Source organism: Adiantum capillus-veneris, chromosome 14 (genome assembly GCF_014529385.1).
Source record: "Adiantum capillus-veneris isolate H3 chromosome 14, ASM1452938v2, whole genome shotgun sequence".
Classification (NCBI taxonomy): domain Eukaryota; kingdom Viridiplantae; phylum Streptophyta; class Polypodiopsida; order Polypodiales; family Pteridaceae; genus Adiantum; species Adiantum capillus-veneris.
The window spans coordinates 133942190-134014278 of record NC_140944.1 but is presented as its reverse complement, the minus strand read 5'-3'; the positions used below and the strand labels follow the sequence as shown (position 1 = coordinate 134014278).

General features: G+C 41.8%; 1 protein-coding gene across 5 annotated transcripts; it reads left to right on the top strand.

The window, feature by feature from the left end:
* The first annotated feature begins 25274 nt into the window (after nucleotides 1-25274).
* On the top strand, nucleotides 25275-61994 carry LOC147443175 (serine/threonine protein phosphatase 2A 55 kDa regulatory subunit B beta isoform-like). Of its 5 annotated transcripts, none has more exons than XM_086529084.1 (16): nucleotides 25275-25739; nucleotides 25910-25977; nucleotides 26126-26331; nucleotides 28564-28667; nucleotides 28756-28851; nucleotides 28949-29068; nucleotides 29151-29369; nucleotides 29463-29554; nucleotides 30022-30140; nucleotides 59952-60075; nucleotides 60156-60279; nucleotides 60384-60452; nucleotides 60579-60670; nucleotides 60773-60850; nucleotides 60941-61014; nucleotides 61228-61994. In XM_086529084.1, exons 3-16 carry the CDS (start codon nucleotides 26214-26216, stop codon nucleotides 61350-61352), a joined length of 1554 nt encoding a protein of 517 aa, XP_086385210.1. In that variant the 5' UTR covers nucleotides 25275-25739; nucleotides 25910-25977; nucleotides 26126-26213; the 3' UTR covers nucleotides 61353-61994. The 5 variants fall into 5 exon arrangements, with proteins under 5 accessions (XP_086385210.1, XP_086385209.1, XP_086385208.1 ...); XM_086529083.1 differs by having other exon boundaries at nucleotides 26123-26331; XM_086529082.1 differs by having other exon boundaries at nucleotides 25910-26331.
* The last annotated feature ends 10095 nt before the right edge of the window (nucleotides 61995-72089 follow it).

The following is a 72089-nucleotide window of genomic DNA, read 5'->3' as shown; positions in this document are numbered from 1 at the left end:
CATTTATTTGGATCCTACTTCACTTCAGACCTCTCAACTTGTTGAGCTAGTGGTTGCACAATTCTGGCCACAAGTTGCTATTGAGGAGTGTTGGAGGTCACGTTTTCCTTCTCAATAATTTGATAAATTGCTTCTTGCTCCGGTTGCTCCCTCCTTTCTGTCAACATTTCCACTTCATAAGGTGTCAAGGCAAGCCATGTCTTTTTTTTGGATCATATAATGTCTTCTTCCCCTTTGTCAGTCTTGCTCTTGCCAGCTTTTGGGAAAAATGGATGCAATTTGGATCCGCCTAGCTCGGTCTTACTAATTAGATTTGATCCAAACTTCAACTAGGACATTAGACATCTCTCTAAATTTTGGCTCCGAATTGAGTTTGTTGACCGTTTCCTTTTTGAAGCCGCAACTAAAAGTCGAAGTAATTCATTGTGTACCTTATCAACTAGCTGATCTAAGATTTCCATTGGGTCATCATGCCTCTAAAGTTGATAAGGTCATCTTTGAGTTCCAGGACTATTTCTTTCTTTTTAGTGTCACTTAGTTTTGACTTCCATGCCATTCTCTTACTTGATCTACTATATGAATATATCTCATTTATCTCTTGGTTCATTGTAAATTCATTATAGAGTTGTATATAACCTTGCCAGTGCTCTATTCATACCCTTCTCTTACTTGATCTACTATCTGAATATATCTCATTTATCTCCTCGTTCATTGTAAATTCATCATAGAGTTGTATATAACCTTGGTAGCTCATCCTCGTTCATGGGTAGGGTATACATCAAAACAAGAGAATCTGGTATGGCCTCAATATAATTTAGCACAATTCGATTCTTGTTCTGCATTATCTTCCAAAGGACTTTGACCAGACGGAATAAACTTTTTAGGGTATGTTCATGCTCTCTGATTGTCATTCTAGCTTTCCTTTGTTGCTGGATGCATTGTTTTCAAGCACAACAGCTACTATACTAGGGACTACTCTTAAAATTGCCATCAATTTACAAAGAAGCCTAGCCTAGACAAGTAAGAAGCCAAAACATATGGATAGGAAACCACCAGCACATGTGAATATAGGTGATTCAATGCCTCCTAGACAAAATCCACGCTTTATAGAGGTAGAAATTAGTAGGGAATCTGATTATTGATACAATACATCAAATGGCTATGCCATACAATGTTTCGGTGATCAGATATGAGACTACGAGCACCAATCTAAATACCATTACCGATGGTTGTATAGCCATGATCCAAGCAGGACTAAATACAATTGTAAATGTTGTAGGCCAAACGATGGAAGTTCATGCCAGCATCCAAAGTTTTGATGTTGATCAAGTCAAGCAATATTTGGAGCAAGGGACCCTCAATGGCAACAAGTAGAGGGCTAAAAACCTCCAGCTTAAGGAGATTCTGATAGATGAAGAGGTCAAGAAAGAAAAACACAGAAGGACCATTGAAGAATTGGAGAAGAAAAATGAACACCTAAAGATTATCAATTCTAATCTCAATGCTGATAAATGGAATCTTAGCAAAGAATTGAAAGAGCATCAGTCTATGATAGACCAAAAATAGTAGCAATCACAAGTTTAGAGGAGGTCCACACTATCATGAAGCACTCTGTTATAGATAAGTATTTCTACAAGTCTCTCATCGATATCCTAAACTCTAAAGGCAACCTAAACCTAAATCTAAAGGATTTATAGAACTTGGCTATCAACATGAAAGAAGACCTAGAGGGAAAAGCCACCAAGTATACAAGTGCTCTAGCTTACCAGACACTAATAGAGTACATACATGAAGTGGATGACAAGGAGGAGGATCACACTACAGAGGTTGAGCCAGATTCAAAGCAATATGTTGATAATAATGACGATGATTCTACATATCCTCCTAATCAGAGCCAAAGAGTGGGTGACCAATCGTAGAGACCCCCTAATCAAACATTAGACACGGGAGGCCAGATCAAACATTGGGTAGAGAGGTAAACCAAAACCCAGACCAACAGATTGATATCAGTCAACTGTAGATGGTCTTCACACACAAGAAAAAGGGAAAAGTGGTCCAGGTAGAACCAAACTCACATCATACCTCTGATTTTCCCAATCAATGTCTCAACCTGAGTGAGAAAGTAAAGGAAGAAAAGCAGCCTCATATCCGAACCTACCTATAAGATGACGATGCTTATTCAAATTTGGAGAGATATCAAAAGCTATTTTCAGCCCCAAGAGGATGGTGAAGCAATGGAAGGCTATGAACTACCGCGAGCAAAAATTTGCCAATTTTCTCCTCATCCAAATGTAAACATAGTGCTCGATCAAATACCTAAATATATGTTCATAGGATGACACTAGTATGAATCATCAGACACAAAAATTGAGGACAACGAATGTATAAACTCTAGGAATTTAGCTAGAAGTCTTGCTAGGCAATAGACCAGCTTACATGTGTATGCATGATATTTGAACCAAAGTCATAGGACACTGTTAAAATTACAGATTGCCATACTGGTCTTAGACCATAGTGGTACTATTGCCTTGCCTTTTGATGTCCCTCAAGCGAGTTCATTGGTTTCTTTTGTCTTATTTTGCTCATAGGTGCACCCTATTTGCTTTGCCTTGGCATTGAGCTAGTCCCAATACTCTTTTGAGAGTCTTTTTTTTGTGGGCGTTTTAGATACCTGCATTGTATCAGATCCTAGGTTATGCTTCTTTATAGCTGGTTTGGTCTGTTTAGATTGTTCCTTTTGTCTTGTCATAACCAATGTTTGGGCCTTTTGTTTCTTTGGCTTCAACACGATTAACTTAGGATGTTCAAGCCGATAAGTCATCTAGTAATGTGTATCATGCCTTGAACAAACGTTGTGTGTTTACCCTAGCTGTTTGTGCCACTATGCGGTTATACAGTATCAAGCTCAAATTTATCAAGAACTTGCTTTTCAAGGCTCTGGCAAGTAGCATGTTGAAGAGTTTTTTAGATATATATGTGGGATTATTCTTCATACTGATGGCTTTGGCTGCCAACTAAATGTATACTCCTTTGTGTTCTAAAGTTGCAACTGGGATGCCTTGTTCACCTAATTTCCCCTTTTTTCTTGACTCAGAGGTTTCATTTAGAAAGCTGCTAATCTTGTCATTATACAAGGTTATCTTTCTAATCAAATGGTAATTTGAAAATGTGAAAGATTGTTGCAACAATTAATTGATTTTCCTTCCACCAATAGTAATTGTAGCATTGTCAAAATTGAAAGTCTCTACCACCTGCTCTATTACAGACATATCCATGGGAATTTTTTTTGTCTCCATAATGCATATATTGTCAATGGCCCGATAGGATATGGCTACTCGTTGTTCCTCTTCTACTATATTTTGAGTTATGGCGGCCAACTTCTGTTATTGTTCTTCTAAAATTGCATGCATAACTCTGGCAGACTTCTTTCCCAAAGTTAGCAAACCATTCTATTGGAAAACGCCCAATCCACTTCATAGGGTCCTGACCATGCTATTTTTAGGTTGGGTTCCAGATATCCTTTTTGGAGCTCGCTTGCCTTCAACTTCTTGTCATGCTAGTATTTCCTCCTTTGCTACACTACCTTCTGATCCAACATTGCTCTCTACTTGATTTCATCTAGCTGTAATAGCAATTCATCCAATCTCTTCTCCAGATTTGAGTTATAATCCATATCATGTTCTATTAAGGCTCGAAACAACAAATTCTAGTTCGACGACCTATGTTCCATACACCATTCTGAACAGTGTCATGTTGGTGGTAATCTTGTATGTTGTTTAGTATACTCATAGTGTTGGTTGAAGCTTCTTATCATAGTTGTGGGGCTCCTTCTGCACAATCTTAGTCAAGATAGTCGTGATAGTCTTGTTGCGACTCTTATCCTACTATCCATTACATCTTGAATAATAAGGCATTGGCTTTCGATAATTGGTGGAAAACATTCTAGTTAATAATTAAATAGTATCATTTATGAAATAGTTCTTTGATTTAAAATTGTCTCTAGAGGATAGCCATACTAAGATATGATATACTCGTATATAAACTAGGCTGTGGACTTGGTTGTATTGTTAGGGAGTGCCTTAGCTTCCACCCATTTACTACCATAGTATGTTGCCATGATTATATATGCTTATTCTTTCTGGGTATAACTTTCTTGAAAGGCCCCATGAAATCCAAACCCCAATTCATGAATATAACCCAAGGGTTGACTAGTGATCAGCGGTTTCATGTTTGTTGACGTTGGCCTACCCATTTTCTAGCAAATGTCACGTCTTACAAAAAGCTCTCACATTCGATATCATGCTATGCCACCATAAACCATCTTGAATAATTTTCTTGTAAGTGATGTCAGTAGAAAAGTGGCTTCTTGAGCTCCCAATGTGAGCTTTGGTAATTTCTTGCATCGTACTTTGCATTGGTACACACCTTCTCAGACTCACTGTAATGCGCAATCTATATAAAGATCCTACTATGATAGTAAACTTTAGACTTCTGAGAATGAGGGGCTTCTTACTAGATTGCGACCAGTCCTCTGGTACTCCACCATATTGTAGGAAATGATACCTTCCATGCTTCTGGATAGGAAGTATGCACCACAGTGAGTCTTTTCAGGCTAATGATATATCTTAAAATCAAATTCTAGAAGGAACATCATCTATATGATTAATCTTCCTTGAATGAGAACCTTATTTATCAGTAGATATAGCAAACCTTCATGATTAACATAGAAGTGAAAGAGCTTTCATAGCAAATAATGTATGAACTTTGTGACACTAAGCATCATTTCCACTACCTCTCTTTTTGTAGTTAAGTACCCTTGTTCTACCTTACTAAATCTTTTACTAATAGAGTACACAGGGTAATTGGTGCGCTCATCCAGTTGAGCAAAAATAGCCCCCATTTCCATACCTAAAGCATCTACATGCACATGGAAATTGATATCCCAGTTTGGTTGGCAAATAATCGACTTCATGCTAATGGCTTCTTTCTGAGACTAGAAACTGACTTCACATTCAAGAATCTAGATAAACTAAACTCCTTTTTGGGTTAGTTCATATAATGGAATTGCCTTTGTTCAACATATGAATAAACCTCCTATAAAAATTGATGTATTCCAAAAACAAACTAAAATCATACACATTCATTGGCTCTCTGGCCTACTACACAATCTAATCTTATCTTCAGCCATCTCAATACCGTTTTTGGTCATGAGATGTCCCAATAATTGTCCCTTCCAAACCATCAATACTTATTTAAAGGGATTCAAACATATCCTCTTTTCCATGCATCGCTCAGAAACCATCTCCAAAAATAGTAGATGTGTTTCTTCAAAGGAATAGACACTGAAATCATCGACAAAGACTACCATAAATTTTTGCAAAAACTCATGAAAATCTATGTCGTACATCTTTGAAATGTTGCAGGGGTAGTACATAATCCAAATGGCATGATCACATACATGAATGTACCCCATTTTGTGATAAAATATGTTTTGGCCCTATCATCTGGTGCAATCTTTAGTTGGTTATATCCACTATAGACTTCCAAAAAGCTCTACATCTTGTGTCCACCTATCAGTGATAAAATTTATTTTGGCCCTATCTTTTGGTGGAGTCTTTAGTTGGTTATATCCACTATAGCCTTCGTAAAAGCCATACATCTTGTGTCCCCAACTATCTCATCAAGCATTATGTCATAAAATCTAATATCTAATATCTAATCAACCCAAATGATTTTCTCATATCAAATTGATCACTTAATGTGGGAGAATAAATGGGAACAAGTGTTAAGATATAGACATGTGCTTATAGATCTATCTCAACACGGGGCCAATGGTAAAGGGGCCCAAATGAGAGATGGTCTATCAAAGAGCAAGGCTAACCAATGGAGCATAAGACCTTAGGGTTAGCTTCATTGAAGACCTCCAATAATGTGTGTAAAAGTCCTTTGACCTTAGGTAAGCTAGGGCTGAGCTTGAGGCACGGGAACCCGACCCAGCTCGAGATGCTTGTCCTGCTTGTCATGCTTGATGACTAAGGTGCTTGAGGTGCTTGATGATTGAGGTGCTTGAGATGCTTGAGGTGCTTAATGATTGAGATGCTTGAGGTGCTTCACATGCTTGAGATGCTAGAGTTGCACTTAAGGTGAGAACCTAGCCCAAGCTTAAAGTGCTTAACGGCCAAGCTTGTGGTGGGAACTGGGCCTATGTATGAGGGGCTTGAGGTGTCAAAAAGTCAAATATTTAATCCCTACAATGAGGGGGCGAGCCCTACATGAGGGGGGATGAGAGAGAACACCCACACACTCACACAAGGCATGCATGGTACAAAGAAAGCAAGAGGGACACTTGTCAAGTTCCTCCTCATGTTGCCCTCATGGTGTGCCTGAAGCCTATTGGTTGGCCACCCAAGGGGTCCAATAATAGTTTAGGAGATTTAATTAATTGATTTAGCATTTATCTAGCCCTCTCTCTCAAAGGGGAAAGGGGGACACTTGTCTCAAGGCTACGCTTGCTGCTTGTAATGCCTCCTGCTTGTGATTGGCTAGGCATGGAGGGGTCCAATGAGCTACAAGGGGGGGTCGACCCAAGCAAGCTAGGGGGTTTCTTAGGGGGTATACTCACCCACACACACTCTCATTGTGTGTTATGCAAAGTGCAAGAGCTCCCTCTCCTTCTCCAAGCAAGTAGAGGTTGAGAGCCTACACCAACACTCTTGGATATGGAGTGCAAATCCAACCAAGAGCCATGCTTCAATGCTTAAGCTTGCCATCTCCTTCTTCTTCATTACTATGCTATTATGTATGCTAGCAACAAGAGTTATGATAAGTGAGGAACTAATTCTTTCTCCTACGAAATGTTTCTTCTTCCTCTTCCCTACCCTCATTCCCTGCTAGCTCTCCACACCTTCGAAGGTGTTTGAGGTCTTGGGACTGAGGCTTGGGATAGTTAAAGCTTTCTTCAAGTTTATGTTATGTTTGTGATGCATGAAGCTTTCCATCTTCATTGCATCACCTAGGTCACAAGGAACACAAAGATTGTATTGTAACAAGTCTCTCTTAATGGGAGAAATCATAATACAAATGCCTATTGGAGGGGGGACCGGCTCCACATAAATCCGGTCCTCAACTGTTGTCATGTTCTCTAAATTCTCTCTCTTGCAAAAGTATTGTTCATGCCAAGTTAACTAATTGCTATGATTATGTTGCTATATTCAATTATGTTCACCCGCTATGCTCACAAAGTCATTTCTCAAAAGTACTCTCATTAATTTCCGCTACTCTCAAATTAAATAGGCCAATTCCATTACACATTATATTCATGAATGGTAGTGGAAATGTGTGTTTGATGGTTTGAGCGTTCAACTTTCTAAAATCTATACACACTTTGAGTTTTCAATTTTTCTTTCAAACTACCACTGTAGGGAGTAAACAGTCACAACTTGCCACTTCTATGATGAATCCCACCTTCAAAAGGTTGTCAATTTCTTCCTTGACTTTCTTTGCATAATTTGGGTTCATCCTAAATCTCTATAAACAAATTGGTCAAACATTTGGTTTAGTTTGTATCCAATGTTGGCACACTTCTAGGTTGACACCCTTCAAATCCACATGCTCCCAAGCAAAAACATCTCTCCATATTTTTGGAACAATTGCTTGACCTTCTTTTTATTTTCTAGAGTCAAATGTTTATTGATCTTTATGACTTGAAGATCTAACTCTGTACCTAGGTTCCATTTTTCTATTTCTTGATATTTTGGCTATAACCAATTTGACGTCCCGCCTCCTTTCCTTCTAGCTAAGGATTCGGCCTCTTTCTTTGTACAAACTCTTGCTGCATACTTATCGTCAGGGTTATCTGAACTAGCTGAATCCTCACTTCCCACAGATGGATCCCTAGTGGGTTTAGGTGCTCATGCATTCTATTATTTATTCTCTATATCAACTCCATCTAGTCCGTTTTTTTCAAATGTATTTTCTTATGGTGCTCCTCTAGGTGTCTGGATCTCTCCAGCTCTATCGTCCAGGCTAACTTGTCTTTCTCCTTGATTTGATTTTGTAAAATTTTCAAGGTACTATTGTTGTTGTTTCTTTGCTCTCTTCTGATCTAATAGATCTCTTGTCAAGTTTGTTTTGGCTATGGGAAAAATATTCATTTGATGCTAACATTCTTTCTATCTTTTTGGTCCATGTTTGCTGCATAACTCCTTTGGTCATTGCTCTTTTTCTAGCTTCTGGTATTATTTGTCTTAATCTAGATTCTTTTGTTAGGTCCTTGTATGGTCAATGTTTGGCTAGAATAGTCATGGATGGCTCATGCACTTCTTAGCCATGACCTCCTAAGAGCATACCGTATGCACCTTGGACATCCATAACTAGAAAGCCAATTTTGAACTTCTAAGATCTAATCTTGATCTTATGATTTTCAATTAGACCACCTACTTGCATGATTCTTTAATCTGGCATTCTTATTCAAAAACATGCACGCTTCATTTCAATTATCCCTAATTTTTATCAGACATATTCACCATGTATATTGACTTCATCACCCCCATCCATAATGACTCCTGACATTGGTTCCTTCTGTTTTCTCACCTTGTAGTCAATCTAAATGACCAGTACTCTATTGTCTTTAATATCAAACCATGCTAATGCCATGAATTCAAATTCCTTCTCTTTCTGCTTCCTTAGAACTTTACAGCTTTGGGTAGAGTTCTTCTAATGTCATCTTTTTTTTACTAAATTGTATCTAAATTTGTTTGCATTTCACAAGAGGAGCTTGCAATTTAGGTAGTTCTTTTCATTTTAGTGAGGGGGAAATGCGTTAGAGGCATGCTTCTTCTATCACCTAAGTGTGGTAGATTGGTTCCCTATTAAGTAATAGGTCTTGTTTTCAAAACTCGTCAATAGATACTTGCAATCTCTAGTTATTGCTTCTACATTAACATTATCCATTGTCTCTCTCTTGTCACTCTCTCCTCGCCTGGTTTCTTTCCCTCAAATAGCAAATTCTAAATTTCAATGAAGAAACGAGCTCCAAACACCAGGAGCATTGTTGGAACTAGTATCTCAAACAACAATCTACTAGTGTTTTGCAACATTGTTATCCTAACCGTTCACAATTATTTTGAGTACTTTTTCATTAAAAAAATCTCTAAGATTTTACTAAATTTTTCACATCTTTGCACTATTTTACTCACAAGTTAGGTGGAATGTGTCCTCTTCCTCTCGCTCCTCTTAGCAATAGTGAATTTCAAGCGACAGAATTGTAAGCTGGCATGCTTTTCATGAACACTCCCAGTCACCAAATAGAATGTCTTGATGTTGAGGGCATAAGGGTGTAGAGACATCTCTTGACTCCCCTTTCTGAAACTCCTACTAGATAAAAATTGCCCCAACTTTTTCATTTTTCTAGAGAACCTTTTCTCCATTCAATGACTTCTTGACTTATCTTTTTGCTTAAAAAGAAAACCTTGAAATCCTCACCTAAGGTGTCCAATGGACTACGGGGTTATTGAATTTTTTCTCCTCAAGGAAACAATTTATAGACAGTTCCATAGGAGATCGGTGATGAGCTCATTAAAGGCATTGACACATAGGTTGAGCATATATGCAAAAAGAAACAAATGTCTTGGAGATCACATGCATTGTTAGTTTTTTATTTGAGTGTCGTTTTGTTTCATTATGCAAATAGATTCCATACGCTAAGGTGTGAGGTCTAAGAAGTAATCTCATTGGAGTAAAGGCTATGTTGAAGAAGGCCATTGCATGTAGGAGAAAGGAGCCTTTGTTGTCTTATTATGGGTGTCAAGAATTTTCCTTGACAAAAAAAACTCATCATAGTGAGGAAACAATATGTAAAAAGTGAAGGCTTTGTATCCACTCACACATCATTACTTAGGTGGATTGTTCTATGATGTTAGCTTTGAGCCATGCGTGCATTGCATTATTGGACTCCATTATTGATGAGTTGTTGGTGTTGAGAATGAGGGTAACATACCTTTGCATGTCAACCCCTTTAATGACTATTGATCCTTAGATTTCCCTTGCCATGGCATTGAGATTACTTTCATATGTTTTACTCTCTTTTTGGTATCATTGATGAGGATTAATGTATCATGGATATAGTTTGGGAGTGTTCAACTAGTGTTGAATTTGTCTTGTTGCTATGATGTAGGTGGTGTGTTGGTTTCATGTATAGTGCAGGCCTTATTGTTTTTCTTTCATTGCTAGTGTACGTCGAAGGGATTGTTGCAATTAAAACATCTACAAAGAGCATCAAAGATGCAATATCTTCATTGTGAGAATGAGTGAAACTTTTCATAGTGTGATAGTGATAAGGAAATTTTTGGTTTGCATGCTTGTATTTCTTTTCTCTCATTGTGCTACCTCACACAGTTGCATGAATTTCTTGTTTAGATTTAGTATGTAGATGCGTTGCTAATTTATTTGGATATTGTCACGTATGATAGCATTTCCCTCTTGAATCCAATATCTTGTACACCACCACATAGCACAACATGGGTCGATGCCATTTGGATCTTTGCTCGAGTTTTAATTTTCTCAAAGAATCTCGCTCAGCCTATGGTAAGACTCCTCTCAGCACACATGAATGTGAAGCTTCTCTCAAAGCAAGGATGGATCGTTTGGACGAAGATTTGAGGACTTCTAAGTTGGCTAGCTATTAATATACTCGTTTTTGTTTGACACCTTTGTAAGGTGAGTTTCTTGTGAATAAATAAACAAGCATTACACCTGAGAACAATCCAAATGCTTGATGGCATCAAAGGTTATTTCTAACAAGTTTGAGTCCTTATAGAAGTATATAAGCATCTCCATTGGATACGAGGTTGTACTACATTGTGCTCATCTATGCCCTTTGATGTGTATTTTCACCTTCACAAAGGCATGCTACTTTCATGCTTAGCTATTTGGCTAATCCCACCTATACTTTATCCCATTCTAGCAAGAGTTCAACAAGTGAACTACACAATATTACACGATCTCATTTCTACACATACTGAATATGGACTTCCAAGATGTTAATACATTCAAAATATAGCTTTCAACAATGATGTGTTTTTCACCTTCACAAAGGCATGCTACTTTCATGCTTAGCTATTTGGCTAATCCCACCTATACTTTATCCCATTCTAGCAAGAGTTCAACAAGTGAACTACACAATATTACACGATCTCATTTCTACACATACTGAATATGGACTTCCAAGATGTTAATACATTCAAAATATAGCTTTCAACAATGATGTGTTTTTCTATTCTAACAGCTCATTTTAGATTGGAGAGATCGTCCAAGGTGTTAATTCACTTATGCATGTGTATCTAATCATCTCTTTAGACATTCACGTATAGTTGAATACAAGAGAAAACTGCTTTGCCTTTAAGATATACATTTGCAAGTAAAGCTAACCAACACTATGAGTCCTCTTCTTCTATTAGTTTCCTTTTTACAAAGTCACTTAGAAACTTGAGGAGATAGCATACTAGAACACTGTATAGGATTTTATCATGGACTCTTTGTTTATACCATAAATTCAAATTTGCCAGTTTAAGGAGCATAAGTGCAGATCCTCTGGTTTCTGTAACACAAGTTTAGATTTGCCAATTTAGGCAACACTGATTACAAAATTGTATTGCATAGGTTGTCCACCACTACTATTGTTACCATATATGTGGCCGTGATGTGTGTGAACACACTTAGGACCACCCTAGCATTTTTTCCCTCAGTAGGAGTTTTTTTGCCGATTGCTATAGGGCTAACTTATCTTTCTATTTGTGCACTAAGCAATACACTTTTGCCTTCAACTTCTCCATCTTCTCTAAGTTGTGTGCATCACTGCAACCCTAATCCAACAATTGGTATCAGAGTGGGTTACATCCTTTGAAGCATAGTCCACAACATTTCCAGTAATCCCATGCTCACTTTCTCCAAATTGGGTGAGCATCGGTGAGAGTCAGCAGCTCAAAATTTTGATTCGCGCTCATTTCAGCCTTCATTTCCACTATAGGTAGTATTGTGAAAGCAATTTTGTCCTTTTGTGCAATTTTTGTTTCATTGTATATTTCTATACAACAACTCCCTTACAGTCCTCTTCGAGTTGTGGTACATAGCACATGTTAGTCCTACTTTGTTTTTTCCTTTTTCGAAGCATTTTTCACGTTAGGTATAGTCACTCTCTATGGCTGACAACAACACAGATGTTTTCAAGATGTTTGCAGCTGTGAGAGGACAAATTGGATGGGGATATGTAAGAGATTGGGGACTAGCACGTGCAACTCTCCATCCAACCATGCCTAATCTAGGTTCTTCGCTTGCTAGATATAGGCTTCCCTGTATCGCATGTGTGTTCGGGCCCTTGGCCCTGCCCATCTTACCCTAGGCCTAACATTACTCCCCCCTTGGAGAAGCGTTTTCGTTCTCAGATTCAAAAGTGGTGATATCTTTGTAAGAACGCTAATGTTTTCCACAGTGGCATCCTTCATGGAACCAGTTGTCCATTTGATCAGAACATGGTTCAATAGGAGCTTCAATGAAATCAAGAAGAACATCTTGATTTTCCACATTTTTGTCCCTTTGCAACCATCTTGTGTGACCAAGTGTTATCCAGCATAGTTTGTAGACTCTGTTTATAACTCACTAGAGTATTTTAAACGAGTTACCACGACTAAGAGGTGTCTAAAAGTATACCTCTTCTCAACTTTCCATGAAAGTAACCTGCCGATATAACTTATTAGCAAAGATTAAGTTCTTGACTTGTGATCATTTCACATCAGTAAACAACCCCACCATAACTAGTGATCGAGGTGGAGAACCTGACTGAAACATGAAGAGACTAAACCCAGTTGCAACATGCTTTGCCTCATGGTAAGCAAACTCCAACTAGAGAGATGACCTTTCCAATTGGATTGATTTATGCTAACCTACGTGCTTTGTATATCCTTTAGCACAAGGTTAACACTTGCAAACTGCCTATCCTCCTTTGGATGATTGGCAATACTAAGTTGCGTGTCCCAACCATTTACAAGTAGTCTTCCAAAAATGATTGGTAAACTTGGGTCACAATTCCTTGCAACACAGCTCAGTAATTAACATTTTATGAACAACCAACTTGGTTAACCATCGAGATTGGAAACGTGGATTAAATATATTATACAAAGTTTAGTCAATATGTCTACAAGCACCCACATCAAGTCATGACCTATGATGGTGATTGGTAGACTGATAATTTAATCTCAGAGAGATACTTCCCATAATACCTAGTGTGCATGCATTTAACAAAAACTGATCCAAACTTGCATTTTCATGATTATCACTGCCAATGCTTGGCAGATGGTATGCTCATAGCACCCAAGGAAAGAACTAAATACTTTCCACTGCAATCACATGAAAATCGTGCTAGCATATTTGGACCATAACAAAATGTGAAAATCGACCACATCTAGGTACCAAATAAAACATGCTCATTAACAGAACATAGCTTCGCTACATGCATTAAAAAAAATACGTTAAAGTCGTTAAAGTTTTTAACAATACTTGTAATCTTAACAAGTCTTACTAGATATCCGACAACTTCAGGCCACTAAAATTATTCCTGATACGACATGCTCAAAATGGTCTAATTAACGGATTTGACCAGCACCTAGGGACTTTGTTGCACAATAGATAATTGAAATAATGGGCACCAAAGTCAGTCTTAGAGACTCATATTTTCCACATGTGAAACATGTCTCATATAAGGACGTCCAAAAAATGACATCCTTCAAGTACGCGATGTACTTGTGTGTGGAGGTAACTGTAAACACTCAATGATATGAGTGAGAGAGTCCCTCATAAAACTTGGTTTGTAGTGGCTAAACCAAACTCCATGAGTTCCTAGACCATGTTTCACCCTTGTGACTAACAACATGTGCCAAACAAAACCTATCATGTAGGTCCATAATTGCAGGGGTAGAAGTGTAGCTGGTACACAACTATCCCAGGATTCTTTGATCCTACATGACCTTGTCATGTGTCTAAAGATCAAAATGGATGAAAGCATTCTAGCATACACATCCTACTCAATCAAAGCATATTAAAAAATGGAATAAAACCAAATCATATGCTTACCTGGAGGTTGAAAGTAGCGTCCACTTACCCGAAGCCAAGTGCACTATCCAAACTTGAAAGGGGCAATCTAAAAGGTACATTATGAAAAGGCTAGCCTCAAAGACCTAATATTTTTTTTATATGTGAAACTCTAAATGAGAGATTAGTGAAAATGAACGAATAGTTAATTGGTAACCCTGGGTGCTGCCTTGGCAATTCAAACTCTTTGGTGAGATTCTGCAATTTCAAACCACTTGGTTAGATTTTGCATGGAAACTACTTAAAGTAGCGATTTACAATGACCAACACAGTTTATTGTGTCCAATAATAATTGTAATCAACTCGTGACGTTGAACTTATCCACTACTTCTTGGAAGATTGAGGACTTCTTTCCTTGAACGTACAATTGTGAAGAGGTCGATTCATGACCCTCAACACCTATGGAGTGATTTTATATTATCTGGGTCCTATCATAAAAATATCATTCCTAGAGACACAATCAGTGCTATAACTAAGCATCTTTTGAAGTTGGAGTCTTATTCACAACTGGATATTGAAACAATCATATCTCCCCATGAAATGAAGAGAAAGAATCCCAACATCCAAAAGAAGGTAGTCATACTAGAGTTTCTTTGGTGTTTGAAACAATAGATTACCTGCTTTGAGGCTCTCTTAATCTATTCATGTGGTCCCATTAATTAGTTGCATGATAGCAAGGACATGCCTACTTGTAACCCATAGAAAGCATCATCTATATTGGCTGCACATTGTGCATAGAGCTAATGATTTAAAGAGCCCGTCGGTGTAGTCATATACAATGATCACAAGAAAATATACCATCCTCAACTAGATTGTTGGGGTAAAGCCCCATGTGGCCGGTTAGGCCAGGTGCCCGCCCACTATACTTATTCATTATATGTAGAGAGTGAGTTTCAGCCCCTGCAAACACAAGGTCTCCTCTTCTCCTCTCTTCTCCATTGTTGCACACACACTTACACACGCTCTCGCTCGCACACTTCAACTGGTATCAGAGCTTAGGGATTGGGAGCACCATTGGAGCTCAGCAGGAAAGCAGGCAGAGAAGCAGCAAAAACTGCAGCACGTTTTTGCAGATCTGTTTTGGCCTACCAAAATGTTTTCATTGAAGCCAATTCTCACATTTCCCGACCGGTGTTTTGTCCTCTTCAACTTTGCAGAAGAAAGTTTTCTCAAAATCTTCACCAATCTTGAGATACGTCACTCATATTGCTTGCACGTCTAGGATACACAGGTGCAGATTTTTACAGATTTGTTTTGACCTGTATAAACAGCACATTTCAGGTCTGTTCTCGCGAAGCCCAACCGTTTTCACGTGGTCTACAACTTTGTAGAAGGAAGTTTCTGCAAATTCTGAGTGGTTTGGAAGATATGAGCTGACAGGCTGCAGGGTATTCGAAAAGTTGAAGATTATGTATGCATATTGTGGTGATTTGCTACATTCAGAGAGCTCAGATTGAGCTTTTGACATTCTCTTGTTTTGTGCATTGATGTTTTGCTCTCAGTGAAGAGCGTGTGGGTTGATATTTTCAGCACATTTATGCGCACACATTGAGAACAGTTCGTGGATGTATGCATTATTGTGGACTCTCAGGTTCGAGAGTGGGTTCATCACAGGTTATGTGCATTGACTTATGCGATTGAGCATATTTTGGAAAGCGTGGTGCATAGATTTGCAGAGAGTTTTGCAAGCATTTATAGCATGATTGTGAGCTGAATTTTCAGCTAATTTGGATGCTCTTTGATACACATTTGGTACATGCTTGATGCTCGTTTATATTGCCATGTGGATGCACATGAAGTGCGCTTTTCGGCGGATGGTATTGTTCGCCTTGCAATGGCATATGTGGGCTGATTTTCAGCTATTTTGAGCATCAATTTGTGTCACATTTTGGTTGGCTTGCATCCAAGTTTATGTTAGTGTATGCTTCGCTTGAAGAGTGTGGTTGATGCACTTTGTGTTTCGGATTACAGGATTGTTTTTCAAGTTTAAGGAGTTGAGACTTTGGGGTAGCTCATGTATACTTGAATGCGGATTTTGTGCATGATTTGCTCATGGTTTTGAGCATGTTTATGGCATATATGGTTATTATGGTTAGATAGCCAAATACTGTCAAAACTCTGCTAGAATTTTCTCGCGAGTTTATTTGTTTATGCGCATGGTTTTCAATCGTGTTTTGATTGCATTTGGCACTCAGTGGTTGCTTTGCCATAGTGTTTTGGCATTGCATTGTGAGAGTGTTTGCTCACCGGATTATGTCATTTGACATACATGTGGTAATCTCTTCAGAAGGGAGATTGTTGATGATAGTTTCATCGATTACCACATAGTGCTCTTGGATTAGAGCGAGTGTTTTGGCATCATTTGAGCGGTTTTGCTCACTTGTTCGTTACATTGATCGCCATATTTGTCGACACTTCTCTTAGACAGCTTATGCCAGCTTATGTTGTATTTTGATAGTACTTGGTGTATGAGTTAGCCAGGCTTTGGCTATTGTCAGTTGATCGATTTGTGCTTGGTCTTGTCACAGGTTATCGCCATGGATTTGGCATATACATCATTGTCAGGGTTTGTGCTTTTCCATACAAAGTTTGATGGTTCAAACTTTGAGCATTGGAAAGCAGGTATGCATGATGCATTGACTCAGTTGGCCAAGTGTTGCCACTACAGGGCATGGATGCTAGGCCAGAGTCTATGACTGACGATGAGTGGGAGGACTTGGATGAGCTTGCACATTCGACGATCATGTTACACCTTGGTGAGTCTGTCTATCGCATTGGGTTGGATGCATGTACAACTAGAGAGTTATGGCAAAGATTGTGCAATGCTTTTGGCACAAATGAGTCTAGAGAGATGCCTACAGTCAAAGGACGATCTTGCAGACATAGAGATGTTGTGTGTTGGCATTGTGGTCATACAGGGCATGTACGTAGGCGTTGTTTTCGACGGATGAGACAACGCAGGAGACAACACAAGAGAGATGCTATCACTTTGGATGATGTGGGAGCAGATGTAGCGTATGTGGCTACACATGACGGAGATGTCAACTTTGCTTCCATGTTTACTCTTGACTTTCTTATGTCGGTTTTTGACGACACATTACCTTCTCATTGGATACTAGATGTGAGTGCTACGTTTCACGTCACGCCGAGTCGTGAGTAGTTTAGCACATATGCGTGGTATGCTTGGACATGTGTGTCTAGCTGATGGTTCAGTGCATGACATAGTTGGTGCCGGAGATGTCAGACTATCGTTGCCGAGTGGTGCATCATATGTGTTGCAAGATGTACGCCATGTGCCAGGTTTGACACTGAGCTTGATCTCTGTGAGTCACTTACGAGACAGTGGATGCCAAGTAGTGCTGGATGAGCACAGTTTTTTATTGAACCATGGACAGCTAGTCATAGCTAGAGGTGCTAGTGTTGGCACGATTCATGCGATGCGAGTACGTCATGTGCGAGACGGCACAGTTTTTGTGAGTACGCAACCATGCAGAGAGATGAGGCATGTCTCCTTTGCGGATAGGTTGCATGATGCTCCTGTTTGTGAGCATGTTGAGCCAGTTGTGCAACGGGGCATGTCATTCGTGGATACGATGACGGATATGGATGGCTTCAGTGCTGAGTGAGTTTCAGTCCCTGCAAACACAAGGTCTCCTCTTCTCCTCTCTTCTCCATTGCTGCACACATGCTCTCGCTCGCGCACTTCATAGATAACCCCTACAACAACATCAATATGAGAAGTTTCAAGAAAATCATAAAAAACAAATAAGGTCTTACCTTGTCTTAAAAATCATGCGAGTCTCGTGCATGTGGACATCACAGCGAATGAATCCACTGTGACTATGAGGCAAATAAAGATGTCCTTGACAGAGTAGCTTGTGCTATAATGGAAGCATAAACAATGATTCACTAAAATGAATCCCATCGCAATGGCACACCATGCATGCTTCAATGACGGTCGCAACAGTTTGAGCCGATGCCATACATGCCTTTGCACAATTTGCACTGGTATGGATATATCACAATTTGATGTTGCCAAATTCAAATTGTGAGCTTATATCTAATTATTGCCAATGCTCCAAAATTTGGTGCAAGTATCGTGAATCCCAAAATCAATGGGCAATACATTGGCATGGGGTAGAAGCCTTGCTTCTCATTAAGTTGTTCAAAGCACTTTGCTTTGCACAGCAAGGAAATTGTTTCCAAATGAAAGGTTAAAAAACAAATAAATAAGTTGAAATTGTCTAACCTTGTCACCCCTCTGAGGCTAGTTGTCCTAATATTTAGAAGTAAACTCTCACTTGAGAATGAAGTGCAATCTGCTTTTGTCATCTGGGCTCAAATCTGGCTCATAGCCATGTATACTGAAGTAGAGTGTTGTCGTACGAACAATGCATGCCCCCTTGGCTTAGTTCATAATCTATAGTGAAAAAGCATTCAGACATGTTGCAAAGTCTCTACAAAGTCCCCTCCAAGTTTGTATGTTGATAGCATATTCCAAACTTTGGAAGCCTCTATGCAATTTATCTAAAATTGAAACCGGTGCTTTGCATACATACATCAAAAAGATGAGACAGGATGGAGTTGTGTTGCTCACAGCTAATGGGTTCTCCTATCAATATACAAATATCATGGCAAAATAAAATCAACCTTGTCAAACTTTTGTAGAGAATCGACCTTGTCAAATTATATGTCCTATGGAGAATCCTTGGATTGCCTGATATATTGAAAGAGATAGCTCATAAAGATTAGGTATCGAATTTTATCTAATTGCCAAACTTTGCTTGACCGAAGCAACATTTGCTTGTCAAGTTGGCATAGTAGAAATTTTTACAAGATTAATAAGTTCAAAACAGTAAATCTTAAACTAAACTTGCTTACCGACTTTGTGGAATCACTACCCTGGGGGTCCGAATGCATATCATGACAATTAATCAACTCAAGCGCAAAAATACTTTGCCAAGAAACCATGCCCATCAAAGAGTCTATCATATCAAAGAGATTGCACTCACGATCAAAACTATCAACAAGCCTTGCTTGTGCATCAAAATTTTACTTTTGGAAGTCCATCCTGTAAAATCTTGTAAAATAAACTCATAAACGGTTTAAGAAACCCACGTAACTTGATGAGCATGTTGTTATTGGAGTACTCAATGAAATGCCTTGCATATCATCGCCATCTTGATTCCCTTATCAAAACCTCCACCTGATTGTCGTATACCTTATGTCTTCAAGGCGGCTTGTAGTCCATCAGATGGCTCATAGCCCTAGCATCGTGCCTTGCTTAAGACTCTTGGTGTTGTTTACATGAAAGCACCCTTGGTAGGGTTTCACAAGTTGTTTTGAAAGCAACCATGATATGTACTAAAGTAATCAACAATCTCTATGCGTTCCATACATGCACCTCAAAGAATGCCTCCTTGGCATCCACAGAAGCAAGCCTTTCTTGAATCCTTGCAACTTTTTCTTGAAATATTGACCATCACAAACTTGCTAGCCTTTCATGGAGAAGCCTTGCTTACACAAGAAATGCTATGCAAAATGCTTTGTTGACCCAACATAACCCATACTTGAGGCTGATCTACAATCTGCACTTTACTTTGCTTACTCTAAAGCCCTGGTGAGGTGTAACCTCAAGTATGATTAGTGGATTGCATTGCTCACGTCCATGAATACGAACAAGCCTTGCTTGCTTGATCCATGGAATAGCACCTTTGTTAGAGTTAGGGTTCCCATGAAATTTGATGTATGTTGAAATTCTTAAATGTTGAGGGCCTTGTCGTGGTATTGTCCCTTGTGGAATCATGCAACATGTGCCGACTCTTGCGGGTCATGGGCTACCACCCTTATGTGGGGAGGGTGCTCAATTTGGGGTGCCCTCTTGTGAAGCCCCCCCAAAAAAAAAACTCTTCAAAGCTCTACACAATAGCAGCGGTGGCAACATTATTGTGAGGAAAAACATTCATGATACTCAATAGAGGGCTCGAAAGCCTGCGACCAAGAAGTGAAAAATGATGCCCTTCCCCTTGCGCTCCAAATGAGCCCAATCTTGCTAGTTTTCATGCATACCGACTTCTCCCCTTCCCTTCGACTAAGAGGCGGTTTCTTCACTGCCCTTCAACCTATTGAAGTCTTCCATGGGAGGGATTATTCATGTACCCCTATCCTCGGTTGGCATGTTATGAGCCCACCATCGCAACTTGAGGAGAAGAGAGAAGAGAGAGAGAATGGGAAGAGTCCCTCCATGCTTCACGCTATGTCTCCCCTTCCTCCGTGGGCTGCCCTCAGCTCTGATACTAGTGTAAGAGACTGGGGACTAGAACATGCAACTCTCCACCAAATTATGCCTAATATAGGCCCTTGCTCTGCTAAAAATAGGCTTCCTTATTCCGCATGTGTGTCCTGGCCCTTGGCCCTGGCCCGTCTTACCCTAGGCGGGACATGATGACTACCCAATGTGGGCTTACGTGATGACACATGTTCTTGTCTCAAATGGCGTCTGGAATGTTGTGCATGGCATTGATGTACGTTCGGACACCTTTTATGGATACAGACTATGGTGAGGATGTTGAGGTTCTGGCAAGTATATCACTGCTAGAGTTGTTTTGCGTACATCTAAGCAATCTTGTTGGGATGTTAGAGATGCACATTCTCATACATTGATTGCATTATCTATGAAGTGCAGTATTACTCCTCACATTCGCTGAGCAAAATAGGCTTGGGATACTGTGGCTAATCTTTATGCAAGTCGCAACGAGGCAAAAATGGAGTCGAAGATTATGTAAGAGGAAGATGATGTGAACACTATTATTGCTTATATCAAGGAAATCAATGAGAAACTCACTTTTGCAAGTGAAGTTATTTCTAATAGTTCACTTGTGCAGACTATTCTTAATGCATTGCAAGACTCTTACCAGATTTTTTATAGTACTTGGAGACCTTTGACTCAAGGAAACCCTCAACGCTGTCAAATTTGATGAATTAAGCACATTGTTGTTGCAAGATTCACTTTCAAGAAATAATAGGGCTAAACAACGTGCAGTTGAATAGGCTTTGTTGCTACTCAAAGAAAAGGTACTAATAGCAATGCAACCACTTCTCATGGTCTTTCTGTGTGTAGTAGATCACCTATATCTAGTGCTTCTTTGGTAGCAACTCGTCTGGGAATTCTGGTGAAAAAGGCGAGAAGTAGATGTCCTGAGTTGAAGGCAAAAGAAGCCAATAAGAAAGAGGCTACATCTACCACTAGTGCAGCTACTGTAGAATATTTTGTTAATCCACACTCTGATATGCTTGCCTTCTTGCCCGCATGAGCTTTGATACCAGTTGTAGGGGAAAGGCTAGGGAGCTATGGTGGATGCCATCGAGGAGGAGCCATGGTGTGATGAGGGTGTGCAGAGAAGGAAAACGAGAGAGAAGCAAGAGAACGAGCTCAACACAATATAAAAACGTTATTGTATTTTCTTGTATTAACTTTGTAAAAGAGCCTTACATATATACAAGCCTTGCCATGCAAACTTCTAAAAGAAATGGAGTCCATCTGCATGCTCTAAAAGGGTTTCCCACGGGTGGAAGATGCTTGACTAGGACTTGAAACCTAACATGGTTGAGCGTGTATGGTTCGGATGCCTTATGGCTAATTTGGGTGTTGGATAGGACACTGCCAACATCATGTACATGGACAGTCATAGAGCATTAGCAATGTGAGGAAACTAGTTTTTCATGCTCGCACAAAAGCACATTGAGGTGCATTATCACTATGTCAGAGAGAGACTCTTAGCAAAAGAGATCAACTTGGCTTATGTGCCGACACAAGACAACTTTGCAGATCTATTTACAAAGGCATTGTCTTGCTTTGGGCTTGCTTCCCTTCGTGGATTGATCGTCTCCTCAGGGCATGGCACTTCCCTGTACACTATGCGAGAGCCCTCGTTCACCGCATCACTCCTAGGGGGGATTTGTTACTATATATGTGGTGTGATGTGTGTGAATACACTTAGGACTGCCATGGAACTTTTTCCCTCACTAGGAGGTTTTTCCCTCGTGCATTCTATATGCGCCCATCACTTTAGGGCTAACTTTTCTTTCTACTTGCACACTAAGCAATATACTCACTGTTGTGTGCCTTGAGCTTCTTCATCTTCTTTGAGTTGTGTATGTATCACGACAACCCTAATTCCAACAACTACTACTTTAGTTTTTGTTGGGTATATAATGGATATGATTTGGATCATATTGATATAGATTTGGATTTGGTCTATGATAATGATGATGACATTGTTATGGATTTGAATTTGGTATTGATGGATCTTGGATATTGAATGATGACTATGATCGATGATATCTTGATACATCAAAATATGATAGATACTACTTATTCTTGTGGTATTGGACACTAGAATATGCAATATACGGATGACTAAAGGCACGAGCAAATTAAATTGTTTAAGTTTGTAAGATTTCATTTTGCCATATGATGTTTTTGTTATGTAAGTTTAACCGCTACTTTGGACGGTTGTCACGCTTTTGCAATATTTTTGGCTAATCATATACAACAATCCCATTCTTGATTTTATGTACCTCTTTTTTGCACCTTCATATTCTTCTCCATGCTTTATTGCTTATTTAGAAGTCTTGCAATGTTTATTGACTTGTCCACCTTGTATTGAACATTTCTTAGAATTTGATTTCTTCTTCTTTTGGCCTCACAGAGAAAGGGTTCTTTTTTTTTATTGTCTCCTGAAGAAACAACCAAATATCTTTCTAATTTTTAAAAAGTCTAAGCTACAATGATGAGTGCTTTTAGAAATTTTTGGAATACTTTCTTTTGGCATCAGAAGTCCAAACTTGACTCCTAACACTAGGAGTCCCTTGCAATGACAAAAAGGAGGCCATGCATTTCCACGATTATTTTAACAATGGATACCCCAACACACTTCTTGTAACAATGGTGTGTGCCATATGTTTGTTTCATGATCCATTTGCGATGCACATTGTACACAAGCATGACTAAAACTAAACACATTGTCAGGCACATTTTGAAGATTTCATTTTGTACATATTGTATGTATGGTTATGCAATGGAAAGACACAATAATGCATATGATTTTTTTTTTGTGGGATTTAAACCATGCTTTATCAAGAAGGTGTACATACAAGGTAAGTCGCCTAGGTAGGGCTAGCTAGCAAGGCTCTTTTAGTGAATGTATGTGTACATTTGGAGGTGCTTTTTGTATATAAGTTATATTTTAGCTTTAATGCAAAAGGGGGACTACTTATTATAATAAATTTGCAGGTTTTGGGTCGTGGTGCTTCCGTCATGCTTTTGGATGTAGTTTTTGCCATAAACTAGTGTTCTCTACATTTAGTTGTGCTTTGGCTACCTACTGTTTGTGCCAATTTTACACATAGTGGTGCATAGATTCAAAATTTAGTGTCTTCATAACTTTTGTTGAAGTTAAAGATGGAGAGATGCATTTCATGCATTGCAATGCTTGTGCCCATCAAAAAAAGAAAAAACCATACGTATGGTGTGGAGTTGGCACCATTCTCCACATTTATAAAAATATCGTAAAGAACGTGCCCTTCCCCCGCCACTTTTATCCCTTCTAGTGTTGAAGGGGGACTTATGCTTCTCCTCTAGTGTTCGAGGGACTTTCTTATGGTAAAAGTACCGGAGTTTCACATGGAAAAACTCATTACCGATGTTTTATGAAGACATGTATCATTCCAGATTTCCATGCCATGTTATACTTTCCATGTGTCCCTTTGTTGGGAATCACAAAAATTCTTACATCCTTGTCACCTATCGTTTCAATAAAAATGATGTAAATTCATTAGTTTAATGCGTACATAATGGAATCTAAGTACTTTTGAGATTACATAGAGGAAATTGAATAACATAATATAAGTGTACCTTTGGTATTGGTCGTATGCATCAAAGCTTAATCTTGGATGGATCGCCGCCGAAACCTTCCTTACGTTGTTCTACCACCTTGACACTAGTACATGTTTTGCCATCATCATCCCTTATGTGACTTTTGCCAACATATCGATTGTTGCATTCACTTTTGCTATTATTCCTACCATTACCTGCACTACATGTGATGTTCTTGCTCTCAGGATAGGTTGAATTTGCCACTTTGTCCGTTTGTAGGTTCGCACACCCATACATACACAAAGTCACACTCTTTGTGGCAGGCCTTGAAGGTTATAGAGAGCTGAACTTCAATTAGAGTGCAGGGAGTAGCCAAAAACACACACTCTCTCTCTCTCTCCGTGCATTCCAAGAGACGAAATCTCAGACAAGAAGCTTTTCAAGCACTTTTTGTGCTTTATGAAGTACACCACATTTGGCATACACGCCAACCAAGGCAATGCCAAATACAACCTTTTTTTTTCGACAACCCTTGGCTAACAATATCGTCATGAATTTTTTCGCCCATATTAGCATCTTGCATAATGCCACATGCATTCAAGATACAAGCGTACATGATTGCATTTGGAGAGCTGCCCTCTCTTTGTGTCTTCTGAAGGGAGATAGGAGTTTTTTGATCCTATGCTTCCTTATTAGAAGAATATATACGTGCCTTCTCATATATACTGACCTACTGGCTACTGTTTAAAAAAATCAATTCTTAGAAGATTCCCTCCCGCAACCCTCTTTTCTCCCTCCCTCCCTCTTCCATGGTCGCCCCGCCTTCTTCTCATCGTCTCTACTCTTGCCTCTTCTTGTAGTACAAGAGCTAAACATCCCAGAGCAGCGTACCTCTAGTATGGGTGGGTTCAGAGATCCACATGTTGGTCAACCTTGTGCAAACATTACGGGCACGCAACATAGAGGCGAGCAGTGCCATGCATCTCAAAGGGTGCAAGTAGAGATTGTAGAGCCTCCTCTTCCAGTCATTTGGAGGCTAAAAATGGCATATCCTTCCCATATGTGATGGCTCGTGCAGAGCAATTGTGCATTCGGTCATAAGTTTTGGTAAAACCTTTCATTGCGAGACAAAGAGCGAGAATGCTAAAAATTGCATCTTCCTAGATTTCACCATTTTTTTCCCCACAAACTTGGTACCCTCATGAGTTTGGGTCTGTTTTGGGAGTTCAATCCCCCCTGTGACATCAAAATTTCCATTTCCGAGTGTTCGTGCTTATTGCAAATTTTCACATTGACCAGCTACAGAGGACTAGGCCTTTCGCCCATCCTACCCTACTGCTGAGAGCAGGGCTTTCTTCGTGCAGTTCACCAGGCATCGAGTTCTCACAGAGAGTTGTGGAGCTTGCTGCGCCTTTAGGGTTTCCGGATTCAGATCGTGAAATCGGACGGGCGGCTAGTGCGCTCTTGGAGGCGTTGGATGATCTTTCAATTTCGGCAGCCTCGCTACAACGGCAACACACACACACACACACACACACACACACAGAGCCGGACACAAAAGCCCTACTAACAGAACACGCAGAACCTCATTTATATCAAAGATGGGCAAGCGGAAACCAATTTATCAGCATGCAGGGGACTAGGCTTCGCGATGATGCTGGAATGTATGAGCAGATGGGTGGTCTGAGTGACGCCGTCGTATGATCGGATTCAATGCAGTGTATTGCTTCAGTCCTGGCATGCTTATGGTGTATACATTAACCAGTCAGACAATACATAGGAGTTCTGTTGCTTGTTGCATCTGCGAGACGTCTTTGTAGGTGGTGGGTGTCAATTGTCTATCGGCCTATCGCTCTATGCTCAATCAGAGTTCCTTTTGGATGTGCACAGAAGGAGCCAAGCGCCAGTGGAGTTCTGCAGAGGCGGAGATTACATCTTTTCGAATTATGCATTTTGAGGTGCTTTTTTAATCAAGCTCCATTGTGCAGTGTCGTACCAGTTTCACAATTTCAAGAAGTTCAAATGGTTCTATTTGTGATGGATGTCGCATTGAGTGGCGAGATGTGAACTTCAAATGAAGGACATCTTTTTTGCTATCGGCAGCAGGCTTATACAGTCAGGTTGAAGGGACTTGACGGAGCTCTCAAGTATCGGTGAAAATTCTCAAATTGCTAGATCGTGAGGGAAAACAGTGATGGTCCCAAGTAGCAGTAGCCCGGGTTTACCCGAGAATGGGCAGGCGCCACAAGTGCTTGAATGGAAATTTTCGCAGGTTTTTGGAGAGCGGAGTGCAGGCGAGGAGGTCCAAGAAGGTAGGCACATATCTTATGGTGTAGAGTTGTCTTGTTGTGTATGTGTTGATAAATGCTGTGCATGACTGCACTGTTACATAATACAGACACTAGAGCTACCAAAACAGCAGGTGTGAAGAAGGACATTAAGTCTCCAATTTGTCGTAGCTTTGAATTCATTAATATGTATTGATAGTTCTTGATGTGCTTTGTGTTGTTTCTGTGTCACCGGTGACAAAACAAAAGCCCTGGTAGGTAGCATTCAGACAAGCCTTACTTTGTACAGTGTTCGATGTTACGTGCGAAATGATCTAACTTGGAAGCACCTTTTAATTTTTTCCAAAGCGAGTGAAGTGAAGAATAGTAGATGAAAGATTTTTCAATGTAAGGAGCATTTGGTTGAAGGATTTTGTTGACCGATCAAGTTGCTTTATGAGGACGGAGTGAGGGTTTGCAAAGTTTGGTGTCACACCGAGGAGTCTTAATAGTGAATAATATGTATGCATTGACACCCTTGTGGCTGTTATGGGTCCGTAGGTATTGTTAGTGTGCATGTGTCTGTTCTGAATTGGCTACTAGCTTGCTTTGTAGGAGAATGTGTCAAAAACATTTTGGTGTATTAAAGCTGCACGTACGTCAAACATTGTTGTTCAAGTTTCATATCTGCTCTTTTTTTACTGTTCGTACTTTTTCGCATTTGTAGGCAAGTATTAATTCTTAGATTGTTTATTGAAGTATATTTCATGCTAATAAACACAAGCTATCTCAGCAGGTACCTTGGGTTTTATAAATGGCATTCATTTGTAGTTTTGTGCAAAGTGTTCAATCTTTCATTGGTCATGGGATGTTTTTTGCTAAATATTCCTGTCAGCTAATATTCTCTGGTCTCAAAGACAAGGTGTTATGAGATCAGATTTTGGTGCGTTTATTCTAAAGCACCTTTTTTCCCCTTGACGATCTTATGATATCGGAAGGGTCCTAAACTTTGTTGCAACATTTGTGGATTATGTTTTCCACTTATGAAAAGCGAGGGGAAAGGTAGGCTTGTGTCAAGCTACTAGCCATTCAGTTTGACAAGATTATGTTGATAGTGGTATAAAGCAGATAGCTATGTATCAAAACTCAAAACCAGAGCTTTGCTATTTTACATTTCAAACAGAAAATATATGTGGACCCCCCCCCCCCCCCCCCCCCCCCCCCCCCCCCCCCCCCCCCCCCCCCCCCCCCCCCCCCCCCCCCCCCGGCTCCCCCTTCTTCTCTCTCTCTCTCTCTCTCTCTCTCTCTCTCTCTCAAGGTTGCCCCCTGTAAGTACTAAGGTATCACTTGAAGGCAGGTAAGAAAAATGACAAAAAGAACTTTTTTTTATTGCACGATGCACAATTGTGCTGGTTAGGGAACCATTCTCACTCTCAGCAATATGTAGCTAACTTCTACACTGGCTATATACTGATCGGAACCACAACGTTTTTGGTTGTCTAAAGTGGTTCACCTCAAGAGGAGGCTTATAAATTTTGATTTTTTAAAAGGCTCTTGTTGATGTGTGAGGGCCATCATTTGGCATTCACTCAAAATTTTAAGTAACAGAGATGGCAACTAGTGGGTGGAGGTCTTTCTATGTTTCTGGTGCATAATGCTTTGTTCTTAGGTTTAAAGCAGGTTTATGGAAGCTGTTTTTTTTCTGATGGCAGATTGTGTGACAGCAAAGGTTTGTTGCCTTATTTTAGTTGCTCTGATGGTCCTTTTTTCTTTCCTCATTTTTACACCCTTGCTGGTGTAATCAAGATCGGCACATGACGTGTAAGGAGTGCTGTTCTAGAATAATTTGGCTTGAATTAGTCACAGAGAGTGCTTACAGGAATGAGTTGTGAGGGGTTCACTGTTTACCTTGTTTTCTCTTTCTTAACTTTTCGTCTAACGTCATTAAGCTCTTTTTAATGTAAGGCTGCCAAGTTCAGAAAGGGAAAACGCTTATGTTGTTATTTCCCTTGCCATCAGCTGTTTCAATTGAACATAGCCAAGTTTTGGTGCAAAAAAATCTCTGGTATTGTCGATTCTGTTATGACGTTTATAATAGGGAATGTGTTGTGGTTGGTTCTGCCCAAGAGATTTTCAGTTTTATGTCAATTGTGCAATTTTCTGCAGACTGCAGTATCTTCGCAATAGATAGAATTTGTGGTCCGTTTTATGCTCAAATTCTTAAGCAGATTAAGGTGTGACTTTGGTTTGTTTATCAATGTGCAATGTGCTGTGCAGTGGACATTATTTCTGCCATTGAGTTTGACAAGTCGGGTGAGCATCTAGCAACTGGAGATAGAGGTGGTCGCGTTGTCTTATTTGAGAGGGCTGATGGAAGAGATGTATGTCAATCTTCTGTTTTGTTGTATATTTGAACTTTCTAGGAGAGGTTGAAGGTGCTTGTCAATTACTTGAAAATTTGTGATGCAGCTTCGAATGCGGAAGGACATAGAAAGAATGGATATTTCAAATTTAAGGCATCCTGAGTATCGCTATAAAACTGAGTTCCAGAGCCACGAGCCAGAGGTAGGTGGAACAAACAAATGGTGTAAGAGAAATATTAATATATGTTGAATTGGAATGGATATATTCATTTTTGCTCCTGACCTTGTCTTATGTTCAGTTCGATTATCTGAAGAGTTTGGAGATAGAAGAGAAAATCAACAAAATAAGATGGTGTGAAACTGCAAACAATGCTTTGTTTTTGCTGTCAACAAATGATAAGACCATAAAACTATGGAAGGTAAATTTTATTTATTGCTTTCTGTAAGACTGGTTGCTAGTGAGGTTATTCCACTCAATTTCGTTATGCTTCTGCTGGGCAGGTTCTAGAGAAGAAAGTGAAGAAAGTGTCAGAGATGAATGTAGATTCATCTTCTTCTCAGTTGTGCAATGGAGTGGTAGGAGGAAGCCAATTATTGAATTCGAAGCTTAGCACTCCCTGGTTGGAAAATGGGAGCTTGCCTCCATGTGCGAGTCATAGCTTAAGTGACAACTTTGTGTTTCCTCCAGATGGCATCCCGTCGCTTCACTTGCCCACGGTAGTTGTACTCAATCGATAACGATCATAGGTTAATTGCAGTTGATTATGTCCCAGGAAATTACAACTGGTTCATTTAATGGCGTTTAATTTGCAGGTCTCTAGCAACGAAATAACCCATGTAGCACGGTGTAGAAGGATTTACACCCATGCACATGATTACCATATCAATTCCATCTCAAATAATAGGTAATTTTGCCTGTGTTAGTCCACGTATTTCATCTATGATTACTGCTCATGGTATTACAAGTGTGTGTTATGTTTCTACTATCCAAAATTTAACTGTGATTTCTGAAAAAATTATACGTGATTGCTGCATTAAAGTAAGCAAATATTTGCAATGTACCACTTTTACACCCGATTTCTTTTTGGATCTGCACTCCCCAGTCAACAGGACAGCTTGTCTTAGTCTACAGTTACATCAGGTGTATTTTTCTAGAAAGCACCACTTTTAGGGAGTCAACATCAATTGCTGTCAGTTTTGTATGGTGTTAGGTGGTGCATTGAGTGATTAGGCTATACAGATACTATAAAGGTCTGCTCGACTCTGGGTGTGTCCGTTTCTAGAGTATGAGCTCCAGCAAAGAGAGACGTTTTTCTTCTGATGAATGCGATGAGATCTTTTATTAATGAAGCTGTTACTGCTCTTAAAACAGTGATGGAGAAACTTACATTTCTGCGGATGATTTGCGGATAAATCTCTGGAATATGGAGGTTAGCGATCAGAGCTTTAACATAGTGGACATTAAGCCCACTAACATGGAGGACTTGAATGGTATGCCTTCAAGAGTTTTTTGGATGTTCATTTGCTTCTACAAAAGGCTGTGGTGCCTTCATGTAGCCAATTTTTCATTTTTGTTAAGAACCGATTTGTGGTCAGCAGTCCCTCAGTCTGATTTGTTTTTGGTGGAATGCAATTTCCAAAATTCAAATATTTCGCTAGACAGACAAAGCTAATCTTAGAAATGCTCGGAAGTAGAAATTTATGATGAATGCGTTGAGTCGGAGTATGCCATACTATATATCGTTTGTTTGCCTCATATCCCTTCTTATAAATGTCTTTCTGCCAACTATTGTGTTATATGTTTTGTATACCTAGCTTGTAGTCCTCCACAAATGCGCAGATTTGGACAACGTGGGGGAGACTATCCGACTCGATACTATTTGCCTTTTTGTTCAATCTTGGCATCTTATTTCATTACTTATAGAACGCTACTCATTTTAAGATGATTGTTTGAAAAGTCATTGTTTTTGCAAGTCCCAATGTATACTCTGTGTTTCTGAAGTCTTCTTTTAAAACAGGAAGTAGTAATTGCAATGACAATAGGGAGCACTTGTTTCCTAGGTTAGTTATAGTAAGTTGTGATTGGCCTCTCCATGGGTCCTAAAGTTTCGCCCTCGTAGATTTGTGCAACCCTTTCTGACTTGGAGAGTAGACTACTGACCACATGGCATCGTGCATCAACACTCCTCCGAGACTGCTTCTACATGCGGTACAATTGACTTCAAATGACTTTTGAAGATCCTATAGAAGCAAAATAGGTCTTGTGGTGAACTTTTCCTTTAGCCTCTTAAGTTGTGATGTGAGTAGGTCCTTTTTCTTTGTAACGGCACGCAACCATGAAGCAGTCTCTGCAAATTTTTGGACAAACCTCAATTAAGAGGAATACAACCCCAAGAAGCTCCTCAATTTATGCACTTTCTTCAAATGTGGCCGATTTGGAATAGCCTCCACCTTCGTGGGATCCATACAAACTCCTTAGGGAGATGGGATGTGTCCCAAGAAGCATATTTTTGCATGAACAAAAGGGAGAAGAACTCGGTTGGTTCAAACCCTTGGGCAAAGCTCGCTCACTTTGCTCATTATTTGTGCTTGTGTGCTTGGCTAACTTTGTACGAGGGTTTATTAGGAGGTGAACTTTTTGGTGGAAAATCTGTGATGTGGTCTTCTGGTCTTTGAGAAGGAAGCTTGCAAGGAAGACTCTTCGACAAACAATCTTGATAGACTTGAAAAAATTTGAACACTCGGATTTGCGCAATAATCTAGAGATTGTAGGTGCAAATACAATGAGAATAATCTCCTTCATGAGTTCTACGTCAATGACAACGTCCTTGCTCCGATTCTTTAATAGCCCAGAATCCACGATTACATGGTACTTGTGGCATCATGGCATCCCTTGTAATCGGCAAGCCACTGGCGAGGTGGTGAATAACAACAAACACACGAACAAACTTGAAACTTGATCAGACTTCAACTTAAAAACAATTGCAAACAAAGCACAAAGTGGCGGAGTAAGATGTACTGGTTGTCACAAACTGGTGACGTGGCAGAGCCACCCAAGACACACTCTATTAAAGTTGTTCCAACTTATGGCCAAGGGACAAGGGGCCCCTGGGGACATTAAAAAAAAGTGAAGAAATTTATTGATGGCTGCCATATGGATCTTTGCAAATCACGTTGACTGTACGGACGGTCGAAAACCGTGCTGGTTGTTGACGTGGCCTGACTGTACGGAATTCCGTGATTTTCGTTGGCTGTTTTTAGCGTTGGGAGCTTTTGAGATTATTGCTTTCGAGTTGAAGCTTTTGGGGCTTTGCTTTTAACATCCCTTGTAAATTGTTTAAAAGAACCTTAGGGGCTCACTTCTCAGAGCATTTGGACGCAGAGTCTGAGAGTGAGCATCCACGGGCTCATTGTACTTTGCACAAAGATTAATATAATAATAAATACCGAAAGGGGGGTCAGTCTTTGGGGCCAATATCTCTTGGCACGGAACTACGCCAGGCCGTGTCGATTCTCTTTTGGTTTTGTTAGTTAATTGGAAGTGAATCTCGGTTGTGTCGTGGCAGAATCTTGACTTGGGGTGTCCAAGTTTGTTACGGTGGTATCATAGCACGACCGATTTCTCTTCTACCGAGAAATCCGATTTGTTTTCTCGCGACACTTACGAATTCCGAAAAGAGTCTTTCTCTTCTACTTCTGTTGATGCGGGAGGAGCCCATGCAGAAGATTAAAACGACTTTACAAAGGAAGAGTATGGGCCACCTCGGCCTACTCAGTATGAACTTCAAGAGATGTAGCGTCGACAACAGGTTGATGAGTGCACAAAGTTGATAATTAAATTTGCGAAAGACTCATAGTTTGCAAAATTTTTGTCTCAACAATCCATCGTTGAAGTGCACACTCAGTCACCAGTGGCAGAAAGCCATCGGACCACCCATCAAACCGGCACTCAAGAAACCTCCTTCTTCGAGGATGTTTACAGAATAAGAACTTCAAGAGGTGGTTCAGACTCAGATTAGTCGGCTTTTGGACGCGAGCAATCAATCCAAAAAGCAAGTGAAAAAGCGTAAGAAGGGGACTGACTACCCTTGGTTATTTGGGCCGTCAATCTTCTTTTGTATCTGCAAGAAAGCAGAAGAAGCGTTTACGCTTTGAGGGACTACCTAGTTCTTCTTCTTCCTCTTCTTCTAACAGTTCTTCCAGCTCTTCTGACTCGAGCAAGGAGGATAGAAAGGGCAAAAAGCGAAGCAAAAAGCAAAGCTTCAAAAAGGGCAAGAAAAAGGCAAAGAAACTCAAATTCCGCCCAGTTTCTGATAGCTCTACAGAGGAGTCATTCTCTGACAGTTTGGACTCGATGACCATCTGTTATATGCAAAGAAGAAGCCCATTTACATGGCCAACCAATATGACTTCCTTGAAGACGAGCAAGAAAGCAAAAGAATTTAAAGAAGGTGGACAATCGATAAAATTTGAATCCTTTTCTAGATTCCGAGATGCTCCGAAGGCTTTGGCCTTCATCCAGCAGTTTGACATAGCCTTCTCTGGAGGGAATTACTCAGAGCACTCCAAGATTAGGAGGGCTGCATCTTTTCTCAAAGGAAATGCTCGAACATGATGGTCCACTCTTCTTCTGAGGAAAGAAGCTCCAGTCAAGTGGTTGAAATTCAAAAGGCTCTTTATTTCATATTGGCTGATCCGAGAGTATGAACGGGATATAAGAACCCCTTAGAACCATCTTCGGATGACAAGGGAGATTCTTTGGACGCTTATTGCGAGAAGTTTTGGGACTCTTTTCTACCAACCTCTTCATTTAAGAAGGTCACCTTTAAGGAACAGATTGAGCAGTTTTGCTGCGGACTCCCTATAGAGATCCGAGACCAACCAATATGACTTCCTCGAAGATAAAAGCAAGAGAGCAAAAGAATTCAAAGAAGGTGGACAATCAATAAAATTTGACTTCTTTTCCGGATTTCGAGATGCTCCGAAGGCTTTGGCTTTCATCCGGCAGTTTGACATCGCCTTCTCTGGAGGGCATTACTCAAAGCACTCCAAAATTAGGAGGGCTGCCTCTTTTCTAAAAGGCAATGCTCGAACATGGTTCAGATTTTAGCTTGCTCGTTGTCGTCCTCGTCGTCGTCGACATCGTTGGCAAGTCCAAAGCATTGTAGAGATTTGTGCAATAATAAGTAGACCGCTCTCGCCATAGAGAGTGGGGCCATCGGAGGAGGGTTTGACAACATTCTGGTGTCGTATTCTCTTCTCTCTCTATCTCTCAGACTCATGCACCTTCATTCACAGTGTTCATCCACTTTGTTTGTGATCACTTGCACTCTCTCATTAAAGAATGGAAGGCTCTCTCGTCCGTAAGTAAAAGGAACCCTTGTGTACGGTTCGGAGCACTCATCTTGAGCAAAGTTCAACATTCATTTCGCTGCACCTTACATTGGTATCAGAGCTTTGGCAGTGTTTTGTATCACTCAAGGAAAGAACCACAAGGACCATATAATTTTTTTTTTGCTTGTTGCGGTCGCACGTAACCCAAGTCTTCTTGGGCATGTCAATTCCTAATCGTGTTTTTGAAGAGTGAGAGGAAACCCAAGAAAGAAGGGCTTGTCCAACCTCCCCTTGTACCTCTTTTCACTCATTGAGAGCGGGCCGTGTACTTGGGGGCCGGCCAATCGACGTGAGGTGGGAAAAAGCAACCTTGGTGTGAGCGCAAGGCCGCCAAGGGGTGCGTCCGCGGAAAAGAGCAGAACTCGGGTGAAGAGAAGATTCTTCTCTAACACAGATTGCAAGTGAAAGAAGAACCTCAAGAACCTCAAGAACCCAAGAACTTCAAGACCCTCAAGAACCCAAGACCCACAAGAACCCAAGTTCCTTGTGAACTTAAGAACCCAAGACTTCAGTGGATGGTCATCACCCGAAGCAGAATGGATACTTCGCATGGAGGTGATGAGCATGGGAGTAGAAAGAAGAATTTTCCCCACCAGGAGGTTTTTCGGACCCTCCCCCTTCCCCATCTACGCCAAGGATTGCACTAACTCCTATGGAGGCTTTCGACAAGATGATGATGGACATGAAGTTGGAACGCGAAGCAAGAGAAGCAGAAAGAAAGGCAGAACACACAGAAAGAATGGCAGCCATAGAGCGTACATACAACGAAAGAATGGAAGCCATAGTACGTGACCGCAAAGAGTTGTTGCGACTCTTTTCTAATGTGCAGGCTAAGATTGCAAAGGATCAGGAGAAGGAGACTCTTTCAGTTTCTTCTTTTCCAAAGCATGATGAATTGCATGATAATGATGAGCATGATGATTTGGATGATAAGGACAAGCATGATGATTTGCATGATGATAAAGATGTGATTTCTCACAAGCATGATGATTTGCATGAAGATGACGTGATTGTTCACAAGGACGATGTGTTAGTTGATACTTTCTCTAGTGAAGCTAACCTCATTGCAGATTCGATCAATCACGGAGAACCGATCTTGGCTCTTGAGTCGAGGTCCACAGAACCCCACAGGAAGATTCAATCAAACACGAAGAACCGGTCTTGGCTCTCGAGCCTAGGTCCAAAGAACCCTCACATGAAGTATTATGTGTTCGAATGATTAGTCAGCACGCTTTGTTCGAGTGTTTCATTTGTGATCGTTTCGTGTATTTTAGTCATCGTCCTTATGTGATCCCTTTTCATAGGCATGACATATTGATCGATGAGCACGATTCGCTCATGAATGAGCACGGATGTATACGGATTACTCATGAGAAGATGAAATGTTTGCATTCTAGGAAGTCACATTCAACGTCTCTTCCTTGGCATGACACAGTCGTAGAAAGATCACAAGAAGAATTGACCATCGATCCTCGGCATGTCCATTGTGATTTGCCATAGTTGATTGATTTAGATTAGAAAGACGAGTTTGATTTCATGTTTTACATGTGAATTTGATGAACCATTTGGCACTCCGTCTCTTTGTTCATCTACATTGCATACGCAGTCTTTTAGGAAGATTAGAATTTTTCTAGTCACTTTACATGGAATGGGTATGTTCATGTTTTTGTGCTCGAAGTGGTTTCAGGAATTTTCAGCCTTGGAGATTCTTGAAGAAGGTAGAAGCATGACTATGGACGAAGTTGAAGCATCGAAGGAGCTACAGATGACTTTGTCTCGCTCTCAGCGCGGCCCAAAGAAGAAGACTTTGCTGACCTTTATGAAGTTCAAGTATCGCATGATCCACACATCAGAGTGGGCCGGCGAAGAGTCCTTTCGAGGATTCCGGATGTTGTTGGCGATCTCCCTCGACGCCATACAGTTCGGTACCGGTACCTCACTTTGAAAAAGAGGGGATGTCACGTGACACATCCAACCCTATGTGTCCGTGGACAAGCTACAGCATGACCAGGCTTCAGTTCAGTCAAGTCAGTCTAGAATAGGAAGTGATCCAACACTTTTGTGAGTCTGTTCGCATACCGTGCATGTCCAGGCACTTAGATTAGATGCATATCCTCTGGTTGCACACAGCATGACCATCAGCATTTCCATCAGAATCCATCAGGAGCATTTTTCAGTACACAGAACCTATTTTTCCTATTTTTGACATTTTTCACTTATTATTTTTAAGTGACTTTTGTTGGGAACTAGGTAGGGCAAATTTCATAAGTTTGTATATATAGAAACCTAGCGCTAGCACTTTCTGGCAGAAGAGGTAGCAGGAGCTCCAGTTCAACAGGCCTCTTCTCAACAGGACCCCCAAGACCAACCTAGCGTTTTTACCCAACAGCAGAGCCTAGCATTTTCATTCCCAGATCGGCCTTGGCGTTTTTGCATTGCAGAGCAGCGCCGACAACCACAAGACATAGCAGATCAGCCCTAGCGATAGCAGATTGCCCCAGCTACAGCAGATCAGCCCTAGCGTTAGCAGTTTCCTCAGCAAAGACAAATTTCAGTCCTTAGCGTTTTTGGTTTGCAGATCAACCTCAGCGTTTTTGCAGATCTTCGCGACGGAATCAGCCCTAGACTCAGCGTTTTCAGTTTGCAGCAGTCAGTTTCCGCAGTAGAACCCCCAAACCTCGCAGATCTCACCTTTCCGCAGCAGATCCTCGCTGCACGGTCAGATCCCGCGAAGTTTGCAGATTCAGCCCAGAAAACGCAGATTTCAGCATCTGCGTTTTCAGCACGTCATCGTCGTACTGTCGTCATCGACATCGTCACCGACATAGAGTCAAAATTCAGCAGATAAAGATTTGGAGATTTCAGCCCTTAGTGTTTTCAGAGTTCAGCCCGTCTCATTGTCGTCCTCATCGTCGTCGACATCGTCGGCAAGTCCAAAGCATTGTAGAGATTTGTGCAATCATAAGTAGACCGCTCTTGCCATAGAGAGTGGGGCCTTCGGAGGAGGGTTTGACAACATTCGGGTGTCGTATTCTCTTCTCTCTCTATCTCTCAGACTCATGCACCTTCATTCACGGTGTTCATCCACTTTGTTTGTGATCACTTGCACTCTCTCATTAAAGAACGTAGGGCTCTCCCGTCCGTAAGTAAAAGGAACCCTTGAGCATAGTTCGAAGCACTCATCTTGAGCAAAGTTTAACATTCATTCCGCTGCACCTTACATTTTTTTACTGGAGATTCACTTTTTGGGACACATCATGTTAGCAACAGGAGTACAGCTGGACCCGACCAAGATTGAGTCTATATGTGATTGGCCCGATTTGAAGAATGTTCATGAAGTTATAAGCTCAGTTCATTTGAAAGTTTGCAGAGGTAGCTTCCCCTTTGCACATTCTGACACAAAAAGGAGCCCCTTTCTCGTGGGGACTGAGAGAGGTGACTGCCTTTCAGACACTGAAAGAAAAACTGACTATGGGACCGATGTCGACTTTGCCGGATTTACAAAAGTCATTTGAAGTATATTGTGATGCTTGTGGTCGTAGTTCTGGGAGCGGTCTTAATGCAAGAAGGCCATGTCATTGCCTATGAAAGCCGATTGTTTTTGAAGGCTAGAATTGACAAGACAAATTTATGAGAGAGAACTTTTGGCAGTGATCCATGCTCTTACTCAGTGGCAACATTACCTACTTGGAGCCGATTTCGCGGTCTTCACTGATCATCAGAGTTTACGCTACTTCTTGCCAGAGAAGTAGCTTTCGGAAAAGCAGATGTGGTGGGCTAACATCTTGTCACAGTTTCACCTTCAGATTGTCCATATTTAGAGACAGAAAAACTTGTTGGCAAATGCTTTGTCTCGGAAGCCCCTCGTCTTAGCTATTTCCGCGATTCATTATAGAAGCTTCGAGGACATGGTCAATCAGTACGCCACAGATCTGGACTTTTCGGATGTATTTTCTTGAATACAGAATGGGGAGGTAGTAGCGGGATATTCCATACGGGATGGCTACTTGATGCAGAAAACGATATTGTGCGCTACACAGCCGTTGAGGGAAAAGATTTCGACCGAGTGCCATTGTTCACCTTTTACGGGTCATCACCGCATCGACACCACCTTGAAAGGTGTGGAGCGTTACTTTTTTGGCCCAGACTCAAGAAAGATATGGACGACTTTGTACGCAGTTGCTTAGTATGCCAAAAGGTCAAGTTTAACAGGCATAAGGCACATGGATTGTTACAGCCTTTACCCATTCCCACCCGCCCCTAGGAAAGTATTGCAATGGATTTCATTTTTGATTTTCGGAAGACATAGAGTGGGCATGATTGCATTTGGACTGTCATCGATAGATTTAGCAAGCAAGCTCACTTCATTCTAGTGAAGAAAACAGTCAAGCCAGATCATTTAGCGGACTGTTCATTGCATAGATTTTCAAACTACATGGCGTGCCTGAGACAATAGTCTCCGACAGAGATCCCCGATTCACGAGTTATTTTTGGAAGGCTATTGTGGAGAACATTGGCACACGGTTGCAGTTCTCATCATCTTTCCACCCGCAGATAGATGGGCAATCTGAGATTGCAAATTCAAATGTTCTTTATTTATTGAAGTCTTACATTTCTGATTAGAAGACTCAATGGGAAAAATATTTGCCTTTGGTGGAATTTGCCTACAACAACACGGTTCACTCTTCGACAGGAAAGGCGCCATTTGAGATCAATTTGAGATCATAGAAGGTGCTCCGAAGGTTCCACTCTTCCAAGATTAGATTTTTGAAGCCGACCAGTACACAAGAGACTTGGACACTGCTCTTGCCAAGGTCTGGGAGGCTTTAGCGAAATCTCAAGAACGACACAACAAGGCAGCAGATCGACACCGTCGTGATTTGAAATTAAAGGAAGATGATTGGGTGCTCTTACGTTTTGAGAAGGCACACCTAAGAAAGAAAAAGGGAAAGGAGTGCCTTTTAAAAAGCTTAGCATGAGGTATTATGGGCCTTTCCAGATAAAAGAAAAGATAAATGATGTCTTCTTTAGACTGAAGTTGCCCGATACTTGGAAGATTCACAATGCATTTCATGTGAGTCTATTGAAGCCTTTCAAAGGCGATGTGCCCGATGATGGGGAGCCAGATGAGCAAACCGAAGTGGAGAAAAGCGAGGAGATACTCGTTCCAGAACAGATTCTGGCACACAAGGACAGAAAGATAAAAGGTAAAGAGATTAGGCGGTTCTTGGGTAAATTCAAGAACTATCTTGCATTGGGTGCGAAGTGGATGGAGGAGGAGGACCTAGCAGATACTCCTCAGATTTTGGAACTTTACCTTGAAGCATTCGGTTTAGCATAGTCTAGTCCGATAGAACTCCAACTTCATTGAGAGTGAATCTAGTGCAGCGGGTTTGCACAAGAGGAGAGTCACTCGGCTGCTTTGTCAACGGATTACCCCGATTTTGAATAGTCATTGATGTCCCCTTTGGGTTTCAAGGATACTAAAGGGCTGAGTAGTATTGTGCTGTATGACTATATAACTGGAAGTCCTGAAAATGAAAATGATTGATTGTACTTGACTTATTTGAGTGCAGGAACTGAAAGACGGAATGACTACAGCATTTCGGTCTCATAAATCTCTATAGACATGATTGCAATAAGGATTAGTTAATCAGGCATCCGTGAGGTCCGGAATGGATCTAGATGCGATTACTAAATACGTTGCCGATTGGTCATGGCTTGAGATTTGGAATGAATTTTTCCGTGATTTGTCATGTGGTGTACGGTGATGTGACTGTTGTTTTGTACAAGTGCTAGATGTGTTGTGTCTAGTGGGTCGGTACTAACAATCAGTGTCTACTAAGACAGTTAATGGCCTCTGTCAGTATTGCAGGCGTAATCGAGGGCGATTACAATTCTTTCAAGAGGGGCTATGTCACAAACTGGTGACGTGGCAGCCCTCGGATGCACACACACCTGTTGACGTGGCAAGCCTCGTAAAATGTGCAGGCAGGCTGACATGACTTTACAGACATCCACAATTTGCATTGACTGTTGACGTGGTAGATTTCCGCAAATGTGCTGGTTTGCTGATGTGGCAATATTTACGGACTTCTGCAATTAATGCTGGCAGCTTTTGGAAGATCAGTTGCTTTTGGGAGCCATTGCTTTTGAGTTTAACTTTTGGGGCTCTTCTTTTGGGCATCCCTTGTAAGAATAAATAAGTCCTTTGGGACTCACTTCTCAAAGCATCTGGACACAGAGTTTGAGAGTGAGTACCCGCGGACTCTCTTGTACTTTACACACAGATTAATATAAAAACAAATACCGAAAGGGGCGCCAGTCTTTGGGGCCAATACCTCTTGGCATGGAACTACCTCGGGCAGTGTCATCTTTTGTGAATTGTTTTGAAGTGAGTCTTTGCTGTGTCATGGTAGAATCTTAACTTGGGTGTCAAGTTTGTTACACTAAGGGCCTGACTCTTCAAGGCATCTGGACGTAGAGCCTGAGAGCCGAGGACCCGCGAGAGTTGTACTTTGCTCAAGGTTTAATAAAATAAAGAAATACCAGAAGGGACGCTAGGTTTTGGGGCCAATACCTCATTGCACAGAACTACATTGGGTCGTGTCGTCTCGATTTGAATTGTGATTTAAAGTTGTGAACTATTATTAATGCATCTCTCTCACGTGCTGTGACAGATTCTAGACTTGTGGTGCCCAAGCCTGTTATATAGGTGCTGCCGGTCGGGTGCTTGCCTCCTTGTGTCCTTGCTTCTACTGCTTCTATTGAGCACCTTGGTTAAGTGGCTAAAATAAGAGGTGGTTCATACGCTAAAATGCTTGCATGATGAAATGCTTGTTTTGTGCAAGAGGGTAATGCAATTGTGACCGGCCTGGACATGCACGTCTTGCTAGAGGCTCACAAAAGTGCCAGGCTCAGTCCTAAGCTACTGGATGATGCTAGAGTGTGGTAGAACATGTCCATGTAGTGCAAGTGAAGTGCGCACGTGACATCCCCTGTGTTAGAGGTGAGGCACAACTGCCGAACTTTTATCTGCACTTTTGATGCTGACTGCTTCTGATGCATGTGGATGCATAACCGATGACGATTCCTCCAAACGGGTGGATATTGCGGATGTAGATCTGGCGCGATGTCAACACCTACCATACGAGGTATCAGATAGCCTTACTATTGTCGCAGAATACAGCCTTCTTGCTGACTCTGCCTTGCGAGCAAGTACGACCACTCGAATAGTCTTGTTGTGAAAACATTGCAGGTGAAGCTGAAAGGTAGGTGTGCTCGGAGGTAATTCCAAGGGTTTCATGTCGACGGAAGTGGATGCACGCTACATGCAAATGCGAATGCAGAAGATGGAAGGAGTTGGAGACAGGATCCTTAACCTATCCGTATATGGGGCAAGTAGATCTTGGTACTCAAGATGTGGGTTTTCGTGTATCTGATGTCGATCTTCCTTCAAAGACATGGCAATGAAGATGGGAACTGTGAAGTCCATGGTGGGGACTCAAAGATTCTTTCAGGGGAAAAAAAAACCGGGAGAGGTTCCTTGGGTTCTTCAGTCTGCTTGGGTTCTTTGGTTCTTGGTGGTTCTTGAGTACTTGGTTTCTTCTTGAGTTCTTCCCTTGAGTTCGCGAAGCCAAAGCACACACATAGCTCTGATATCAATGTCATGTGCAATGGAAGTGTTTATGGATTTTAGCTCGGGTCTAGTACTCGGCACAAACACAAGGGACACTTTACTTCACTTGAAAGAACTGAACTGAACTGAAAGAAAGAGAGGGAACGAGAGAGAGAAAAAAGACGACTCAGGGATGTCGGGTCCCAACCCTCAAGGGCTCCCTTGCTCTGTTGTCAAAGTAAGTACTTTCTTTATTCTTGCACAAATGCTCATACAATGACTAGATGCTGAGATCTGATGCTAATGGGTACTGATGCTGTGGTACTCGACGACGACGTCGCTCCAGAATGAACCCGATAATGATAAAAATCATGAATTTTGACCCCTTTCGGTTGTGTGTCTGCTGTGACCATGTCACGTCACCAGTTTGTGACAAGAAATCTACGGACATGATTGCAATAAGGATTAGTTAATCCGACATGAGTGAGGTCCGGTGTGGATCTAGATGCGATTGCTAACTACGTTGCCGGGAATAATGGTCCTAGATCAGAATGGATTCAATGTGATATGATCTGAATGGCATGTGAATGTGATGTGACTGTTGTCTTTGTACAAGTTCTGGATGTGGGGGAGCAGGAGAGAGAGCCCACTTGCTACTCTATGCAATGAGAGTGAAGGAGAAGAGGGGAGAGGCGCAGAAGAAGCTCACACAGAGAAAACGTGAGAGAGAGAGAGAGCTCGTTGAAGTTTTGGGGAAAAGTCACGCTAGTTTTCATTTGGGCTTGACCTTTGAGTATATGAGTAAGTGACTAGGGGCCATTCACACTTGGGCCCCCTAACTTATAAGTCTTTTTAACTTATAAGTTAATAAGTACAAGGCACTTAGGCCTTTATTCCCTAACGACCTCCCACCTAAAGGCAATGTACCTTGGGAGATCAAAGAATCAGCTAACTATGATACATCAGCTGATCATGCACTTACTCATCCAACACCCATCATCTGACGGCAATATGCAAACCGCTCTGCTGGAAGACTCTTGGTCAAAAGATCTGCAGGATTGTCATCTGTGTACACCTTGACAAGTGTAATGCTCTTGTCATCAAGCACAGTCCTGATAAAATGATACTTCACCTCTATGTGCTTTGTCTTGGCATGAAAAACAGGATTCCTTGCAAGCATAATAGCACTCTGACTATCACAGTGTAGCACAGGAACCGATGACTTAATGCCAAGCTCTTCTACCAAACGCATGAGCCACAAAGCTTCTTTGCATGCCTCAGTGGCAGCCACATACTCAGCCTCAGTGGTAGACAAAGCAACACATTTTTGCAGTCTAGAAATCCAAGAAACTGCACCTCCTGTGAATGTAAACACATATCCAGAGGTAGACTTCCTGCAATCTGGATGTCCAGCAAAATCTGCATTTGTAAAGCCATGCACAGATGTCTCACTCTTCCCAAAACAAATGCACAAGTCTTTAGTGCCTTTCAAGTATCTCAAGATACACTTCACTGCTTCCCAATGCTTTTTGCCAGGATTGCTCATGTACCTGCTTACCACTCCCACCGCAAATGCAATGTCCGGACGTGTAGCAACCATAGCATACATCAAACTGCCAACGGCTGATGCATAAGGAATCTTGGCCATTTCAGCCCGCATATCATCTGTGTTTGGGCAGTCATGTGCAGTCAGTTTTACATATGGAGGCAGCGGAGTACCAAGTGCCTTTCCCCCATCCATATGAAAACGATGTAGCACCTTATTAACATAATCTCGTTGAGATAGATACAGACGCCTGTTGGGTCTATCTCGAGAGATACGCATGCCCAAAATATGATTAGCATCACCAAGATCCTTCATGTCAAAGCGATTCTTTAGGCTTTGCTGTAATGCATCCAACTCCGTGACATTTTTACCCGCAATAAGCATGTCATCAACATACAAAATCAGCAATAGAAGAGATCCATCACTTGCCGTTTTGATATACAAACAGTGATCAGAATTACTTCTTTTGTATCCTTGAGACCTCATGAATGTATCAAACTTGTGATACCATGCATGGGGAGACTGTTTCAAACCATACAAGCTCTTCAAGAGTCTACATACTTTCTTCTCTTGTCCCTTTGACACAAAACCTTCTGGCTGCATCATATAGATTATCTCAAGCAAATCGCCATGCAAAAACGCTGCTTTGACATCCATTTGCTTTAACTCCATATCTTCAGAAGCAACCAGGCCTAAAACAAGACGTAATGTGGCAAGCTTTACAACAGGAGAAAAAATCTCATCAAAATCCACACCATGCTTTTGCTTGTACCCTTTAGCAACCAAACGTGCCTTGTACTTAGAAGAAGCATCAGATGTGACCTTGGTCTTGTAAACCCATTTACATGGCAGAGCCTTATGCCCTTTAGGCAAATCAACCAAGTCCCATGTATGGTTTTTCTCCAAAGACTGCATTTCCGAAACCATTGCTTTGAACCATTTCTTACTGTCTTCCCGTTGCATAGCCTCTTTATAGCAAGACGGCTCACCACAATCAGTAAGCATGACATCTTCCAAAGACGGTTCATATCTATCGGGGGGCCTTGTCACCCGAGTAGACCTACGTACCCAATGATCCATAACAGGTGGATTTTCAGCCTGTAAACCATCAAAAACAGCAGGCTGTTCAGCCGGTTGCATCGCAACAACGGGCGGTCTAGGAGCATCAACCTGTTCCCCTACCTGTGGTGCATCAATGGCAACTTGTTGGGGCTGATTTTCAGCAGCTAATGGCTGATTTTCAGCACCATTTTCAGCATGTAAATGCTGCTGAACATTGGGCCTTCTTGGCTGTCCATATGTAACATCTTCACGAAAAACAACCCGGCGCACTTCCTCGACCTTTGTGGGCTGTTTGTGCATGCAATTCTCATTGAAGATGACATCATTGCTGCGTATGATTTTCCGTAATGCGGGATCCCATAATCTATACCCCATTTCACTATCCTCACCATATCCTAGGAAAATGCATTTATGGGACTTTGGTTCTAGTTTGGTGCGCAGTTCACTCCGGATGTGAACATAGGCCTCACAACCAAACACTCTTAAATGTGCATATGAGGGTGGCTTGCCAGACCACACCTCCTCAGGCACCTTTCCACCCAAAGCCTTGCTAGGTGAGCGATTAATCAAGTGAATAGCTGTTTGCACAGCTTCTGCCCAAAAACCATGAGGTAATGCAGCATGTGACAGCATACTCCGAACTTTCTCTTGGATAGTCCGGTTCAACCTCTCTGCAACTCCATTCTGAGAGGGATTAAAAGGAGCCGTGAGCTCTCTTTTAATACCTTTAGTAGCACAAAAGTCAATAAATGCTTTTATACATACTCCCCCTCCATTGTCTGAGCGCAAAGACCTAAGCTTCTTGTCAGTTTGATTCTCAACAAACGCAAGAAACTTCTTGAAAGTATCCAAAACATCGCTTTTAGCACGTATTGGATACACCCACACCTTACGTGTAGCATCATCGATAAACGAGACAAAATATTTCTTTCCCCCTAAGGACAACTCTGGCATTTCACATACATCGGAATGCACTAAGTCTAACCTGTCAGACTTCAAAGAAAGTGACCTTTTGTGCGGTGTTTGACTGTGCTTACCATAAATACAATGCTCACAATGAGAAAAATCAGCATACCTCAAACACGGGAAATAACCACAACGAGACAGAGTTTCCATTCCTCTTTTACTCATGTGTCCCAACCGGCCATGCCAGAAAGAAACACTTGGTTGCTCGGTTACGGCGACAACATGGTCACACACACTAGATACATGCAAAGGATACAAAGTGTCCGATTTACAACCCTTGGCTACAATCCGGGCCCCTTTACAAATTTTCCACTTGCTATCACCAAACGTGGTGTGATAGCCTGCATCATCTAGCTGCCCTGTACTAATCAAACTCTTCTTGAGTTGTGGCACATGGCGCACTTTGTGCAAAACAAAAGTCATACCATCATCAAAGGAAAACTGGACACTGCCAATACCTACAATGTCACATGCATAGTTGTCTCCCAAATAAACAGTGCCCTGCACTTCACCTGAGTACTGTGTAAACCAATCCCTATGAGGTGTTACATGAAAGGAGGCACCTGAATCAAGAATCCAAGTATGCATGTCCACATCAGAACCTATAGCAAGGGTATGTGCATCCACAGAAGAGGCATTGAGTACATCAGTGCTGCTGTCACTGTCACAACTACTAGCAACATTGATTTCCTCAATCAACACAGTGCTCTTCTTGGCATGTCCCTTGTCCTTTGCATCAGTTTCAGCACCCTTGTTCTTCTCTTTCTTCCACTCATAGCATTCCCGTTTATAATGCCCTTTCTTTCCACAATGATGACACACAACATCTTTCCTACGAGATTTGCTGCGTGCCTTGTCCTTACTGTCGGATTTCTCCCTTTGTTGAGACCTGCCTCTCAAGTGCAATGCATTAGAAGACCCACCTGTGGTGTTCTTCCTGTTCATCTCTTCCATCAAGAGAGAACTCTCTACATCTGCATACTTAAGTGACGCACTTGAGTTACTAAGAGCTGTCCGGAATACATCCCAACTCTCGGGCAATGTGCATAGCAGAAAAGTAGCTTTGAACTCCTCATCAATCGTGAATTTCAGCTCTGTCAGTTGGCTGAAAATAGAATTGAATTCATTGAGGTGCACTGACATGTGCGTGCCCTCCTTCATGCGGAGATCCATAAGCTTCTTAAGCCAATACACTTTACTGGCAGCACTCTGCTGTGCATACAACTCGTCTAAACGCTTCCACATGCCCCATGCTGTCTGCTCATTCTCTACATTGAAGAGTAAATTGTCAGACACCGAAAGCATGATCGTGGAGCGAGCCAACTCGTCCACTTCTTCCCATTCTTCAACCTCCATATCAACCGGTTTCACACCCTGTAACTTAATAGGTTTCGCCTGTTTCTTCTGCAACATCACATTATAACATTGCTTCTTCCATATAGCAAAGTTATGGGCCCCTTCAAGCTTGCGAATGTGCAACAAATTGCCACTTTCACTGCTAGAAGCCATTCTGAGTGATTGCAAACACTGAAACCCTGTTTTGCCGACCTAAACACGCCCAAATGTGCGCAATCGGGCAAAAAACAGCTTGCTGTTACAGAAAAACAGCGAGCAAATTTCACGCGAAATCACCCCAAAACGGCGTACATTCACTACCAAACCCTTACCAAAGGTTTCCACAAGGTGTATACATCATTTGCTTGCTGAAATTCCCTGTTTTAGGGCAAAAATCAGACCTGTAAACACCTGTTTTGCTGAATTTTCAGAACCTGGTTGGTGGAAACACCTGTAAGATTGACCTGTGAGACTTGCCCTAATGAAATTGCATCAAATTGACCCCGAAATTGGTCAATTTCAGCAGAAATAGGCTGCTGTTCGCCAGTTTTTGAAACCCTAATTTTGGGGAAACTGTCACCGGAGGTCGATTCTACACGGTGAGAGGATCCCTTCGCGACAGAGTTGATCGAAAACGGTTGAATATCCTTCCCGCAGCGAGCAAGAACAGAATTTTGATCTGTGTTGCGAAAATGGCTCTCTTGGAAACCCTAAAGCTCTGATACCATGTGTGGGGGAGCAGGAGAGAGAGCCCACTTGCTACTCTATGCAATGAGAGTGAAGGAGAAGAGGGGAGAGGCGCAGAAGAAGCTCACGCAGAGAAAACGTGAGAGAGAGAGAGAGCTCGTTGAAGTTTTGGGGAAAAGTCACGCTAGTTTTCATTTGGGCTTGACCTTTGAGTATATGAGTAAGTGACTAGGGGCCATTCACACTTGGGCCCCCTAACTTATAAGTCTTTTTAACTTATAAGTTAATAAGTACAAGGCACTTAGGCCTTTATTCCCTAACACTGGATTTGTGTCGTCTATTGCGTCGGTACTTAGTGGCAATGTTATTGAATTGGTTTATGGCTTGTGTTTGATTTTGCAGGCGTAATCGAGGGCGATTACAATTCTTTCAAGAGGGGGGTATGTTACAAATTGATGACGTATCATGACCACCCGGGCCGACACTGATTACGAGGCATGACCAAATGCGTGGACAACTGTACGAACCCAAAAAATGCATTGGTATGCTGACGTGGCAGGTTGTACGACAGACCCGCGATTTGCGCTGACAGGTGTCATGTGGCAAGCAGTACGAATTTTCGCAATTTGCGTTGGCTGCTTTTTGGGGGCAGTTTTTAGACCAGATGCTGTTGAGATGCTTTTGGGATTTGACTGCTTCTTAACTAATTGCTTTTGGGGCATCTAAGGGGGGAAGGGTGAACCAGTCCATCTTCTGGTCCCCAACACCATGTCAATCCTCTCTCTCTCTCTCTATGTCCAATACATTTATTTCTGCAGCTTATGAATTGCTCGTGTGCGCTCTGTTTGTGTGTTTCCGTTCGATCCCTCGTCGGAAGTTATTACAGTCTCCATGTTTTTAGTGGCGAACACCCCATTCTATCAAAAGCTGTACTTCAAATAAGGAGGTCATGTAACTTCGGGCTAACATATTCTCGAAAGCTTGCCAAGTCCTTAGAGAATAAGGCTTTGTGGCTATAGAACTTCACCACTGCATAGCATTATCTTTGAGAAAAGTGGTTGCTCGAGACATTTTGGATCCTTTTGTGTAATTCCCAAGTGAATAGATATTGTCGATCCCCTAAAGGAAATGCAATGCTTTTTTCCCATCTTCAAGTCCGGAAAAAATGAAAATTTTTATTGTAGATCCACCATCCTTGAAGTCTTTATATTGATTCGTTGCAGATACTGGAGGTGGATAATAGGGAGACATACGGGCTCCAACTGTGAAACACACGTGGCGGTGGGGGAGGTGTTGTGTGGCAAAGGAGACGGTAGTGGTCTGAGAAGTCAAATGGTGCAACCATGTGTAAGAAGACACCCCTAAGAGGAAAAGAAGGTTTTGTGGGCTGTCGAGAAGAAGCTCTTGTCTTCTTCTGTGTTGGAGAAGGGAAACCCTGAGACATTAGTGTCGGCAATATGCAATTCAAGAACTGTTGGAAGTCTAGCAGAATAGGTAGATTCTGTTGAGGATGCTTCAAGAGGATGTGGCAAAGTTCATCAAGGAGGAATTGCAAGTGTTTGGTAGAATCAAGAAATGACATCTTTGTTTGTTTCGCTAAGGTTCGTTTGCTTTTCAACACAGTAAACGATTCAATCTTTGACACCACTTGCCAATTGAACTAGAACAAACTTTAGCACTTCAAACACAATTGAGAGAGAGAGAGAGAGAGAGAGAGAGAGAGAGAGAGAGAGAGAGAGAGAGAGTCCACACAGTTGACATTGAGTGGCGGAGTTTCACTTCTAGAAGCACTAGCCCCCAAATCTTGGTGTCCCTTGCGGAATTCTTTATATTGCTTTGACAAAAATATAATCACCAGGCACAATCTCTGCATTGTGCACGTATTGGAAAGCCACAAAGATCCCCCATGGCTCATATTTAAAGGCCCCATGGTGTCACGCGACACATCCAACCCTATGTGTCCGTGGACAAGCTACAACATGATCAGGGTTCAGTCAGTCCAGTCAGTCTAGATTTAGAAGTGATCTTGCACTTTTGTGAGTCTATTCGTAGACGGTGCATGCCCAGTCGCTCAGTGTAGATGCATATCCTCTGGTTGCACACAACATGATCATCAGTATTCCCATCAGAATCCATCAGGGGAATTTTCCAGTGCATTCAGCCTATTTTACCTATTTTTGACATTTTCCACTTATTATTTTTAAGTGACTTTTGTTGGAAAGTAGGTAGGGCAAATTGAGTAAGTTTTAATATAAGCAAACTAGAGCTAGCACTATTCGGCAGAAGAGGCAACAGGAGCCAAGCTCAGCAGGCAACTTCTCAGCAAGACCAAGCCTTGGTGGACCTTCCCTCCAAGCAGCAGATCCCCTTCCATAGCCTAGCGTTTTTGCTCCATTGCCAGCCTCCAGTTTGCCTTGGCGTTTTTCAGCAGGTACCGAATTTCAGCCCATTGCATCTGGCGTTTTTGTATGATTGCCGGCGTGCTGTCCCCTCAGCGTTTCCAGCCTTAAAACGCTGCAGATAAGCCTCAGTTTCAGCCCCAAAATGCAGCCCCTCTCAGTGTTTTTCCTCAGCTACCACCTGTGTTTTTCAGCCACAAGAAAGCAGCCCCGACTTTCAGCAATTCAGTTGCAGCAGATTTCAGCAGTTAGCGTGTTTGGACAGCAGTCGGAAGCCTTCAGTTTTCAGCCCTATTGTCGGCCTCATCATCACCGTCGTCATCGTCGACATAGCCTAGACTTGCATCAGTTCCATGCATACCATTTGTACCAGATTGTGCAATCATAAGTAGACCACTCTCGCCGACGAGAGTGGGGCCTTCGGAGGAGGGTTTTACGTCTTTGGTGTCATATCTCTCTTCTCTCTCTATCTCTCAGTCTCATACACTTGCACGCACAGTGTCCATTCACGTTGTTTGTGATGATAGTATTCTCTCATTAAGAACGGAAGGCTCTACCTTCCATAAGAACAAAAGGAACCTTGAGCACAGTTCGGAGCACTCATCATGAGCAAAGCGCAAACATTCATTCCGCTGCACCTTACATTGGTATCAGAGCTTTGGCAGTGTTCTGTATCACTCAAGGAAAGAACCACAAGAATCACAAAGTTTTTTTTTTGCTTGTTGCGATCGCACGAACCCAAGTTCGCTTGGGCGTGTCGATTCCTAATCGTGTTTTTGAAGAGTGACAGGAATCCCAAGAAAGAAGGGTTTGTCCAGCCTCCCCTTGTCTCTCTTTTCACTCATTGAGAGCGGACCGTGCACTTAGTGGCCGGCCAGTCAACGTGAGGTGGGAAAAAGAAACCTTGGTGTGAGCGCAAGGCTGCCAAGGGGTGCGTCCGCGGAAAGGAGTAGAACTCGGGTGAAGAGAAGATCCTTCTCAAACACGGTTTGCAAGCGATGATTGTTCATGAAAAGCTGAAAAGTATGTATGTAAGGAAGTCACATTCCATGTCTCTTCCTTGGCACGACACATTTGTAGAAAGAGCACATGAAAGTATGAGCACCAAGCATTGGCATTTCCGTTGTGTATTGCCACAGCTGATTGCTCTAGATCAAAAGAGAAAGATCCGATCTCATTGTTTGCATGTGTGTGGTGAACAGTTTGACACTCCGTCTATTTGTTCATCTACATTGCATGCACAGTGTTTGAGGAAGACAAGATTTTTTCCACCTGGAGGTTTTTCTGACCCTTCCCCATCTACGTCAAAGATTGCACTAACTCCTATGGAGGAGTTGAAGCAGATGTTTATGGAAAGGAAGTTAGAACGCGAAGCAAGAAATGCAGAAAGAAAAGCAGAAATGGATCGTAGAAATGCAGAAAGAATGGTAGAAATGGAACGCAGACACGCAAAAAGAGAAGCAGAACGAGAAGCGGCAAGGAAGGAAGCCAAAGCAATACAAGAACAGAGCGACCGACAAAACAAAGAGTTCCGGCGACTCTATTCTCAAGTTCAGGCACAGATGCAAAGGTAAAGGAGGCTCTCTCAGTCTCTTCTTCTCCCAGGCATGACACACAGGATTTGCATGATTATGAAAAGCATGATGAATTGAATGACAATGATTTGCATGATGATTTGGATGACACTGACAAGCATGATGATTTGCATGATCAAGATGTGATTTCTCACAAGCATGATGAGTTGCATGAAGATGATGTGATTGTTCACAAGGATGATGTGTTAGTGGATGCTTTTTCTAGCGAAGCTAACCTCGTTATAGATTCGATCAATCACGAAGAACCGATCTTGGCTTTCGAGTCGAGGTCCAAAGAACTCCCACAGGACGATTCGATCAATCACGAAGAACCGATCTTGGCTCTCGAGCCTAGGTCCAAAGAACCCTCACAGGAAGTATTATGTGTTCGCATGATTGATATGCACGCATTGTTCGAGTGTTTCATTCGTGATCGTTTCCTGTATTTTCATCAGCATCTTTATGCGATCAGTTTTCCTAGGCATGACATATTGTATGTTGAGCACGTTTCACTCATGAATGAGCACGAATGTATGCGGATTGTTCATGAAAAGCTGACAAGTATGCACATTCCATGTCTCTTCCTTGGTACGACACATTTGTAGAAAGAGCATATGAAAGTATGAGCACCAAGCATGGGCATTTCCGTTGTGAATTGCCACAGTTGATTGCTCTAGATCAAAAGAGAAAGATCCGATCTTATTGTTTGCGTGTGTGTGGTGAACGGTTTGACACTCCGTCTATTTGTTCATCTACATTGTATGTACAGTCTTTGAGGAAGACAAGATTTTTTCTACTCACTTTACATGGAATAGGTATGTTCATGGGTTTGTGTTGGAAATGGTATTAGGAATTTTCAGCCATGGAGATTCTTGAAGAAGAAAGAAGCAGGACTCTAGACGAAGTTGAAGCATCGAAGGACCTACACAAGACTTTGTGTCGCTTTCGGCGCGGCCCAAAGAAGCAGGCATTGCTGACCTTTATGAAGTTCAAGTACCGCACGACCCACACATCAGCGTGGGCCGGCGAAGAGTCCCTTCTAGGATTCCGGATGCTATTGGCAATCTTCCTCAACGCCATACTGTTCGGTACCAGTACCTCACTTTGAAAAGGAGGGGATGTCACGTGACACATCCAACCCTATGTGTCCGTGGACAAGCTACAACATGATCAGGGTTTAGTCAGTCCAGTCAGTCTAGATTTAGAAGTGATCTGGTGAGTCTATTCGTAGACCGTGCATGCCCAGTCACTTAGTGTAGATGCATATCCTCTGGTTGCACACAACATGATCATCAGAATCCATCAGATTCCATCAGGGGAATTTTCCAGTGCATTTAGCCTATTTTACCTATTTTTGACATTTTTCACTTATTATTTTTAAGTGACTTTTGTTGGAAAGTAGATAGGGCAAATTGAGTAAGTTTGTATATAAGCAAACTAGAGCTAGCACTATTTGGCAGAAGAGGCAATAGGAGCCAAGCTCAACAGGCAACTTCTCAGCAAGACCAAGCCTTGGTGGACCTTCCCTCCAAGCAGTAGATCCCCCCCCCATAGCCTAGCGTTTTTACTCCATCGCCACCCTCCAGTTTGCCTTGGCGTTTTTCAGCAGGTACCGAATTTCAGCCCATTGCATCTGGCATTTTTGCATGATTGCCGGCGTGCTGTCCCCTCAGCGTTTCCAGCCTTAAAACGCTGCAGATAAGCCTCAGTTTCAGCCCCAAAACGCAGCCCATCTCAGCGTTTTTCCTCAGCTACCACCTGCGTTTGTCAGCCACAAGAAAGCAGCCCCGACTTTCAGCAATTCAGTTGCAGCAGATTTCAGCAGTTAGCGTGTTTGGACAGCAGTCAAAAGCCTTCAGTTTTCAGCCCTATTGTCGGCCTCGTCATCACCGTCGTCATCATCGACATAGCCTAGACTTGCATCAGTCCCATGCATACCATTTGTACCAGATTGTGCAATCATAAGTAGACCACTCTCGCCGACGAGAGTGGGGCCTTCGGAGGAGGGTTTTACAACGTCTTTGGTGTCGTATCTCTCTTCTCTCTATATCTCTCAGTCTCATACACTTGCACGCACAGTGTCCATTCACTTTGTTTGTGATCATAGCATTCTCTCATTAAGATCGGAAGGCTCTACCTTCCATAAGAACAAAAGGAACCTTGAGCACAGTTCGGAGCACTCATCTTGAGCAAAGCGCAAACATTCATTCCGCTGCACCTTACACATGGCCTAAAAGCATCAGATACAAAACCTGGCGTCAACAAGCTCAGTTCCGCAATTTTCGAGATTTTTGTACAACCTCTGCGACTTGTGCTCGATTTTGGGATGTCCGCAGTGAGTATCGTCATCAATTTTGGTCATTAGAACTGGTTGTTGTCAGTTTGGTCCTTTTAGGCGCTTTAAATAGGTTTGTCTTAGTTGGATAAGCTATGTTAATACATACTAAAGAAGTACGTACAAATGCATCCACATCTCTTCTTCCTCAAACCTTCTGTCACACACAACATGGTCTTACGCATCAAACACCCTTTGTCTCAAACCGCTGACGTGTCAAGCCATTGAAGACTCAACGGGTTAGTGTCACGAGAGATGGACACTGTAACAAACTTGGACATCCCAAGTCAAGATTCTACTGCGACACAACAAAGATTCACTTTAAACCGGTTCACAAAAGATGACATGGCCCGGCGTAGTTCCGTGCCAAGAGGTATTGGCCCCAAAGACTGGCGCCCCTTCCGGTATTTCTTTTTATATTAATATGTGTGCAAAGTACAAGAGCCCGCGGGTGCTCATTCTCAGTCTCTGCGTCCAGATGCCCAGAGAAGTGAGCCTCGAAGGCTTATTTATCCTTACAAGGGATGCCCAAAAGCAGATCCCCAAAAGTTTTAAACTCAAAATCAAAAGCAATTGATCTCCAAAAGCTTCTCAAACTCAAAAGCGTTAATCTCAAAAAGCTGGCAGCGCGATTTCGGGAAGTCCGTAATGTTAGCGGAAATCACGGAATTCTGTACGTTGCCACGTCAGCATGTCAACGCGTTTTGCTGCCGTCCGTACAGTGCCACGTCAACTTGTCGGCGCATTTTCTGGGGGCGTGCCACGTTAGTAGTCAACGTGTGTGTGTGTGTGTGTCCGAGGGCTTGCCACGTCACCATTTTGTGACATACCCCCCTCTTGAAAGAATTGTAATCGTTCTTGATTACGCTTGCAAAACAGACAGAGGCCACAAACTGTCTTAGTAGACAGTGACTGTTAGTACCGACGCACTGGACACGACACATCTAGGGTGAAGTACTTGGCTTGATAAGACCCTTTTCCAGAAGGTCTTTCACTTGGTTCATGATCTCTTTATTCTGGGCTTGGCTAACATGGTAAGGTGGCCGGTTCGGTGGTGTTCCTCCAGGAATCGGATCAATGGTGTGATCCTCAGGACGAGTTGGGGGCAACTCGCCTGGCAAGCCCTCAGAGAAACAATTAGCATGTGTGTGGAGAAAATCTTGGCGTTCTTTATCAAGTTCAGACATGTTCGTTCTGTGTTCATCATTTAACTCTTTCAAGTAGATCGAGTAAACAAAGAGACTGGATCTCATTAATGTGGAAATGGCCGAAGCCGATACAAAAGGGACGGACTCGCCCTGTTATTTTACATCAAGTTGGCCCTTTTCATTCGTCAAGGTTGCTTTTTTTGCCCGATAATCGACCACGACGTTGCTCTTATGGTACCAAGGGACTCCTAGGAGGACGTCGTAGCCTTCCAAAGGCATGATGTAGAAGTCATCGTGGCCTAAATACCCCTGACAATGCAACCAAAGTTTGCCAATGACAGGTGTAATGGCTATGTTCCGTTCAGGTGCCGCTAGAATTGCCTCTGCTGGTGGTCCCATCCGGTCGAGTGTAATCTTGAGTCGCGCCGTCAATTCAGGTGAAATGAAGTTGGCCTTGGATCCTCCATCGAAGAAAATCATGGCTTCTTGATCTTTCACTTTCCCAAGCTTGACAAAGTTCTGTACTTTCATCAATGAGGCTTGGGTCAGTACCCATGCAATCTGGTACCAGTCCTGCTTTCATCTTGCCATGTTCCTCTGCTGCTCTAGAACTCTCTGGTCTGTCTTCAGTCTGTTCTTGCTGTGCCTTTTTGGGGCACTTTGCAGAGACGTGCCCATGTTCCCCGCAACCAAAACACTTCACCTCTCTGATATAATTGGCCCTCTCTCGAAGAGTGAGCCGGGGTCGTGTATCCTTATCCTTCTTTTCTTAAGAACTCTTTTTCTTTCTACTTTCATTGTTGGAGGTTTGTCGGGTTCTCTCAGTCAAGATCTCATCAGTGGGGTTAGTTAAATTTCCCCAATGTATGGAGAAACCTCGTTTCGCATGACTCATTAATTCTTGGATAGAATTTGACTTTGTTCCAAGCAGGAGTCTCGGATCTCTGTAGGGAGTCCGATGCAAAACCGCTCAATCTATTCCTTAAAAGAGACCTCCTTAAATAAATAAAGAGGTTGGTAGAAAAGAGTCCCAAAACCTCTCGCAATAAGCGTCCAGAGAATCTCCCTTGGTCATCTGAAGGTGGTTCCAAGCGATTCGTATATCCCGTCCGTACTCCCGGGTTAGCCAAGAAGAAATAAAGAGCATTTTGGATTTCAACCACTTGACTGGAGCTTCTTTCCTTAGAAGAAGAGTAGACCACCATGTTTGATTATTGCCTTTTAGAAAAGATGTTGTCCTCCTAATCTAGGAGTCCTCTGAGTAATGCTCTCTAGAGAAGGCTATGTCAAACTGCTAGATGAAGGCCAAAGCCCTTGGAGCATCTCGGAATCAAAAGGATTCAAATTTTATCGACTGTCCACCTTCTTTAAATTGTTTTGCTTTCTTGCTTTTATCTTCGAGGTAGTCATATTGGTTGGCTAGTAGAAGTGCTTCTTTTTAGCATAAAACATATGGTCATCTGAGTCCGAACTGTCAGAGGATGACTCCTCTGTAGAGCTGTCAGAAACTGGACGGAATCTGGGTTTCTTTGCCTTTTTCTTGTCCTTTTTTGAAGCTTCGTTTTTTGCTTCGCTTTTTGCCTTTCTGTCCTCCTCACTCGAGTCAGAGGAGCTAGAAGAACTCTCAGAAGAAGAGGAAGAAGAAGAACTGGGTAGTCCTTTAAAGCGTACACACTTCTTGTGCTTTCTTGTTGATGCAAAAGAAGATTGACGACTCAAATAACGAAGGGTAGACAATCCCCTTCTTGTGCTGTTTCACTTGCTTTTTGGATTGATTGCTCGCGTCCAAAGCTCCCGACCAATCTGAGTCTCAACCACCTCTTGTAGTTCTTGTTCTGTAAACGTTCTCGAAGAAGGATGTTTCTTGATTGCCGGTTTGATGGGTGGTTCGATGGCTTTCTGCCACTGAGTGTGCACTTCAGCGATGGATTGCTGTAACATAAATTTTGCAAACTGAGGATCTTTGGCAAATTTAATCATCTGCTTTGTGCACTCGTCCACCTGCTGTCGACGTTCCATCTCTTGAAGTTCGTATTGAGTAGGCCGAGGTGGCCTGTACTCTTCCTCTATTAATTCGGTTGAATCTTCTTCGTCATCTCCTCCTGCATCAGCAGAAGGAGAAGAAGTTGATTGATTCTTTTCGGAATCCATAAGTGTTGCGAAATAAGGGATCGAATTTCCCAGTAGAAGAGAAATCTACCGTGCTCTGATACCACTGTAACAAACTTGGACACCCCTAGTCAAGATTCTACCGCGACATAGCAGAGATTCACTCTAAAACGGTTCACAAAAGATGACACGGCCCGGCGTAGTTCCGTGCCAAGAGATATTGGCCCCAAAGTTTGGCGTCTCTTTCGGTATTTCTTTTTATATTAATCTGTGTGCAAAGTACAAGAGCCCGCGGGTGCTCACTCTCAGTCCCTGCGTCCAGATGCCCAGTGAAGTCTGTCCCTAAGGCTTATTTATTCTTACAATGGATGCCCAAAAGCAGAGCCCCAAAAGTTTTTAACTCAAAATAAAAAACAATTGATCTCCAAAAGCTTCTCAAACTCAAAAGCGATAAATCTCCAAAAGCTGGCAGCGCGATTTGCGAAAGTCCGTACTGTTAGTGGAAATCACGGAATTCCGTACGCTACCACGTTAGCATGTGAGCGCATTCTGCTGCAGTCCGTACAGTGCCACGTTAGCTTGTCGGCGCATTTTTCAAGAGCTTGCCACATCAGCAATTAGCCCGTGTGTGTGTGTTTGTCCGAGGGCCCGCCACATCACTAGTTTGTGACAGGTATCGCGTGCCAACGGAAAAGAACAGACTGAACAACTTTAAGCACTTCAAATAACAACTGAATTGAAAGAGATGCACGACACGAGACGGGGAGTGGCGGAGTTCCATCCCAAGAGAGCACTAGCCCCAAACCTTGGCTCCCCTTTTGGTATTTCTTTATAATACTTAAACTCTGTACAACGCCAGTACTCTATCCTCAGTACTCCATCCTCTTCACCTCACGTGTAGCATGCCAGAGATTGAGCCCTTGGCTCATATTTAAGGGCCCTTGCCATGAAAAGCAGTTACATGAAAAGCATCAAGCTCAAAAGCATCTGGCCTCAAAAGTTGCCGCTCAAAGCTGCTCAACGTAAATCACGGAAATCCGTACACCTGCCACGTCATCATGCTAGTACGAATTGCGGAAATCTGTACGACTGCCACGTCATTCGTTCTCCGTGTGTGTGTGTGTGTGTGTGTGTGTGTGTGTGCATGCTTGCTTGCTTTATTTTAATGCTTTTAATGTCACTTGGGCCCCATCGGACGGGGTCCCATAAGTCGATGGGAACTCTTCTTTAAAAATAGGCCACTCGGCAAGACTTTATAAGTAAGTAAAACTTCTTCTGTTGCTTCGGCTTCTTCTGCTTCTTCTTTTTAGGGTTTAGGCCCCTTGGCCGGGATCTTTAGGCTGGCTCTATTCTTCAGTGCCTTGACACGTCAGCAATTTGTGACAGTTAGGGCTCCATGAGCCTAACCCTAGCCAACCTGCAAATTTTAGCCCCCGAAGAGTTGCATATGAAGAAGAAGTTCCCACCAACTTCCAGATCCTTGCTGAAGGGGCCTAAAAGTCACAAGGGATTAGGATTTAAAATCCTAACCCAACCTAACTTGCAAGGCCCCATCTGATGGGGCCTAAATTAACAGAGTCACAAACACACACGCAGACAACTGACCCTGTGCACAAACTGATGACGTGGCAGCATGCTACACGGACACCCTGATTTTATGCTGACATGCTGACGTGGCAGACTGTATGGACGCCTACATTTTACGTTGCTAACATGGCAGTTGTGCAGATTTCCGTATTTTGCGTTGGTAGCTTTTGGGCACCTGTTTTTGGATCAGATGCTTTCGGATTTGATGCTTTTCATGTAAACTGCTTTTTGATGCACTAGGGGTTTTAAATACAAATTGCGGGCGCTCTCTCTAGCATTCTACCGCGTGCAAATGCAGAGGAGAGCCACAAGTGTTGTACTGAGTTGAAGCAATATAAAGAAATACGGCGCTAGGGCTTGGGGCCAGTGCTCTCTTGGGGTGGAACTCGTGTCCGGTGTGCCGTGTTTCTCTCTCTTTTGAATTAATTGTTTAGAAGTGCTTAAAGTCTGTCCAGTCTGTTCTTTTCCGTTGGCACGTGGTGCCTACGTTACACCCCTCCTCCAGAGAATACCTTGAAACTGTCTTTCCACTGTGTACCCTATCGAAGATTGCACCAAAATCTGGGTTTGTTGCATACTGTTTCTGCATCTCATCGAAGTTGTGATGATGCACCGACGTAACAACGGATATCTGTGGCTTGCGAGACAACGCATCTGCCACCACATTCTTTCCCTTCAACTACACTATCCAAAAATGAAACTGCAGTAGTTCGCCCATCTCATGTGTTTTTCTGACAACTTGTTCTGGGACAAGAAATATCTCAAACTCTGATGATCCATGTACACTCTAAGGTCTGCCTCAAGCAAGTAATACCTCCACCGATTTAAAGCATGAATAAGTGCTAAGAGCTTCTTTTCATAAATCTGTGCAACCCTCTCTGGTTTCGACAAAGCTGCCCTACAGTTTTTGTCCTGTTGTGTCATCTGTCTTTCACAGTTTGTAAGTTCAGATCAGATCTCTGAACAGAGAATGGATGGACAAAAAACTTGACCTTTGTGGCAAGGCACAAAATACTTATTTGAAATATTGCAGTCATGGACTTCAAAATATATCTTGGGATAGACTTGTTGTGAGCTCTATAGATAAATTGACATGCCTATTGCCTATTGTCATTCAAAACTGTGATTATGTAGCTTAGATGATATCCAGGTGTGGCTACACAAGATCTTGTTTCTGACTTCTTTATATATTTCAATGCATTTTTTATCATGGCGCTTAGACTTTTGATGATTTTTGATTTGTTTATGTGGACCTTCAAAGAAGATCCTTATTCCCGTGTTTGTGAACATCAATATTTTTTTGCAATTGTTCATGCATGTTTGCACAAACAGCTATCTTTCACGGACTTGACAATTAGGTAATGTTGAAGGTTTGTCACTAAATAAGAAGTAGCTCGGTCATAAGGTGCCAATTTTCCTTGCAAGATACTCGTGCAATCATTCGCATAGCTATCTTTTGTGGAATCGACAATGTCTAGAATTTTATGTCAAAAGCTATTACTTAACAAGTTTGAGCTAATGTTTTGTCTTTTCATATTGCAGAAGTAATCACATCAGCTGAATTTCATCCAGCCCATTGCAATACTTTAGCTTACAGCAGCTCAAAGGGCACTGTCCGTCTTATAGATATGCGCGAATCAGCCTTATGCGACAGACACGCAAAGCTGTAAGTACCTGCTTGCCAGGTTGCTGTCTTCACATACATTTTGTTTTGGCTTATGTCAAAACGCGCTTCACTTTTGACAGTTTCGAGGAACGAGAAGTGCCTGGTTCAGGCTCTTTCTTCACAGAGATTATAGCCTCTATCTCTGATCTCAAATTTGCAAGGGATGGTCGTTACATGCTTACCAGAGATTACATGACTATCAAGGTTTTCATTTTACTCTTTATTGTTATACTCGAGAATAAATTGATTGTTTTGTAATCGCCTGTTGGAAGTGGTTTTTTCCTTCTCATCAACAATCCATACTGCAGCTTTGGGATATAAACATGGAGTCAGCACCTGTTGCAACCTTTAGAGTCCATGAATATTTGCGCCCAAAGGTACACTCTCTTTTCAATAGCACCATGTCTCACGTTTGTCATCATCATGTGCCCTTTCTTGAGTTATGTTTGTTTTGTTTAGTTTCTGAGGCCTTAGTCTAAGTTGCAATGTGCGTATCACTGCAGTTATGTGACCTGTATGAAAATGATTCAATCTTTGACAAGTTTGAATGCTGTTTGAGTGGTGATGGTGGTCGAGCAGCAACAGGTTCTTACAGGTTTGTTTAGGAATTTTGGATTAGCTTGTACACAATAGGCAGTTTTAATTGGTGTGTTGTGCAAGCAAAGGGAGGATTAATCAACAAATTTTTCGACTACAGTAATTTATTTAAAGTTTTTGGGACTGGACCTGGGAGTGAGGAAGCAACAACAATGGAAGCTAGCAGGACACCAAATAGGTATGGAGCCAAACATTTTGTTTCCAAAGGGTAAGGCGATTGTTTGTGTTTGGTTTTGGCTCTATAACCTGTGTATGCATGATCATTCAGGCGCCCAGTGCAAACTACACCTCCAAGTGCAGGGAGGAGTTTCACCAGCTTTGCTCGTCGTGGTGGGAGGAGAGGTATATTGTGTGTGTGTGAGTGAGAGAGAGGGTGAGTTAGAATGAGAGTGAGATGATGGGAAAGAGTGGGCTTTTGAGTGTGTGCTTGCTTTGCTGCTGTAATTTGCTTGGGTCTCGTTGTTTTTGCAATGGTAACTGACAGAAGGAGCTTTGTTGAGCTTTGAAGTTTGTTAAGAGTGATTGAGAATGTTTCACTTTTGCTGACTGGAGCAGGAAGCGACGCGGAGATGAATGGGGGCTATGCTTTTTCGGCAAAATTGCTGCATTTGGCCTGGCATCCAACCGCCAACCTTATTGCTTGTGCTGCTTCGAACAGTTTGTACATGTACTATGCATAAGGAGATTCCTGTATTCAGAATGTGCTCTATTATTTTTCTCCACTATTTGTGGGGAGGCTCATTTGCAAGCTTGCGGTACACAAACTAGCAATTAGATATGGAAGATCAAAGCATGCAACTATGAGGAGAAATGGTCCCTAGCTGCATCATTTTGGTCGAAGTGCCGTTTTGTGGATACCGATCACCTTCACTCTTAAGAGTGTTGGAAAAGAGGTACAATCACGAGTGAAGAGACTTGTCAATTCTTTGAGGAGCTGATTTGGTTGCAAGACCTAACAAGGAGATTTATCTATCAAGGATCATCTCTTGTTGCTTTTTCATAAAGTAGAGGATGCGCCTTTTGCAGAAAGGTTAATGCCATTGTAACAGCCTCAAGCCCTTGTTCACAAACAGGTGTGGGTGCGGCTCCCACCCTTTTTCCAGTGCACGCAAACATACAGCGTCGCTTGTTTTTTCTTCCTTTTTTTTGGCATGGTGCATCATTTATAGTTGCTGTTCTTCCTGTTTATTATCCTTGCAAGATGAGAGCAATAGAATCTCATCCGGGCACATCGAGACAGTTGAAAGAAGAACATGCAATTTATGCTGTAATAATCTTAAAAGGTTATTTTTTTAAACAAGACAGTCGGCTGGAACAACGAAGTCTCTTGTGATTGGTTTGATATCTGTTTCTGTTTATATTATTTCTGCCAAATTGGTAGTTGAACGGCAGTTTTGCTATGTGTTTTTGTTTGAACAAGTTTTAGGAACCCTAGAATGGGATGGGGGATTCTGTCCATGTCTAACTTGAAGGTTGAATGTGCTTTATAGTAGGAATGTAGTATTAGATGAAGGCCGGAAGTGCTGCGTGGCTTGTAACGTGGGTCGGTAGTTTCATCAGTTGCACAATATAATAATTATGTTGGTTACAATCCATCTGTTAAGCCCCTTGTCTCTAATGTTGTACTTCCTGTGCAGCTGTTTAGTGCTTGTCTTGAAATATGCTTATGTGCTCTATTTACGGTAGAAAAAGGTGTCGTTTCTATCAAAAAAATCCCTGAATGCCCGAATACTGCCTATTGTGAGGGGAAGTACATAATTGAGTTACACAGCTGCCCAAAGGCAAAATCTGAGAAACCATTACAACTAGCCAAAAGGGCAATTCAAAGCCTCTCCTAATGAGAGTAAAACCTGCCCACCCAAGTGCTCATTAATGCTTGATCTGTAGAAGTGACAGGATGATAGTTCTATCTGGGAGATGGACAGTTGGCACAGAGTGCTCTTGACAATGTGCTTCATATCCCAAGCGAAGTAGAGGGAAACCAGAAAGGAGCTGGATGCAGAGACAATTGTATTGTGTCGGGTGCAATCCCCCCAGCGAAGACTATTTACACCCGTGGAATTGGAAGTGCATAGAAAAGAGGAAACCGTTGATGGTGAAGATGAGATATACGAGGTAAATAAATGGCAACCAACACTGTAATGAAGATGATGATTAGGAAAAAACCAACAGGTACACAAAACTAAAAATGATACGATTTTTTATGATACCTCATATGAGAGCTAGATACTAGTGATATGGGGACTTGAATAACGTTCATAGGATAAGGAGTACATTGAGTACGGGAGATCTGATGGAGATTTGTACCTCACATGGATTGGCCATACTTAATGGCCTACAACAATTTCCTGCAACACTTGGGTTTACTTGCTTCCAAAATAGACATGGAGCTATCACAGGCGATTCTGTCATGGCTCATTCGAGCTTTATCCCATACATCACAGTTGGACCTAGGTACATTGGCATAGCATCTCTTGACAGGGACCATGCATGTCCTTTCAATCCACTACTACCCAACGGCCATGAGGTGCAACACCTACTCGTATATGGGTTTGAAACTATATGCTTAGGTTGTACGATAGTAATATGTTAATCACTAGCTAGCTGAATTCTGCTCCAAGTGGGGGTGTATCATGGCATGTGTGCGTGCGTGCGCGCGGGGGGGAGAGAGAGAGAGAGAAATGAAATGAAATGAAATGTTATATTAACGTCTTCAAACGGCCAAAATGACCTATGAGACCAAAAAGTTACAATTGGTGAATCTGATATGTCTTGAGTATGGAAATTACAAAGTTACAAATAACTAACACTAAAACACTAAGGAGAAAGGAAATACCGGGGGGGGGGGGGGGGGGGGGGGGGGCGGTGGGTGGGTTCTAATGAAATCTCTCATCAGTCGCTGTCGAATCTCATCAACCTCCTCCATGGTCAGTACTCTGGTTGGGCGTCTTGCATGTGGAGCTAGAGTGATCTGTATCTTCTGTTGCAGCCTTCGTCGGTGGTGGGAGACCCCTTGAGGTCGTGGACGTCTGGATCTGCCAAGCTTCGTGGCTCGATCAAGCAGTGTACCTCTAGTATGAGTAGGCTCTGAGATCTGCTGTAATGACTGCTCCGTTGGCTCTCCTCTGGCTGGTGTAAAGAAATATGTGATTTGTCTCTGAGACTGTCTTTCCTCTGATGTCCTCAACAAGCTCTCCCTAAGTCTGCGCAGCTCTAGCAAGAACAATCAGAGACACCTTTGATCCTTGTATCTCATGACTCTAGAAAAAGGTCCGAACCCTTCTCTGAACAAGCAGTAGAAGCGGCCGCGTATCTCATAGTATGCCGGGTAGTGACATGTGTAGTGCAGCTCTGTCTCTGGCTCTAAGTTACATAGGTGACATATCCTAGCCAATAGTGTATCTTATCCCATGAGATAAGTGCGTGTCCATGTATGTAGCCTAGTCGCAAATCCATCCTCCGTGAGTTGGAGAAGATGCTCTCTGTAGAAGGCCATCTTCGTGCCTAACTTCTGTGTCGGCTGTATCCATGTGCTCCTGGTATTTAGCTGAATCATATCCTGACGTATGAGTTTGGTGATCTCTGTCCGTGTGAGAGACAGGGAGGGTGCATCCAAGGAGTATTGAAGCGGAGGTAATCTATCCATGTTGAGACCATATGAGTGAAACCATGCTGTCATCTGTCCATACCAACATGCTGTATCGCCTTGTAGAGCTAGTTGTAGAGATGACTCCAAGGCAAGCCGAGCGTATCTGTCCCTGGGGAGATCCCATAGACCGTGCATGAAGGAGACTGATCTAGTCAATGCCTCCACCACGGGGGGGGGGGGGCAGCTAGCTCGGCTCAGATAATCTCATGTGGTACTGAGGCCTTAGCCCGAATCATCCAAGCGATCATAGAGACCAGAGGCCTCTCTATACATCTTCATCCATCTCTGTTGCCAGATTTGTTACGAGACTGGACACCCTCCTGTTGTAGTGGTTAGCTACAATTGGGATAGCTGGCGTAATGGTTAATTATGTGCTGTCTATTTATTTTCTAATTGAGTTGGTGATGATGATTTTGTAGAGTGGAATGCGGGGAGTTGATGAAGAGGCGTCGGCAATTACTCTTGGCCATTTTATATTCACACAATATTTTAGAATTTCATTTCAATAAGCCACTATGGATCTGTAAATAATTGTAGTGGGAAGTCCCCTTATGGGTGGATAGTTAATGGAGAAGTTTGTTGCATGTTGCTTGTTAGAATTTGCATCAAAAATTCTAAATGTACCTCGGATTTTGTAACCATAGCTTCTTGATTAACGAGGTCGAATCTTCTTTGTTCGCATAATTGCTCCAAGTGAACGGAACCTTCGCTCTAATACCACTAGTGGTAGAAGAGATAGGGAGACCGATTGCTTAGATTTCGCATATTGCATCTGTAAATATCACCAAATAGCCATTTTAAGCATTGTCATTTATTAAAAAAAAGAAAAAAAAAGAGAAAAATAAATAAATATAAAAGCACACAATCATGCATATGTTCTTCAGGCCCCCACGATTGCTGAACAACTTCTAAATCTGCAACAATCCCTCACATATGAACGCATGCGAAGGCAAGAACTTGAAGATAAATTATTGCATTCTGCACTGAATCTGCACCGACACCCAAGAAAAACAAAATTAGCAGAAAAGCCTTCACTTTCAAAGATTTTGATGGCACTAAAGATGCTAGCACGGTTCTAGCATGGGTTAGTCAGCTAGATGACTATTTTCATGATAAAGACTTTCCAGAGCGTGAAATGGTAAAATGTGCATCAAATCATCTCATTAGCAGTGCTGCATTGTGGTGGAACACCACAAACAACATGGGAAAAGACCACGTACCTAGCATGCATTTAAACAGTGTTTTTATCTCAATTTTTGTCAACACAGTATAAAGCTAAAGCACGACATCAATGGGATTTAATTCGACAAGGTTGAAATGAAGATGTACAGGGTTACACTAATCGTTTTTGAAACTGTTTAATTCAATTGCAAGCTATTGAACATGTTAGTCGCAGGAAATTGAAGCGTAAGTACATATCAGGCTTGGCATTACAAATTGGTGCTGATGTAGATATGTTCGAACTAGACTCTCTGTCAAAGGCTATTAATTTGGCTCTCAATGCAGAAAAGAAGAAAGGTGGACACCCCTCGCACACTGATCAACCTCCTAACACTAATCGTAACAAGAGATCTCCTTTCTCTACCAAAGCCGTACTTTTTTCAAGAGACATAGATTTGACAATTCTCCTACAACTGCTCAACCTCATACAAGCAACAACAACAACAACACGCAGCAACGAGGCAACCAAAATCCTTTCAACCAACGTCCTACTCCAAATTCTAATGGTAACAAAAAGGTGAAGTGTTTTAAATGTTTTCAGTATGGTCACTATGCAGATAAGTGCCCAAATGGTCTTGTTAAGGGAAACAATCCAATGGCCACTCAAATGGAGTCAACAGAAATTCAAGTAAAAAACCCTTCAACAACAACCGCCCCAACGAGCTACTCTTTAACCTCATCGAATATGCTACTCCCGACGACAATAAAGTGGAAGTTAACTACGGTGAGAGATATGATCCTGATTATGATAACGATGACAACCCATCCTCAGGTACTCTTATATCTCCTCACACTTTGATTAAAGTGCAAGGCACTGTTAAGGGTGAAAGTGTCACCATTCTATTAGATGATGGTAGAAGCCATGATTTCATTTCTATACGCTTGGCACAACAACTCTCTCTCTCTCTCTCTCAAATCTCATCACCTCACAAAGTCAAAACTGTTTTTAATAATCAACGTTTTAATTGTAAAACCCAAGTCACCGTTGAAGTTTGCATTGGTGAATTTACACAAGCACGTACATTTCTGGTAGCACCATTGCATGGTCTTGATATGATTTTGGGAATGCCATTTTATCATGAGTTTGACCCGTTGATTAATTATAAAACAGTACAATGTCTCTCACTCATAATAATAAACATTTATCCATCCAAGCAACACTAGCACATAAAAAATTTCCACTCCTCTCTCACACTCAAGCCAAAAGAGCAATTAGAAAACAGGGGAAGACATATTTAGTGTTGGTAAATCAAATTTCTGCTGAAACGAAAACTTCACGTAGCTCCACACACGATGAATTTCTCTCACAATTTAAAGATTGTTTCATGCATGATCTACCACATGGAATTCCATCTTTACGCCCAGAAGACCATAAAATTGACATTATACCGGGTAGTGAACCTCCTTGTAGAGCACCTTATCGTGTAAATCCAACCGCACACAGGGAGATACAAACTCAAATCACTGATTTACTTGACCGAGCCTAATCCAACGTAGTAGTTCACCATACGGAGCTCCAGTACTTCCTGTCAATAAGGAAAATGGAACCTTCCGTATGTGTATCGATTACAGTTCTTTAAACAAGATCACCATTAAGAATAGGTTTCCTATTCCTAAAGTGGATGATCTGTTAGACAAACTGAAAGGGACAAACATCTTTAGCAAAATTGACCTTAAATCAGGGTATCATCAAGTCAAAATGTTTGAACATGATGTCTACAAAACTGCTTTTGGAACACAAACTGGACACTATGAATTCCTTGTCATGCCATTTGGTTTGACAAATGCACCATCCACCTTCACGCGCATGATAAATAGAATTTTCATTGACCATCAAGGTTTTGTGATTGTATTTTTTGATGACATTCTGGTATTCAGTAAATTTGAAGAAGAGCATAAAGAGCACTTAACACGTGTATTTGATCTGCTTGCACAAAATTACTTGTATTTGAATCCTGAAAAGAGTTATTTTTTCCAATCTGAAATTGAATATTTGGGACACATTGTATCTGGTAAGGAAATACATATAGACCCCAAGAAAATTGAAGCCATTCAGTCATGGCCTAGACCCAAAAACTTGCATGAGCTACGTTCTTTTATTGGTCTTTGTAGCTATTATAGGAATTTTGTTTGTAATTTCACTTACAAGTTTGACTCTTCTGTTGAAGAAAAACACACCTTATGAATGGATTGATTTACAACAAAGCTCATTTAATGCACTTAAACATGCTTTGACTAATGCACCTGTATTGCAATTGCCTGATTTTGAAAGACCATTTTTTGTGGTAGTCATTGATGCTAGTGGAAAAGGTATCGGTGCAGTCCTTATGCAAGATAACCATCCAATTGCTTTTGAAAGCCGTAAATTTAAACTTTCTGAAACACAGTTCAATACTTATGAGAAAGAGTTGACTGCTGTGGTACATGCATTGAAAATTTGGAAACACTATGTAATGGGTAGTGATTTGATCATAAAAACTGTTCAACAAAGTATCACATATTTACTTTCTTAGCCCTTAATAGATGATAGACATATTAAGTGGGCCGCTTTTATTCAAAGTTTTCAGCCCAACATTCAATACTAGCCTGGTAAAGAAAACGTTGTAGCTGATGCTTTGAGTAGAAGACCCTCACTTAATCATCTATCAACGATTACGGGAACTTCCTTTGACACTATGCTTGACACTTATGCACATGATGATGACTTCAAAATGGTATGGCTGCATATGCTTGACAATTCTGTGCACACATTTCTCGAATACACTAATCAAGAAAATTACCTTTATTTCAAACAAAAATTGTGTGTAAATAAACCTTTCCGTACATTAATTATTGACAAATTGCACAAACCACCCTATGCTGGACATAGAGGATTTGCTGCAACTTTTCAAAATTTATGTCGTGATTTCTATTGGCCTACTATGAGAATGGATGTTAAACAATATGCTTCCACTTGTTTGATTTGTCAAAAGATTAAAGCAGCGACGACAGGTAAGAAATTGGGACTTTAACACCCTCTCCCCATTCCTAAAAGATCTTGGCAACACATTTCAATGGATTTTGTTACTGGTTTCCCACTCACAGGGCACAAGCATGACATGATTTGGACTATTATTGACTGTTTTTCTAAACAAGCGTATTTCATTCCTTATAAGAAAACACTCACAGCACATCAAGCTGCACTTTTGTTTCTTAAGACTGTTTTCCCACATCATGGTTTGCCTAAAGTCATTATTTCGGATCGAGATTCAAAATTTTGTAGTGCTTTTTGGACCATTATGTTTGAAAATCTTGGCACTACACTTGACTTCAATTCTGCATTTCATCCCAAATCTAATGGTCAACCCGAAGTCACCAACCGCACTATTATTGATTTGTTAAAGGCTTATGTCTCTTCTCAACCTAAGAAATGGGATGATTACGTGCATATTTTACAATTTGCATACAACAAAACCACTCACACTGCCATGGGTAAATCTCCATTTGAAGTTGTATATGGTCACTCTCTTCCTACTCCTGCTTCACGTCTTTCTAATATTGTGCCTGTCTCGCTGATGATTTCACTACTCACTTTCATGATATTTATGCAAGTGTGCATTCTGCCATTAAACACTCACAAGAACTTTACACTAAGCATGCTAACAAGCACCGTAAGGTACACCATTTCAAAGAAGGTGATTATGTTTTAGATCGCATTGAAAAACGAAGGATCAAAAGTTTTGATACCAATGACTTTGTTAAGCTTGCTCCTCGTTTTTATGGACCTTTTAAAGTTTCAGCTGTTATTAATGATGTTTCTTTCCGTTTAGACCTACCTGCACATTGGCACATTCACAATGCATTTCACATTAGTCTTTTACGCCCATTCAGAGGACCCCTACCTACACACCACATTTATGAAGACCCACCTTTACTTGTAGACCAAGAAGAGCAACTCATCCCTGACACAATAGTTGATCACGAGACACCACTACACACATTGGTATGGTTTATACCCGTTACCTTTTGACTTTCAAGGGCCATCCTAGAGAGGATGCCAAGTGGATGCCTGAAAAGGTTTTTTGAAACTTCCTCGACCTTCTCCACACTTTCCATCACTCACGGTCCAGTTGATTTCTCTATTGAGCAATTGATGACAATTGTTATCCCTGGTGGGACGGATGTTACGAGACTAGGCACCCTCCTGTTATAGTGGTTAGCTGCAATTGGGATAGCTAGCGTAATGGTTAATTATGTGTTGTCTATTTATTTTCATTGAGTTGATGATGATGATTTTGTAGAGTGGAATGCAGAGAGTTGATGAAGAGGTGCCGGCAATTACTCTTGGCCATTTTATATTCGCATAGTATTTTAGAATTTCATTTCAATAAGCCACTATGGCTCTGTAAATAATTGTAGTGGGAGCTCCCCTTATGGGTCATGCAAGAACTAATGAGCTTCACTCGTTTACAAAAGTGAAGTGTTTGTAAAAAGAGGGGCCTCAAATTTTGGCACCTTAAACTCAAAAATAATATATTAAATACCAACCGTTACCATATACATGTGGTAGTGATGTGTGTGAACACACTAGGACTGTTGGGGTATTTTTTCCCTCTTTAGGAGGTTTTTTCCTTGTGCATTGTATATACGTCCATCACTCTAGGGCTATCTATATTTCCATTGCACACTAAGTAACACACTCTCTATTGTGTGCCTTGAGCTTCCTTCGTCTTCTCCAAGTTGTGTGTGTTTCTCTGCAACCCTAATTCCAACAATTGGTATCAGAGCAGGTTGCGTCCTCCCGGGCTTAACCGCCAGTTGCTCCAGCACACGTATGCTCACTTTCTTCGATTTTAGTAAGCTTTGGCAAGCGTTCGTGTGAGCAAAATTTGAGCTTTTGCTCAGATTTCTAGTTTAGGCTCATTTTGGCCTCTGTTTTCACTACAGGCAAAAAGCTCAGATTTCTAATTTAGGCTCATTTTGGCCTCTGTTTTCACTACAGGCAGTACTGCACAAGCTATTTCGTCATTTTGTGCAAAATTTTTGTCAGTGTTGTTTTCTGCATAACAGGTGCCTTACAGTCACGTGTTGTTCCCGCTCCGTTTGTCCTATTTTTGGGTAGTTTTCACATCAGATGCAACATTTACCATGATTGACAACAACACAGATGTGTTCAAGATGTTTGCTGCTGAGGACAGGTTGGATGGGGACAATTATCCTATGTGGGCTTACATGATGCAACATGTTCTTGTGTCAAAGGGTGTTTGGAATATTGTGCAGGGCATTGATGTACGTCCTAGTTTTGAGGATGTAGGCTATGTTGAGGATGTTGCAGGTATTGCTGCAAGGATTGCTTCTATTAGAGTTGTTTTGCCTACAACAAAACAAGCTCGTTGGGATGTAAAGGATGCGCAGGATCATGCATTGATTGTGTTGTCTGTGAAGTGCACCGTTGTTCCTCACATCCATTCGACAAAATCTACAAAACAGGCTTGGGATATTCTGGCAGGTCTTTATGCAAGTCGCAATGAGGCTAAAATTGCTTTGCTGCGTAAAGAGCTGGAGTCGAAGATTATGCATGAGGAAGATGATATGGACACTTTTCTTGCTGGTGTCAAGGACATCAATGAGCAACTTATTTCTGCAGGTGAAGTCATTTCCGACAGCTCCCTTGTGTAGACTGTTCTTGATGCCTTACCAGATTCTTACTAGACTTTTGCTAGTACTTGGACACCTATGACCCAAGGAAATCCAAAAGTTTTCAAGTTTGATGCATTATGCACATTGCTGTTACAAGAGTCACTTTCCAGAAAAAACAAGACTAGACAGCGTGCAGTTGAACAGGCTTTTATTGCTTCTCAAAGAAAGGGTGGTAACAACAATGCAGCCACTTCTTAAGGTTCTGCTGCGAGTGGCAAAACTTATGTTCCCAATGCTTTTGCTGGCAGCACATCGTCTGGAAATTCTAATGATAAGGGCAAAAAGAAGATGCGTTGCCATTATTGTAAAGCTAATGACCACTTGATCAAGCAGTGTCCTAAGTTGAAGGCCAAAGAGGCTAAGAAGAAAGAGGGTGGTTCCACTGCAAATGCTGGTTCCACTACAAATGCATCCATTGTTGAGTCTTCTGTGAAAGGAGACTGTGTTGCTGATGTTGATGCAGAATGGGCTTTTAGTGCAGAGTGCACTTACAATCCTGTTGTTCATAATGCATGCTTGTTAGTTGCTACAGATTCACACGTGTAGTATTTCGACAGTGGTGCTACAAAGCACATTACCTCACATTGTTAATTGTTCACCTCTCTTTCATCTGTCTGTCATGGGAATTCAGTCACTTGTGGCAACAATGCCTCTTATCCGGTTAAAGGAGTTGGAAAGATTATGCTCACTGCTGAAATGACAGTTTCTTCACACTTGTTGATGCACTTTATGTACTTGGGATCAAGAAGAATATCTTGTCTGTATCCGCACTTGCTAGACTTGGACTTGTAGTCAAATTTGTGGATGACAGATGTACAGTTTATGATCTCAGTTTTGGTGATGAAATTGTTGCATCTGGCCTTTTGCT

Excerpts from the sequence above, each read along its gene's own strand:
- LOC147443175 (XM_086529084.1), top strand. The coding sequence starts at position 26,214 with ATGGTCCCAAGTAGCAGTAGCCCGGGTTTACCCGAGAATGGGCAGGCG. Across the intron at positions 26,332-28,563 it reads AGGCGAGGAGGTCCAAGAAG|TGGACATTATTTCTGCCATT; the intron begins GTAGGCACATAT and ends TGTGCTGTGCAG. Across the intron at positions 28,668-28,755 it reads AGAGGGCTGATGGAAGAGAT|CTTCGAATGCGGAAGGACAT; the intron begins GTATGTCAATCT and ends TTTGTGATGCAG.